At 45.6% G+C, this 71,130-nt stretch overlaps 5 protein-coding genes, 1 long non-coding RNA gene and 3 pseudogenes across 7 annotated transcripts in view; 3 read left to right on the plus strand and 6 right to left on the minus strand.

Annotated features, from left to right (window-relative positions):
- Nucleotides 1–3,733: 3,733 nt before the first annotated feature.
- LOC147981314 (uncharacterized) lies at nt 3,734–5,003 on the minus strand. The gene is made up of 2 exons (XM_087515932.1): nt 4,680–5,003; nt 3,734–3,769 (listed from the first exon to the last, which is right to left on the minus strand). The coding sequence occupies exons 1-2, from the start codon at nt 5,001–5,003 to the stop codon at nt 3,734–3,736; spliced, it is 360 nt and encodes a 119-aa protein (XP_087372058.1).
- An 8,993-nt stretch (nt 5,004–13,996) lies between these two features.
- On the minus strand, nt 13,997–18,251 carry LOC125532012 (F-box protein At5g07610-like). The gene is made up of 4 exons (XM_087513930.1): nt 18,051–18,251; nt 17,593–17,975; nt 14,598–14,702; nt 13,997–14,450 (listed from the first exon to the last, which is right to left on the minus strand). The coding sequence occupies exons 2-3, from the start codon at nt 17,949–17,951 to the stop codon at nt 14,606–14,608; spliced, it is 456 nt and encodes a 151-aa protein (XP_087370056.1). The 5' UTR covers nt 17,952–17,975; nt 18,051–18,251; the 3' UTR covers nt 13,997–14,450; nt 14,598–14,605.
- Nucleotides 15,538–17,260, plus strand: LOC147981315 (uncharacterized; annotated as a pseudogene).
- Nucleotides 18,252–20,622: 2,371 nt separating the features above from the next.
- On the minus strand, nt 20,623–22,150 carry LOC125545885 (F-box protein At5g07610-like; annotated as a pseudogene). The gene is made up of 2 exons (XR_015598912.1): nt 21,966–22,150; nt 20,623–21,885 (listed from the first exon to the last, which is right to left on the minus strand). The product of XR_015598912.1 is annotated as an F-box protein At5g07610-like (transcript).
- Nucleotides 22,151–36,309: 14,159 nt separating this feature from the next.
- LOC147981316 (F-box protein At5g07610-like) lies at nt 36,310–37,780 on the minus strand. Its single transcript, XM_087517079.1, has one exon. The coding sequence runs from the start codon at nt 37,507–37,509 to the stop codon at nt 36,592–36,594; it is 918 nt and encodes a 305-aa protein (XP_087373205.1). The 5' UTR covers nt 37,510–37,780; the 3' UTR covers nt 36,310–36,591.
- Nucleotides 37,781–41,877: 4,097 nt separating this feature from the next.
- Nucleotides 41,878–43,125, plus strand: LOC147981317 (uncharacterized; annotated as a pseudogene).
- A 17,733-nt stretch (nt 43,126–60,858) lies between these two features.
- LOC147981318 (uncharacterized) lies at nt 60,859–64,437 on the plus strand. Its single transcript, XR_015599894.1, has 2 exons — nt 60,859–61,201; nt 64,132–64,437. It is a non-coding gene; the product is annotated as an uncharacterized LOC147981318 (long non-coding RNA).
- Nucleotides 64,438–67,525: 3,088 nt separating this feature from the next.
- LOC147981319 (uncharacterized) lies at nt 67,526–69,043 on the minus strand. The gene has a single exon (XM_087513931.1). The coding sequence runs from the start codon at nt 69,041–69,043 to the stop codon at nt 67,868–67,870; it is 1,176 nt and encodes a 391-aa protein (XP_087370057.1). The 3' UTR covers nt 67,526–67,867.
- Nucleotides 69,044–69,226: 183 nt separating this feature from the next.
- LOC147981320 (disease resistance RPP13-like protein 4) overlaps nt 69,227–71,130 on the minus strand; it is a 3,368-nt gene continuing 1,464 nt past the window's right edge. Inside the window, exon 3 of the mRNA XM_087515933.1 lies at nt 69,227–71,130. This exon is cut by the window's right edge and continues 449 nt beyond it. Coding sequence (XP_087372059.1) covers nt 69,227–71,130 — 1,904 coding nt within the window.

Genomic DNA, 71,130 nt, shown 5'->3' on the forward strand with positions numbered 1-71,130 from the left:
GGGCCGCGGCCCCGACTCAGTGTCCGTCCACAGAGCCAGGTAATCTGACCTAACCCGGCCGGGGAGGCGTGGGAGTTGCTGCGGCGCGCGAGGTCAAGTCCGGTGTGCCGGCGGCCGACGGAGACGACGCGCAAGTCCGGCTGCCGGCTGTTGATGACCTTGCTGCCGGCGGAGGTGCTCGACGCGCGGCGCAACGTGGTCATCGTCAACGGGCCAACCAGGGCCGGGCCAGCGAGCCAGGGAAGATGGGCGCCAACAAAAAAACATCGAAGCGACGAGCGAGGCTGGATAGGAAACGAGCCATGATCGATTCGTTCGGCAGTTTTGCAAAACAAAAAAAATCTGGTGTGCGAGTTACATATTCCCTTGACGAACCTACCCCTTGAAAAAAAACTGGTCCCACACAAAATATGTAACGGTCCCACCGTTATTTGTAATCTCCCGTAATTTTAATCTTGTAACTCCTCGTAACTTTTATTTTTCGACTGTCAGATTGAGGTGGATGGACGGCTCCTAAATTCGCCAATCATCGTAACAGTTGTATTGTTATTTTGTTCGGTTCTGTGTGTGTACACTACAGATGATTCTTCCCAGGTTTGTTATTTTGTTAATTAGCCTAGGATATATTGTGCGCTAATCTACCTTCTTAAGAATCAGTACTCCATCACTTCAACCATGTGGTTCTTATACCAGATGGGATGCAACCACCATAAAACTGAATCGCATTTATACTTCAATTTTTATTGCTAAAAGATAGTCTACATCAACCATGGAATTGCAGAGTGAATTTTTATTGTACTAAATGATCTTGATTTGGGATCTTCAAATCTTCATGATATGCACCCGCCACACGAATCTCCTACCCCATTTTGTAAATATAAGGGACGTGCTATCTTCAATTTTACCTTGATATATATCCATCTAGTTGTCGTATGGTCTTCTTCCTATAGCTTTCCACCTACACTATCTATCAAATGTCTAGAATTAAGAGGAAGAAGATGAAGCAATGACCCTTAGGATCTTGGAGCTACACACATAGCATGTTGGGAATAGTAGGCATCCAGGAACATGTTCATTGACACGCTGTTACACTTGTTGTGATTGACCTAATTACTGTCACTTCGAGAAGAACCACAACTAGACAAAGAATTACGCGTGGAGGATGCATCGTTTCTGAAGGGCAACGAGAGCTGCACGTCGAGAAGGCTTAAAGAACACGTGCGACTTTCTATGTTGTTGGCCGTGCAAGGTTTTTCTCGGCCATTCATTTTTGTAGCAACCAGCTGATGAAGCTAGATGTCAATGTACAGAGGAAACAAAGCACATGTAAATTTTATGCTAACCAAAACAGAAAAAAAAAAGCATGCCACCAATAGCAGAGCATGGACAACATACCAATGATGCAGGAGACAGGAAAAGGGAGCGGCACACTACCTCACAAAAACCTTGGGTAGTGTGTGCCCGTGCAAGAAACAACCTGGGAGAACCCCCTACCGATACCGTTGGATTGGCATGCCTCCTGTATTCGTCACCCGGATGATTGCAGAGCTCAAAGAGTGAACCAAAAAACCATTTCTCAAAGAAGAAAAAGCTGCAAATTAAGCTATACCATGTGTTTTATGGCTCCCACTATGTCGGATGAGACCATCGAACACAAGCATCAGAACTGTTTCAACCATCATCCGTCAGCTGGATCCCCCCTTTTCGAAAAAAAATCCGTCAGCTGGATAGACCACCAATCAGGGTTTACGAATCTCTCGATGAAGATTTTCTTAACTCAACTGAGCAAACTGGAGAGCCAACTTTGTATTCCTCAACTATGACCCTCGTTGTACTGCTCGCCCAGTAGACAAATAACACAAGAGCGCTAGGTCGGCATTACCGCACAGGCTGATGATAGTAGACAAACTATAGATGAAAAATAAATCAACACCTAACATCCAACAGGTGAAATGCTTAAACATCCCACTGTTCCGTCAAAAAGCAGGCAAGGAAACTGAGATTCAATCTAGTACTACAAGGTAAAAAACTTCTTTATGGGCATCCGAAAATTAACTTCCACCATTTATTACGACAGTGCAAATATGTAATTTTGAGTAGCTTCGGCTTCCCACGTGACCAGCCCGTCGAAACACAACAGAACAGGCCGGCTATAAATATGGAAGTCTTGAAAATAGAGCAGGCACCACACAAGGTTCACAGGCAGAATAATTGATAATAAAACTAGCTAAGAACACCACTGCCACTGCTTAGTCAAAACTCATCAAGTTCTTCAGGCTTCTTAAGTGTCACTTACAGCAGAGCTAAGCAATGCATTTGATAAAATTGACCAGGATAACAGTATAACACACATGCTAATTGGTGCCATACAGGATACTTACTAGTTGGTTAACACTTCAGTAGAGTTGTGATGGTGCTATCTTTCATTTTCAGTACTTCAAACTAGCATACAGAGAGGGCATCTGCTACCAAAGGTCTCCTACTTCATCTGTAGCAGATCCAGTTATCCGCTACATACATAAAAAAAACTATACATCCTTAACAGCATTATCTTATTCCAAAAGAAATAACTTACACATAGATCATTTCATTGTTGGTTGAAGGTAAACAAAAGCTTCCAGTCCATATTGTTAAAAAGGGACGCATACACTAAGTAGCATGACGAAGGAAGAGGATATCCAAATGCAGAAGGTGCAACACATGTAATATATTGTCAAAGAGAGACGGATTTAGATTAAAAGACATTAATAATGGTTCAGCCGAATTTATACATAATAGACATTAATAATGGTTCAGGAGAACGATCATAATATCCATAATTAAAGTAGCAAGGTGTTAGAACGACATGGGCTGCTAACTGCCCTGAATATATACAAGTACACAAACACAAGTTCCGCACTACCTTAGCAGGCACCAACAAAAGCTATCAGAACTTCATAAATATCAAACCCAAGTCACTGGTGCCCAAATTCAAGACCTAACTCCATTATCATTGGAAAGATGGACAACCGTGAGGCTGCAGCACCCAAGCAAGATATTTAGTGTCCATTTGCCAATGACTCCGAGAACAATGGAACATATGAATAAAAAGGAGTCTTCCCCTCCCAGTCAGACCCTTCAACTCGACAATCAGCTCCAAGTTGACGTATAAAACGCAGCTCAGAATCCATGTCATATGACATTAGTGTGTTCTCCTCCCCACAGGCTATGAAAATCATATTGCGTTCTGGGTGGACTGAGATGACATTGTAATGCTTTTGAAACGACGAATACTCTGCTCCAAACAGTTTCAAGTTGCTGACTTTGTTCCATCTATTGTAGTCCTGAAGAACCCAGACTGATAGTTCAGAACCACGAGCACCAGTACTGTTTGCAAATACAACTTCCTCTGTGATGGAAAACATCATTGATAAAAGCATCATCATAGTATGGTCGCTTAGGAATATCAATGATCCACGAAATATTTCCTTCAACATCAACAGCTACTATTAAGTTATTGAAGGCAGCCAAATGCAGGACCCCATTTAGAAAAACGCTTCTTGAATTCAGGGGATTGCAAATGAAACATCGTGTTCCGCGGCAGCTCTCTTTGTTTTTTTAGAGAAGGAGGATTACCCCCGGCCTCTGCATCTGAGCGTGCATGCAGCCATTTTATTAATTATTCTCAAAGACCTTACAAATCATTACATCAGTAAGCCTGAAGCCACCATCTTGGCGACACATGTCGCTACTCCTATCCCCTTGATGCAGGGGTGCCGAACGTCTGAGCCTAATACCAAACAGACATCGCACCAAAATCTAACATCTAATGCCGGTTGCTCCATCCCAGCCACTTACAGGGAATGGGTCACACACCGGTCCGATGCACTCACCGAGGCTACCGCAGCCGTCATCCAACTAACCATCTTTCAGAGCCCACAACAGTTCTATTGATCGACAAATAGAGTCTAGTGTTAGTTTTAAAATCCTAGGATCATCAACCTATGCTATGTATTGGAAATTTGCTTTGTGTGTCAACAAAGGCCCCTTGCTCTGGTCTTGCCCCTGCCCCGTATATTTCTGGACTAGCCCAGTTCTCCTCTAATTTATTTTTATGGGGTGATCATTTTTTGTGGGACTTGATCCCTCTAGCTGCCGACAAAAAACTAGCTGCCAACACCAAGTACATCCTATGTAAAGGAGGCCGACCAAAACAGAAAATAGAAGAAAACCGGAATACAAACATAAGTTGTAACAACCCTGCCGGATCGAAGCAAGGGGGAAAGGGGATCGGGAGGAATTAGATGAGCTTGAGGGAGAAGATAGAGCAGGTGAGAGCTGGAAGAAGAAGATCGGTTGAGGATTCAGAAATATTCTTTTACAACGATGCCCTCTCGGTGGTCACGCACAGATACATATAGCCTGGCTGCTCATGGCCCCACTCACCATACACACACTGCCTACCCATGGACTAGTCCGCTGTCACTGCCCGTGGGCCCTAGTCTTCCTCTTCTCTGTCACGCACCGTGGGTGCCTCACAGTTCGCCTTCCTCTCTGGAGGGAAGGGCGTGACATTTCCCTCCGCTTGAGGCGGAGCTCCCCCTTCATGATCCATGTTTGGGAATTTTTGCTGCAACACATGCATGGTAGTTCTCCTAGATGGCACTCGCTGGTGACAAGGTACGCCAATGCACCAGTACCTGTGGGATGGCGGCATTCCCTATCTTGACCAGGCGGCGCTCCAGAATAGCGTGCGGCACCAGGTCACCGATGGTGAGGTCCGGTGGCGCTGGTAGCTGATTGAAGATTGGTGAGTAGTCCGCTGTGTACGGCTTTAGCTGCGAAACATGAAAAACCGGGTGAATTTGGCTTTCCTGTGGCAGATCCAACTTGTAGGCGAGCGATCCAATGCGGCTGAGGATTGTATATGGTCCAAAGAATTTGTAGGCGAGCTTCGGACATGGCGTGTTGACCACCGATGACTGGACGTAGGGCTGCAACTTGAGTAGCACTTGGTCGCCCATGCTGAACTCCCGCTATGTGCGCTTGCCATCAGCTTGGTGCTTCATGCGATGCTGGGCGCGCTGCAGGTGGTCTTTGAGCATGTCAGTGAACTGCTAATGCTTTGCGGCTAGGTCCTATAGTGATTCCGGAGTCTGAACGTTAAACGGATTGGGCAGAGCTCCAAAATTGGGGTACCATATAGAGCTTTGAACCGCGTACAACCAATTGCACTGTGGTAGCTGGAGTTGTACCAAAACTCCGCCATAGGTAGCCACTTCTTCCAGCGGTGCGGCGTGTCGTGGACGGCGCGGCGCAGGTAGTGCTCAAGGCACTGGTTGACGCGCTCGCTCTGGCCATCCATCTGTGGGTGATACGCCGTGGTATACAACAGTTTAGTTCCAACCAGTGCAAACAATTCCCTCCAAAAAGCGCTTGTAAAGATCTTGTCGCGGTCTGAGACAATGGATTCTAGAACTCCATGTACTCTGACAATGTTATCAAGGAATGCCCGTGCCACCTGAGGAGCTGTGAACGGGTGATGCAGCGCGGTAAAGTGGGCATACTTTGTTAGGTGATCAACCACCACTAGGATCACATCAGCACCATCCGAGCGCGGCAAGCCTTCTATGAAATCCATCGTCACCTCTCCCCAAGCTCGATCAGGTATTGATAAGGGCATCTCCAGCCGTTGGCCCCCCAGGGGGCGTCTAAAAGCGCCGCCTGGGGGTGAGCCGGCGCAAAAAATGGCCCTGGGGGCGAGTCGGTCCCCAGCCGTCGGCCCCCAGGGCCGCCCCCAGGCGCGTATTAAAAAATAAAAAAAAGAACGTTCGGCGAAGTTAGATAAAAACTAGTTAAATTTCGGCCAAACATGGCAAATTTCGGCGAAATTCGTCCAAACAGTACATTAACCTAATCTAAAAAAAAGAAAGGGGCTGAAGTCATCGCCGCCATCGTCGTCGGCAGCCTTCTCCTCCTTGACGCGGGTGCCCCTGCTGGACCCCTGCCCGGCGTCGCCATGGCGAACAGGCGGCGGCGCGTCGTCGTCGTCGCTGTCGCATAAGACGACGACCCCGCCTTCCTCGCGGCCGCGTCGGCGCTCCTCGAAGCGGCGTAGGGCGACGCGCTGGCGCTCCTTCTCCTTCTCCCGGCGCGCCTTCTCCATCGCAATCTAGTCCTGGCGCGCCCATTCGAGGGCCGCGTCGTCCTCGTCGAACTCCGCCTTCACCCCCGGCTCCGCCTTCACCGGCGCCAGCCCCGGCTCCGTCTTCACCGGCGCCAGCCCCGGCTCCGTCTTTGGCTTGACGAAGCGCGGGGGAGCCGACGAGGAGGAGGCGCGCCGGCCGCCCTTGTTGATGACGATGCCGGCGCTGCGAGTGCGCCGGCCGAGCGGCGTCTCCGCCGCGGGCTCGGCCTTGACGCCGAGCAGCGCCGAAGAGCCGGAGGAGTGTGAAGAAGAGCATGATGAGGAGGAATAAGAGGAGGTGCCGAACCTCCTTGGCGCCCATGGCCCGACGCGTCGGTGCTGCGCCGGGGCAACCACCCTCGCCGGGGGTACGCCAACGGCGGGTCGTTGCCGCCCTCGAGGTACGTGAGCACGCCCTCGAGTGTGCGGTCGGGGACGCCCCACCAGAGGTGGCGCCCCTCGCTATTCTGCCGGCCGCCGACCACCGGCGCGCCGTTGGTGGACGCCAAGCGTTGCTGCTGGCGGCGCTCGAAATACGCCGCCCAGGCCGCGTGGTTGTCGGCGGCGTACTGGGGGAGGGAGAGCTGGGCGTCGGTGAGGGACGCGCGCACGATCTCGACCTCCTCGGCGAAGTACTTCGGCTTCGCCACGGCGTCGGGCAACGGGGGAATGGGCACTCCCCCGGCGCTGAGTCTCCACCCCGTTGGCCCGGCGCGCATGTCCGGCGGCGCCGGGATGTTCGCCTGGAACAGGAGCCAGGACTCCTGTTCGCGGAGCGAACGGCGGCCGAAGCCGTTGGCCGCCGCCTTGTCTCCGGGGAAGCGTTCCGCCATGGCGACGGCGGGGCTGGGCGGGCTCGGGAGAGGTAGAGGGAGGGGCTGGGCGGCGGCGCTCGGGAGAGGCAGGGAGAGGGAGGGGCTGGACGGCGAGGGGCGGGGCTGGTGTGGGCACAGGCGAGTGGAGGCCGCCGGCTTTTATAGCCGGGCCGCGCCCATGTGTACGCGTGCGAGGGAGGGGAGGCATCGGCGCGCCGTCCTGTGAACGCGCCGCCCGTGAGGAATCAATGGCAAGGCTGACCGGCGGCAGCCTTGCCATTGATTCCCCGCGGGAACCGAGGCCGTTGGGGGAAGACGAGGCGCCGAGTCGCTGACGCGGCTGGCCCGCATCTTTTTCGCGCCAAAACAGCTTGCCCCGGCGCCCCCGGGTGCCCCCCAGCGCGCCGGGTTCGGCCTGGGTCCGCCGATGCTGTTTTCGGCCCAAGCCGGCGAAAATCGGGCTCCTGGGGGCGCGACTGGGCCGTTTTTTCGGCGCCGGCGCGAAAAAATCGCCTGGGGAGGCCTTCCTGGGGGCGCGGCTGGAGATGCCCTAATAGTTGGAGAGTGCTGGATGGGTGTGCATGCTCATGCTTCGCTTGTTGACAAACAGTGCATTGCTTCACAAACTCCTCCACTTGCACTTTCATCCCTGGCCACTAAAACAAATTCTTCAGGCGCAAGTACGTTGGGCGTATGCCAGAATGCCCCCCAACTGCTGTGGTGTGAAGTTCACTGATTAGTTTGGTCTGTAAAGCTGCATTATCGCCAATCCATAAGCGGCCTTTATACTTGATCATGCCTCTGTCCAATTCCTGCCTGTGATCGTCTGGACTGTGGACAGCCAATGCTCGCATAAGTCAGTAGCTTTAGCATCAGGTTGATATGAGTTTCGTACCTCTTGAATCCATGATGGTTGACATGTGGATGTTGTTACGATGGTAAGCAGATGGCCAATCCGGGACAACGAGTCTGCTGCAGTGTTGTCCACGCCACGTCTGAACTTGAATTGAAACAATAAGCCACCCAACTTAGCCATGGCTTTGTGATGTAGACCGGAGCCGAGTTGCTGTTCCCCTAATGTGCATAAGCTCTTGTGATCCGTCATGATTGTAAATGGACCCCGTTGTAAGTATGGCCGCCGGCGATCAATGGCCATCATAACTGCAAGGAACTCTTTCTCATAAACTGACAGTTTGAGATTGTTGACCCCTAGCGCACGACTCAGAAAGGCAATAGGGTGACCCTGCTGGGACAAAACAGCACCAACGCCGGTTGCACACGCATCAATCTCGACTGTGAACGGTAGAGAAAAATCTGGGAGGGCTAGCACTGGTGTTGTTGTCATGGCTTCCTTTAGTTTCTGAAATGTGCAGTTGCTGCCTCCGACCACAGAAAATCCATCTTGCTAAGGAGTGTTGTCAGTGGCTTAGTGATGATGTTGTAGTTGCTGACAAATTTTTGATAATACCCGGTTAAGCCCAAGAATGCATGCAGCTCCGTTTGGGAGGATGGCTGCGGCCACTTCATAATGGCATCAATCTTCTCTGTCTCCGTGGCGACCCCAGCTGCTGAGATCACATGCCCCAAATAATTGATGGAGGACTGGGCAAAAGAGCACATTGAAAGCTTCACATATAGTTTGTGCTCGCGTAGCATTTCCAACACTTGGTGCAGGTGCTGCAAATGCTCGTCAAAGGAAGGGATGTACGTCAGGATGTCATCGAGGAATGTGATGACATACTTTCGTGTCATTGGAGCAAAAACTAAATTCATGAGGCACTGAAATGTTGGTGGTCCATTTGTCACCCCGAATGGCATCACACGAAACTGGAAATGCCCGTGATGAGTTTTAAAAGCCGTTTTCTCTTCATCCTCCGGTCGCATTCTAATCTAATGATACCCGACACGTAAATCCAACTTCGAGAAGAAGCGAGCTCCTGACAATTCGTCAAGCAATTCATCGATGATCGGTAGCGGAAACTTGTTTTTGATAATGATGTCATTGAGGCAACGATAATCGATGCAAAACCGCCAAGTATCATCTTTCTTTTTCACCAAAAGAACGGGAGCAACAAAGGGGCTTATGCTCGTGGTGATCAAGCCAGCTTTCAGCATCTCTGCAACCTGACGTTCTATCTCATCCTTCTGTGAAGGGGAATAACGATAGGGGCGTACATTGGGAGGAGAAGCCCCTGGATCCAAATGAATAGCATGATCGAAAACTCGATGCGGAGGAAGGGAGTTGGGTTCCTGGAAGACATCTGCAAATTCAGTCAGAAAAGCTTGCAAAGGTAGTGGAAGTTGCTCCGGTGGTAGCTGAGCAGATTCAGCAGACTGGATGACTGCGAGCGCCCAAACTTCGTTACCCTGAATCCATTTGTATAACTGATCAGCCCTGATTTCATTTAGAGAGGGTTCCCCTGGTGCACGTACACCCTGTAACTGAATGTTTGTCATGCCGTAGCGGGACTCCATCGTTTTCAGACCCAGTGACAATTCATGGGACTGAATTGCGCGAGCCAGTCGACACCCAGAACTGCATCGTAGGCCCCCAACTCGAGCAACCTCATATCTGTTGAGAAAGTGTGTCCTTGACACCACCACTTCAGTTGCGAAACTTGTTGAGTGGATTGTAGAGTGTTGCCATTAGTGACACGAACTGTTACTGACCCAGCGCGCGCGGCAAATGCTGCGTTGACAAAAGTATGGGTGCTGCCGGAGTCCACCAATAGTAACATCACCTGGTTGCCAACGAGAGCCCGGAGACGCATGGTGCTCGCGGATTCTGTACCAGCTACTGCATGAACAAAGATTTGACAACAGGATGCCGGCTCGTCCAAATTATCATCCAACAGCTCCAGCGCACAGATTGCATTGTCAGATAGAAGCTCACCATGGTCACCCACTTCGATGGTCGGAAGTTGTCCCACCTTATTACACTTGTGTTCCCGTGAGTACTTGTCGCCGCATTTGAAACAAAGGTCATTTGCGCAGCGAAATTCCCTGAGCTGACGCTCGCAGCCAAAATCATCTGGTCCCCGCTTGGCCCATCATTGTGTGGCTGAACTGGGCCGGCAGCGACTACTGGTACTGGAAGTTGTGGTAGTGGCCGCGCATACACTGGTGGGCGCCCCCGCGGCCTGCTATGCTCTACTTCCTCCTCCTGAATCCGGGCAAGAGTTGCTGCCCAAGAGACACTGGTGGGCGCGTGTTGGCGCACGCCCATGCGAACCTCGTCATGAAGGCCTATGATGATCTGGGACACAAAGAACTTGTGGCTGAGTGAGGGATCCATGGCGATCAAGTGGTACATGATGGCCTCAAAAGCGTGCCAGTACTTTGTTACGGTGTCCGTGTGCTTGAGATGATGAAGACGATGTAGCAGGGCGTCAAACTCATCCTTACCAAACTAGTGAATGCGTACCAGTCGCCCAGGCCATGGACACGCTTGTGGGCTTGGCACCAGAGCGCGGCGTGCCCCTCCATATACAACACCATTGTGGACACCCACTGCTCCGGTGGTGTCTGATAGAGCTCGAAATAGTTGTGGCAAAGATCGAACCATAGCCGCGGTGTGTCGCCGCTGAAATGAGGGAAGTCATGCTTCGGCGGCTTGTTTCTGTAGTTGTCGCGCTCCTGGTGTTCCTCCCGATGCAGTAGAGGAGGCTGTGCGGTGTGGCGCTCCTGGTGTGCCTCCCGACGCGGTGGAGGGGGCGGTGGCGGGTGGATTAGCGGAGGCCCTTTGTTCACCGTACCGCGGTGGACGCCGTCGAGGATGATGCGGCCAGACGCGCCGCCGCTTCCGTGTCCTGCGTCCGCTTGACCACATCCAGGCCGTCGCCAAACTCGGTCACCTGAGTGCTCAAGTGCTGAACCTCGGTCAAGAGCGACAAAAATTTGGTCAACAACTCCTCCAGCGTCTTCTGGATCCCCTCCATGGCCTGGAGCACAAACTTAGTCCACGCGGACGAAGTGGATGACGGCGTCGTCACTGCCGCCCCAAATCAAACCGACCCCGCTCAGGATTTCACGTCGGATCGCCGGAGCAATCCAACACCTTTCGCGTTGGATGTTACGGCCGGATCGAGGGATTGAGGCACGGCGGCGGATCGTAACCAGTCTCTGGTACCAAGTTATAACAACCCTGTCGGATCGAAGCAAGAGGGAAAGGGGACCGGGAGGAATTAGATGAGCTTGAGGGAGAAGATAGAGCAGGTGAGAGCTGGAAGAAGAAGATCGATTGAGGATTCGGTAATATTCTTTTACAATGATGCCCCCACTCGGTGGTCACGCACACATACATATAGCCTGGCTGCTCATGGCCCCACTCGCCATACACACACTGCCTACCCATGGACTAGTCTGCTGTCACTGCCCGTGGGCCCTAGTCTTCCTCTTCTCCGTCTTGCACCGTGGGTGCCTCACTGTCCGCCTTCCTCTTTGGAGGGATGGGCGTGCCAAAGATATACAACTAGTAGCAGAACATGCATGACACACCTATGAGTTAAGTTGCGATCTCTTCAGAAAACTGTGTCTAGCCAACAACCCTACAACATAGTACCATCCTTATCAAACACAACAAAAAGCGACCACACATAAATAGAGCACATGTTAACACAAAACGCACACACATCGGAAAGGAAAGGACCATGTAAGCAAACATATAATTCATTCAGTCATATTTTCAGAAGAGCAGGGAGCCCTAGTAATTTACGCATTCCAATATTTGTAGCCAACGTTATTCTCTTTATACGGATGCTAGGACTATTGAATTGAACACATTTACACTTCTTTTTTATTAAAGGATAGTATACAACAACCATCTTATTCAAATGTGAATTCGGATATTAATTTTCATTGTACTAGAAGATAATATGGTCTTGATTTTGGGCTTTTTAAATAATTACTATACACTAAACTCCAATCGCGTTCTATAAACATTAGGGATGTACTATCTTCAATCTTAGCTCGATATATATCTACATGGTTATCGCGGGGTCTTCTTCCTATGGCCTCATACTCGCACCATCTCTCAAATGTGAGACTTAAGACAAGAGGAACCAGTGCCCATTGATCTACGAGTTAAAACACATGTAGCATGTTTGGAATAGTAGGCATCCAGGAAGATGTTTGTTCACATGGTCTGAAGACTCGTGTAACAAACCTAATTATGGCGACCACGCAAGGCACCACGCCTAGACAAAAGTTGTCTAGGTATTTGATTGAGGAAGCATCGTTTAGCGCAAGAATGCAGAGGCGTAGGTCCGGAAGACTACAAGCAGATTGGCACCTTGCTGTGTCATCTAGTTTGCACTATTTCACTCGTTGTCATTTTTTTTATTGAGAGTTTTGTACTAGCAGAACATATGGTGCGCTTGTCATCCCTTCTGTCAAATTATTACATAGTACATCTGATATGTAGGAGGCAATTGACTTTCCTTTCATTCTAGTAATTATCCTTATCATCGGTCCATTAGAACGTGAAAGAGTAGTAACTGTCCTTTTTTTATAAACCCAATTTACTAATGGGCAGCTTCAGTTAACGCCCTCCCTACACTGATCAATCATGACCCTCCCCGTACTCCTCGCCTAATAAAATGGAGACATGCGAAACAAAACGCTTGAGAAAATACCAAAGGAACTGTGTACACAGTAGATGTTCACTGCACACACGGCTAGCACACAACAGTAGATGAAACTTAAATCATCATCTTACATAACCACCATTATTATGACAGTTCCAATCATGCCAGTTCCTTTACAATTTGATTTAATCACTGCATACAACAGTATTTAAAACTGCATACAGTTGTAAATCCTGATGCATGATAGTGCTGTTCCTATAAAAAAGCATCCTTTTTAGGGACATCTGAATGTTAACTTCAAATATGACAGTAGTTTTGCTCGTCAAATACAACAGAGTAGGCACCATACAAGTTTTATATATTATACTAAAAGACAGTATGATCATGATTTGAGATCTTTGAATATTCATGATATGCGGCCACCACACATATAAATATTTGGAATGTTCTATCTTCAACCTTAGCTCGACATATACATCCATCTAGTTGTCGCATGGTCTTCTTCTTATGTCCTTCTGCCTACACCATCTCTGGGAAGTCGAGACTTAAGAGGATGAAGAAGGAATGGCATCTAGGATATAGGAGTTACACACATAGCATGTTGGGAATAGGAAGCATCCAGGAATATTACGGCAGTTACCGGAAGAAGCAATGTTATGCAGATAGTTGCTCGTGGAGGATTAATCTTTCCTCGAGGAGAGGAAGAGCTTCCCATTTGTGGAACTTAGAGGCGGGAAATCCACACCCAAGAGCAGCTTCAATGAACTCTACGGCTTGCTACAGCCAACTCCTCAGATCGAACACGACAGAACAGAATTTTTGAAAGTAGAGCAGGCACCACACAAGGTTCAGTAGAGTCAGCACTGCTTGCTCAAATCTGATCAAGTCCTTGAGGATCCTCAAGTTTTACTTACAGCAGAGATAAACTAGGAATTGATAAAATATATTTAAGACAATCCAAGGTTGCTTGGTGTCATACAAGAACTACTAGTTGTTTTAACACTCCAGTATAGACCCCACATGTTCTACAGTAATGATAGCTATCTTCCAATACTTTAAAACTAACATACAGATAAGGCATCTTCTGTCAAAAGTCTCCTACTTCAGATGGATCCAATCATCCACTACATACTATGTGAAGATCTCATATTGCAGTAAATGAAGTATGCAATTAAGTAATAAAAAGTCCTAAAAGAAATTATATAAATCCAGTTCAACCTTCGAAAGATTTACATCCTGGGCGACATTATCTAATTCCAAAAGAAATACTCTACACGTGATCATTTCATTGTTGACTGGAGATAAACAGAAGCTTCGAGGCCATATTCTTAAATTGGAATTTAGACATTCATTAGCATGCCAAAGCAAGAGCAGATCCAAAGGCAAAAGTTGCAACACATATATGAATTTACATATAGAAGACAGTAATAATGGTTCAACAAAATGATCATTATATCCATGATTAAAGTAGCAGGGTGTTACAACTTTATTGGCTGTAACAGCCATGAATATATACAATTATACAAACACAAGTTCAGTCACTAAGTTAACTGCAATATTCAGGACATGAGGGTGCTCAAGCACCAACAGATACTCTCACAACTTGATAAATGTCTACCCCAGTTACCGCTACCCAGATTCCAGACTTAACTTCAATAGTGTCAGAAACATGGACAGTTATGAATCTGCAGTGTGCAGCAGCCAAGCCATCAAACCTCACATTCAGAACCATGTTCACAAAAAAAAACAGCGTTGCATAGACATTTAGTCCATATCTGCCAATGACTCTGAGAACAAGGGAACGTGTGGATAAAAAAGAGTCTTGTCACCACAGCCAGGCAATTCAGCTCTACACTCAGATCCAAGTTGACATATAAAACACAACTGCATAGAATCCATGTCATATGACATTAGTGTCTTGTTATGTCCACCGACTATAAAAATCAAACTGTGTTCTGGATGCATTGAAATAACACTATAATCATTCGCATACGATGAATACATTGTTCCAAACAACTGCAAGTGGCTCACATTGTGTTTCAAACTCCATTTTCCTGTAACAAAGTCGTCATGAACCCAGATTGACAATTCAGAACCATCAGAATCAGCAGGACTATTTGCAAAATACAACTGTCCCTGTGATGGAAATATGCCATTGATATCATCAGCATAGTACGGTGGCTTAGGAATATGAACAAGTGACCAATTATCTCCTTCCACATCAACAGCTACAATTAAATTATTATAGGCAGCCAAATTAAGGATCCCGTTTAAAAATGAGCCAGGTGAATTCTTGGGTATCGCAAATGGTCCATGCTTAACTGTTTGATATTTCCAAACTCCAGCTTTGGACGAGTAAATTGCTAGTGTCTGGATGCATCGATACAACTCGTCGTTTTGCTCGTCCTCGGATATACCCAACACCTCCTCATCTATGAACTCGAATACATGGAAGTGAGAAGTAATGGCCGGGTCAAATCCGAGGCGAGCGACGCCCACCTTGCTGGACCAGTCGGTGGCAGGCACGGACACCCATTTCTTAGTGGTGGCATTGCAGACAACATAATCCAATTTCAGGGTGTTATGACCGGCATATTAGGGGCTTAGCCTAGTGGGTTGGGTTGTGACCCAAGTTATCTTATCGTTATTAAAGACTTAGCCCAATTATCTTATTATTAGGATTGTTTGCTTAGGAGTCAAGTAAACCTCTCTATATAAGAAAAGGAGATGTATCAATCTAATCAAGTAAGAAGCAATCATTATTTGCTCGGCTTTCCGAAGGGAGCCGGGAGACCTAACCCTATCTGCCTCTTGCGCCGCCGCCGCCTCTTCTTCATCGCGCCACAGTGCCCCACCGCCGGCAGCCGCGACCGCATCTCCGTCAACCCTCCCCCTTCCCGTACAACCTACGCCCTAGACCAGGTAGGATCCTAGCTCCTACCAATTTGGTATCAGGTAACTCGGTTCCGATCATGTCTGCACCACCACCGCTCCGCTGCCCGTCACCACCGCGCCGCTGCCCGTCACCACCGCACTGCTGCCTCTCTCCATCGCGCCGCTGCCTCTCCCCACCGCACCGCTGGACTCCGCCGCCGGTGCCTCCACCGGCCAGACGCCCCCGCCCTCCACTGCGCCGCCCATCGTCGTCTACTCGCCGGCGGAGATGACCGGGATCCTCAACAACCTCCTCACCGCCGTCTAGGGCATACGCCTCTACCTGGCCGGGCCCTACGCGGCCACCACGGCACTGATTGGGCCTCTACACCACCACTGGCCCTGTCAGCCGCCGCCCGCCGTCGCCCCCCACTGGCCGCAGTGGCCGGCTCTGGCGATCGCCGCGCCCTCGACGCCTCCCGGGTCCGGGCAGCCGCAGCCCCAGCTGCCCCCACCCCCCCCCCCCCCGCCACCCGCTGCCGCGCCTCAATGCCCACAGTGGCCGGCCCCGGCCCTCGCGGCGCCCCCCACACCACCCTGGTCCGTGCCGCCGCAGCCGCAGCTGTCGGCCCCGCCACCGCCCAGCACGGGGCCCCGGTCACCCTTGCAGGGAGGCGTACCGATCCAGCAAGTGCGCTTCCTGCCGTCGCCGTCCCCAATGCCGGCCTGGCTGACCAGATCATCGCCGCCACCCGTCTACACGTCGGCTGGAGACCCGCTGGCACCCACTCTGTAGTTCGACGATCCCTCCAGCTCAACGGGGCACTCCACGGGCCGCGGTCATACTGACCGGGCGCCCCACTCATCGCTGCTTCGCACCTCCGAGCCAGTCGGCCACGGCGCTCTGACTCAGACACCGCCGCGGTTTGCCAAACTGGACTTTGCCACTTCTGACGGCACGGAGGACCCCCTCAACTGGCTCAACCAGTGCGAGCAGTTCTTTCGCGGGCAGCGCACCCTCGCCTCGGAACATACCTCGCTTGCCTCTTACCACCTCCGCGGCACGGCACAGACCTGGTACTACGCCCTCGAGCAGGACGAGGGCAGCATGCCCCCTTGGGAGCGCTTTCACGAGCTCTGCCTCCTTCGTTTTGGGCCATCGATCCGCAGGAGCCGCCTGGCAGAGCTAGGCCACCTTCCCTTCACCTCCATGGTTCAGGACTTCACCGACCGTTTCCAGGCCCTGGCATGCCACGCGTCAGGTGTGACGGCACAGCAGCGGGCCACCTCTTTGTCGCTGGACTTCCGGATCACATCCGCGTGGACGTGGAGCATTGGGGACCACAAGATCTCCAGACAGCCATGTACTACGCCCGCGCGTTCGAGCGTCGCACGGTGGCCATCCAGCCGGCATCACCGTCCCGGGCCACTGGGCCGCTACCCTGGCCGAATGTTCCCGCGCAGGGTCGGCCTACTCAGGCTTCCGCGGCACCCGCCCCTCACCGCGACCGCGGCGCGCCCGTTCCGCCGGCTCACCTTGGCTGAGCTACTCGAGCGTCGCCGCCAAGGGTTCTGCTTCAACTGTGACGAGCCCTACACGCCCGGCCACGTCTGCCCGCGACTCTTCTACCTAGAGGTTGCAGACTACATTGAGGAGGACGTCGTCACCGCAAACCTGGCCGCCCATGCTGTCGCGAAGGTGTTTGATGCTGGTTGATCAACTTAAGGAGTTCAGCAAGTGCTTCCCCACCTTACAGCTCGAGGATGAGCTGTTTGTGCAGGCGGGGAGAAGTGTTATGACCGGCATATTAGGGGCTTAGCCCAGTGAGTTGTGGCTCAAGTTATCTTATCGTTATTAGGGGCTTAGCCCAATTATCTTATCGTTATTAGGATCGTTTGCTTAGGAGTCAAGTAAACCTCTTTATATAAGGAGAGGAGATGTATCAATCTAGTCAAGCAAGAAGCAATCATTATTTGCTCGGTTTCCCGAAGGGAGTCGGGAGACCTAACCCTAGCCGCCTCTTGCGCCGCCGCCGCCTCTTCTTCATCGCGCCACGGTGCCCCGCCGCCGGCAGCCGCGACCGCATCTCCGTCAACCCTCCCCCTTCCCGTACAACCTACGCCCTAGACCAGGTAGGATCCTAGCTCCTACCACAGGGGATCAGCAGCCTTCAAGCAGCGGCAGAGGAGGAGGCCATTGCAGGCGTCCAAGATGTCAAGGCTCCTGCAATTGGGCAGGAATGATAGTGAGGGGTCGACTAGAGGATAATATTCCCGCGACAGATTAGTAAAATAACGAGCCTTCCTGGGGGAGCGGCATTCGTTGTAACCTTCGTAGAAGAAGCCGACGACGGATTGCGGCATCTTCTTTCGGTGGTGGCGGTGGGAGATGAGGCCGCGCCAACGCTTGGAGATGCACTTGCAGCAGCATGTGGACTTGTACGGCAGGCGCAAGATGATGTCGACGAGGATGTCGTCGGTGAGCGTGGCCATCGGGTCGCTCCCCTCCATACCCTTCTTCTTGGAGCGGCCAATCTGATGAGATGGGGGACGGAGAGATTAGGAATTTATCCCCTGGCGTTGAGGCAAGCATAGAAAGAGAGGACGTACCGCTACCAGATGTGTGGCGTTGGTGCGCCAACTGCGAAGCAAGGGGCGGCGAGGGCGTCTGCGCCGGCGAGCGAGGGTTTGGTTTGGGTGTGCGCAGCCGCCAGATGCGGCGGAGGTCGGGAGTGAAGACGATGCGGGGAGTGAGGACTGAGGAGTGAAGGTTGGGCCGTGTGGCTGTTTCCTTCAGTTTCGCTTGAATGGGCCGCGTCGGGCGAAATGCTCTTTTTTTTTCTCGAATACGCTAAACTAGCGTATCATTGCATTGATAGAAGGAGAGAACAAAGTACATGATTGGGAATCATAGCCTCGTGCGCACTAATGACAAGCCCATGATCGGGCGAAATGCTCTTGTCCCTCAAAAAACAAGTTGTAAAATTCTCAGTCTTTTTGCAGAAGGATAGTATAGAATGACCTACAAATTGAAGCATTGCTTCAAAAATGAATTTTCAATGTACTAGAAGATGATCTTGATTTAGGTTGTCTAAATATTTAATGTGGACCCACCACACCAACCTCCGATCTCATTTTGTAAATATTAAAGACACACTACCTTCAATCTTATCTCCATATATATATATATCCATCTAGATGTCGTGTAGCCTTCTTCTCGTGGCCTCCTGCCTACACCATCTCTCAAATGTCTGAGACTTCAGAGGAAAAGGAAACAATGTGACTTAGGATATAGAAGTAGACATGTAGCATGCTTGTGCTTGGAATAGTAGGCATCCAGGAATATGTTTCTGTTTGCACTGTTATAGACTGTTTAGATTTGAGCCAATGCCAATCTTACAATATACTGGCATGCCCATGACCTTCGGGGAGCACTTGGTTTTATCACCAGAAGTTTGGCAAGCCCAGAACAACCTGCATCCTACCATGTAATTTTTCACAAGGCAGTGAAATCCTCCCCTAGAAAATTCGCAGCCAGCTTGAGAAATGTGTCGCTGGACACGTTGGTAGGAGCACCATGCTATCAAGGATGCAGCCTGCTCTAAGATTAGGGACCCAACACTTGCTACTCAACGTATAACTAAGCCGCGTCATTTTCTTACATCGTACATTAGCTGTGTTAGGTCTATAGTTAGATGTAGTACCAACGTTGAGCCATGCTAGGCCACACCTGACGATCAGTAGGCCATGAGAAAGACTTTCGTGTACCAGCAGGTGGGAAAGACTTTCGTGTACCAGGGGGACATGTACGTGATAACATAACTTTTTCTTACCAGTTACTCCCTCTATTTGCTTTTATAAATACGTTTTAGATAGCTATCTTTGAACTGTTTTGGGCGACTTTCAAAAACGTTTTATAAAAATGAACAGAGGAAGTATAAATATTTGCATCGCACGCTTATTTTGGAGACGCATCAGCGAACAAACTGCAATCTTATCACTACTGAGACTTAGAGTCGATTGCTACTATGTGTCTGCGTGAGGCCTTCCCTTACGACCGCGATCAGCAGTTGTTTGGAGCATGCATGAAGCAGCAATTTGCAACCTCAAAGTGATTCCTGGAATGGTGATGATTGTAACATTGACTGACTATTGTAGGCAAAAATTAAGAGAAGAAGCAGAAATGGCTTGCACTGAATATTACATTTCCAAGAATGCAAACTTGCAGAAAAATTCAGTTCAATACCTGGACATGAACAGAGAAGTAGCTTATTTTTCTTTTTTGTTCCTTCTTTAGGAGCTTACTAAAGATTGCCCGTGATACTTATTTCTTGATCTTCCAACAACTAGAAACTTTGCATCAGTCAATTCTGCTTCCCGGGTCAAGGCTCTTGGAATGCTTGAGCTGCAGATTACCTTAGCCTCCAAATTGACCTGGGAAACAGAGCAAAGGCAGAAGAGACATGTTCCCATCTACTTAGCACATCCGTCCATTTCCCAACATAATGAACATGTTCCTTTCATTTTGACCTTCCACGCTCGCCCCTCGGGCATTTTGACCTTTTGTGGAACAGCATTTAGTAATCTTTTTTTCTTTTCAAAATTAGATCGGGACCAGATCACACGCTAGTCTGTCCTTAAAAATCTTCAGCCAATTATTATGACAGTAGTTTTGCCGGTTGAACACCTGTATTATGACAGTAGTCACCATACAGGCTCACAGGCAGAACAGAGAGAACACCACTGCCACCATACATCAGTATAGCCCACCATACAGATCACCATTAGTTGTTTAACACTTCAGTATAGCCCAGCATACAGGCTCTAGAGTTGTGATAGCCATCTTTCAGTATTTAGAACCAACAAACAGAGGAGGCAACTGCTATCGAAGTACTACAGGTGTGAAGATATCGATATTGTAATAAATGAATTGTGCAATTAAATAAAAAAACCCTGAAAGGAATGGCATAAATCCCATTCAAGCTTTGAAAATAATATATCCTTAACGCCATTATTTAATTCTATCTATAAGAAATACCTTACAGATTGATCATTTCAGCATTGACTAGTGGTTAGCGCTTCAAGACCATATAGATAAAAAAAATTGAACCCAAAAAATTCAGTGGCAAGACAAGGCAAGAGGAGATACAAATGCACATATAATATATTCACAAAGAGAGAATAAGCAGATAACATAACTTAGACAGATATAATATAATGGTTCAGCAGAATCATATATCCATAATTAAAATAGCAGGGTGTTACAAGTGGATGGGCTGCTAACTGCCACGAATATATACAAGCTAAGTCACTAACTTAACTGCAATAGTCAGGACATGAGTGCGCTCAAGCACCAACAAAAACTATCACGACTTCATAAACATCTACACAGGTCACTTGTAACATTAATGTGTTCTCTTCCCCACAGACTATGAAAAGCATATTGCGTTCTGGGTGGAATGAGACGACATTGTAATGCTTTTGAAACGACGAATACTCTGTTCCAAACAGTTTCAAGTTGCTGACATTGTGCTTCAAGGTCCAGTCTGCTCTACCATGGTCCTCAAGAACCCAGACTGATAGATGAGAACCACCAATACCAGCAGTACTATGTGCGAAATACAATCGCCTCTGTGATGGAAAAATGTCATTGATAAAATCATCATCAAGGTCAATGATCCGCTTATGATTTCCTTCAATGTCAACAGCTACTATTAAGTCATCAAAGGCAGCCAAATGTAGGACCCCATTGAGAAAAAACGCTTCTGGAATTCCAGGGTATTGCAAATGAAATTGCCATAATTTCTGTGACCATCCATACTCCAGCTTTGGAGGAGTAGATCGCCAATGCTTTGATGTTTTTAAAATATCTGCTCTCATCCTCGTATACACCCGAGGCCTCATCAATTATGAATTCGAACACATGAAAGTGGGAGGAGACGGAAGAGTCGAACCCTAAGCGAGCGACCACCACCTCGCTGGACCAGTCACTAGCAGGCACGACCACCCATTTCTCGGTGGCAGGGTTGCACACGATGTAATCCAGTGTCTCGGGATCAGTCGCCTTCCAGCAGCGGCAGAGGAGGAGACCATTGCAGCAGTCCAGAATGTCAAGGCTCTGGTAATTGGGCAGGAACGAGAGGGACGGGTCGAAGAAAGGGTCACCTTCCCCTGAGACGTTGGTGAAATAGCGAGCCCCCTTGACTTGATAGAAGAATCCGGCGAGGGACTGGGGCATGTTTTTGCGGTGGTCGGGGTGGGAGATGAGGTCGCGCCAGCGCGTGGAGACGCACTTGCAGCCGCAGGTGGACTTGTAGGGCAGGCGCGAGATGATCTCGGCGAGGAGGTCGTCGGTGAGCCTGGCCGTCTGGTCGCTCTCCTCCACACACTTCTCCTTCTTGGAGTCCCCCGCCATGGCCGTCCGTGGAGATGAGGAGGTCGCAATCTGCGCAGATCGGGAAACGGAGGGGAAAAGATTTGAGATTCAGCCTGGCTGTGAGGAGAGCTTGAGGGAAGAGAATCTACCATGCTGCTTGCCGGGAGAAGTGCGGAGCGAAGAGCGGCGAGAGCGTTAGCTGCCATCTGCGCCGGCGATGCGGGTGTGCGCAGCTGCGAGATGCGGCGGAGCTCGGTCGACGATGGGGGAGTGGAGGTTGGGCCGAGTGGCCTTTTCCTCTTTCTTTCTTTTTTTTTCTCTTTTTTGCTGGAGCGGGCCGCGTGGGTCCAAACACATCAAATGTGTAGCAACCCCTCAAATAAAAAAAAAATCAAATATGTAGCATACTAGTATTGGAGTACTACATTCCTATCCTGAAAAAAGAAAGGAAAATCCAACTCAAAAAAGTGAAAAAAGAACTAAATGTACATTTCTAAGGGAGTTAATTGCATCCAGAATTACACTAACGTGAGCATGGGACGAACAGTCTTGTAGAGGTGTTTGGGCACCTAGCTCACCCTCGACCATGACGACAATCGCAACTTCTCTGTATGGTCTCCTTCTACAACTTCTTCATCTTCCAGACCTCTTCATCCACCATGTGCTCGTCGTGTCGACACAACTTTACCTACGAGACCTTGTGCATGTAGAGGTCGGTGCTATGGTCTTGCTCGATCAAACTGGCAGATGGCCTCCTTGGCATTGCACGGTGGAGTGGTGTCTAGTCCAATGGCGGAGTCAGAAACTGAATATAGATGGGGCCAAAACATGTCATATAATGTTAGAGGGGGCCAAATCACTTAAACCTAGCTAATTTTGTCTGGTAGATGGAGGATTAGGAGTACATATAGGTGTATTTGTGAGAGCATAGGGGGGGGGGGCAAGGCCCCTGCCAGCACCCCCTGCCTCCGCCACTGGTCCAGTCCCATGGGCCGTTTGGACGTACAGAGCAAGCACATTGTTTTTGCCAACAAGGAGTGCGGCTGTGATGCTAGTTTGTCTTCAAGCACAATTGTATCAACCAGGGTTTGAAGTTTCAATGAAATTTTGAGAAATTCCTGGTAATTTTGATAGGTAGGGAAACACTTTTTTACCTTCAATTTTTGACCTAGATCCAATAATTCAAATCAAATTTAACTTTGGTCAAACTCATTCAAATTCAGTGATTAAGGAAATATGTTTTTTATATTCCGTAAGGTCCGAAATAATTAAGGTACTAAAGTATTAAACCCTCGGATCAACTCCATCAGGCGTTCCATTGTCCAACAATCCTGCTTCGTAACTACCATCTCCATATTTGACTCCCACAAATTAAAAAAAAACATGAGCCAATTTATTGTAATGGGATTTTTTTAAACATAATTAAATCATCTAATGTAAATATTTATATGTTTTATTTTGATTCTGTTGGAAGTAATGCTTTAGTCAACGGGGACACAGCAAAAAAGTTGTTGGGCTAGAAAATTTTAGTTAGAAACTAAATATATTTCTATATTGTACACGAATTTTTTTCGCAGCATATTCTAGTTGAATGGAACATATGTTATTGTGCTCGAAACTTGAAATTATAAACTATACACGTAGCTATGTAAGATTAAAAAAATTAGTTCCACTAAAAGCCAAATCTAGTACTTCAAAAACTTTTTTTTCATATGAAACTGTGTCCATTGTACCAACTCTAGCCATTGATGACAACCATATGTGATCAATAGATCTCACAAATTTCACTCATAAACAAAATTGTATCGCTTTTAGAAAAAAAGAGTACAATATAGACACACACATAAACATGTCACAAGGCAAACCGCCTCACAACTGTTAGGAAAAGGCAAACAACCCCGTTTTAGTTGGGAGACTTGGTAGAACAACCATCCGACTACCCATCCTTTTTCATGGAGACTAGCCCCCTCAAAAAAAAACTAACGGTTTGGTGCTCGAAAAGAAATTCTTTTTTCCCTAAATGAAAAGGATATTATTAGTTCCTTTTTGGGGGAAAGTGTCTTTTTCAAAATTGAGGTGGATGTGATGAACTTATCATTTTGGGCGTCGCCTACTGAAGCTCTCTATAAAATTTCTTGTGCCTAATTGCATTTGATATTTTCGAGCCCATCTAAGTTTCAACAAATCAAACACACACAAACATATATGTTAGTCTACCTTTCTATAGAATATAATACTCCTTCTGTTCCAAAATACAACTTGAACGGAGGCAGTGCATCTTCGTTCTGAAGACTGTAAGGTGAAGCACATTCCACGTTGAGGTGTCAACTGATATTTCATCATACACAAAGTAAAATGCATAGAACCACCACAATAGCAGTGTCATTACCCAAAAAAATACCACTTCACAGTTAGTTGCGAAAATGACTGCACCAAAAAATTAACAGTGGCAAAAAATACCGACAATAAATTCTAATGACCTTGATGACATCACTAAATGGTCAGGCCAGCAGGTCAGGCTGAGTTGGTAGAAAAAACTGCCATGAGGGCGAATTGACTTTGGCTTCTTCCTCCTCCTCTTGTTTCTATGTGGCATTACATCAAACACCTCATGTGCACTAGCCAACTCCTCTCACTACTAGGAAAAGGCCTACTAATGGCGCACCAATTTTGCCTACTAATAGCGCATCACTGGTGCGCCATTAGTATCACGCCACTAGTATTTATTACTAATGGCGCACCATTGCTGCGCCATTAGTATCTGGTATACTAATGGCGCACCACCCAGTGCGCCATTAGTATATAACACCATGCGCCATTAGTATGTCTCCTAGGGGCCATATTTAACCATGTGCTTTGGCACACTAATGGCGCACTGCGGATGGATGCGCCATTAGTATACTTGGCATACTAATGGCGCACTCTGTAGTGATGCGTCATTAGTATGAATATTAGGGTTTTTTTTACTTTTCTGATTTTTGCACAGGTTACAAAATATATTATTTGACAGAATATAGACAGTAGCACACAGCAACAGCAGATTCATCGAATACAATTCATCATATTAGTCTCCGAATTCAAAAGACCGAACAAAGATAAAACATTACAAGTCTCGAGACCGCGAGTATCGAGTTTGTCTTCACATTACAAGTCGATATCGATCATCTAAACTACCATCACATAGAAGAGAGCTGCGGTCATCACGATGAGCATCATCGCGATGAAACTGGTCTTCAGCCGGTTCCTCCAACGCTCCCTCCTCTCTCCCGCTAGATAGCGGGCGTATCTAGATTCCGCCTCCGCCCTAGTGGTGTACCCTTTGTAACTGTTACCGCTGAAACGGTGAACCTGTCTCCGACACTCCTCCCAGTCGTCGTAGACTCCGGGAACCTTACCCTTGTACACGACATACGACAGCATCTCTATGCACAAGCCAAACAACAGACAATACATACATAAGCAATATATAAGTATGCAACAAAAGGATCAGAAGAGAAAAGCAAGACATTAATAGCACGATTCATGGTCCTACTAATAAATAGCATTGATTACATCTAAGTTGAACGATTGTCCAAACCAAAGAGACATACAATTCATTAAAGTTTAATTACAACATGAGCCAATCAATGTTTCAGAACTACACATCACTACTTTCGACTCGACTCATGGACAGGAGCGTGGATGAAGCCGCCGTCTGTCGTGATGGTCATGAAATCGCGGGCGTTGTCAGCCTGCATTTGTAGCATTCCGTCTATCTCAATGTTGGACGGCTGATATCTGAGGTAGAACTGCCCCGAGGTATGAAGGACATCTTGATGGATGATGTCCGCAAACTCCGACTGGATGCGAAAGAATTCTTGTCTGATGTCCGCGTCCTGGATTGCCGACAAGCTCGCGGCCCAATCTTTGAGATTATTTGGTAGCAAAAGGTGATGATGGTCCCTTACGATCGCCCGCATGTGATGGAGGGCGTAGTAGGCATCCTTCTGACCGCCAGGCGGCTGCTTGATGCAGCAGAACGTCGTATTGTGGGCGAACACGTGCTTGCTGTACTTACGAACTCCCTGATGAAGGTGCCTCCAGATTTGGCGTAGCCGGGGAGAACATCATCAAGAACTTTCTTGATATTTGTGTAGTCTATCTTGGAGTTACGGTTCGGGTCGAAATACGTGGCCATGGAATATTTCGGGCTTAAGAGGATGAGTGTGCAATGTGTGTCACTGCACAGAACACGGAATGTTAGAAAAAAAAGAACGATCGAAATCTAAGAAATCATATGTTACGAGGCGGTTAAGGGATGACTTACTCGGGAAAGTAAGCCACAAGGAAGTTATCCTTATCTGGGTTTGCCAGAATGACGTCTTCGAGGTGTGAACTCGCGACTTGGCGGTCCCCAGCGCTGCTCAAGAGCTTGGCACGCATGTAGAAGGGGTCGACGATCACGATGTCCGGGGTCTTGTCTCTAATGATCCGCATCTCCATACTCAGCGAAAACAGCCGAACGAAGGTGTAGTGCAGCGGATGAAGGTTGAACATAGCAAAGTTGTCATCAAACCGCAGGACGATCGTACCCCCGATGGCGCCATCCACAAAGCCCTTGCCCTCTGGCACCTTGGCCACGAAAACCGGGTATGCCACATCATTCTCTCTGAGACGCCGCTTCTCCAAAGAAAGAACACTGTCGTGCAGACTCCGCATAGCACCGGTTGCAGCATTGAGCATATTTGTCGGTAGCATCGCCCTACCCGCCACATGCACCCTCCTCGAGATATCCTTAGGTGAAGGTGGCCCGTCCTGAGCACGGATCGTACTCGGTGCCGGCTGGCTCGCACCAGCGGCCTTTTTAGTCGGCCGTTTCCGACCCTTCTTCTTGATCTGTTGTAATGGGACCGAGTTCTGCTCACAGACCGCCTTCTTGAGTGTGTTGGGGCTGATAATATTTGGCACCTCCGCTATCTGAGGCTCGGTGAAGGCGGCAGCTGGAGGCGTCTCCTGAGAACTGAACGCCAGACGACGCCTGTTGCAATTGGGTTTCTCCGCCGTACCAGCTAGATCGCGGTCGTCTTGTTTGGGTTCTTGAGAAGGAGGCCCGCAGAACTCGTCACCGTACCCATGTTCGGCAAAGTACTTATCGACGTTGGTAAATATACCATCGTCGTTGTCGTCGTCGTCCGGATCCTGTGCCATATGCATGTCCGGATCCTGTGCCATAGGGATGTCCGGCATGTCCGGTAGCCTTGCGGCGTTCTTGCCATGGCTTGGCGCCGGCACGACTGGCGGTCTTGTCTGTGGGGTGGTGTCCCCCGCCCCCAAACGAATCTGGCTCTTCGGCCAAAGCAGGGGCCAGCTTACGCAGGCGCTGAGGGTCATCTCATCTTCTTCGTCGGCCCCAGCGGGTTGAATCGGAGGTAACAGCTCGTCGCAGCCTGGCAGCACCCGAACCACTTCAACCCTATACATTGTGGGTGGCATCGAATTACCGTGGAACACGGGGTTGCCCGGTTGAACGATTCTGCCCTTGGCGACATCGACCAACTCGCCGCCCACGAAGTGCAGGAGAGTGCAAGGAACTTCGGCGGCGCCTTGCGAAAACATGTAGGGCGTCAGGGATGCCCAGTCAAAGGCAAGGGAGATGAAGTCCTCGGCCGAGAGGCTTAGTTACCATGATGCCGTCGAGCTCGGCTAATGTCGAGGCACCGCCAACGGCGGGCGTGCAACTGACGGAGGGGCCGCTTGCTGGCGAGGTGCCGGCCAGCGTACACCCGGGTGCATTAAGCTCCAATGCCGGCGTCGGAGACACCAATACCGCCGCCGCCGGAGACACCAATGGCGCCGCCTACGCGTTGTGCGAGTTGCTGGCCGTAAAGCTGGGAAACGGGGGCGGCCCTTGTTGGCCACCCGCAATCCACGTCGTTATCCCATGAATCAAGGTAGGCATAATGCCGGTGAGCGTCGATCCCAATTGTTGTTGCACTTGCTCTTGGACCATCTCCGGAATCCGCGCCACTTGCGCCTTGAGTGCTTCAACCTCGCGCGACTGGCTTTTCGAGCTGGTCTTTTTCTCCTTTAGCCCACCAGCGGCATAGTATGACGACCATTTTGTGGACAAGCCTTTGCCGGCCACACGACCAGCTGACGTCGGCTTATTGAGCTTATCCCTGTTTTTCAGTACGTTCAACGCCCTATTCAAAGGGGTGTCGAAAGGGGAGCTCTGAGACGACCCCGCGCTACTGCTTTCTTTGTCCTGCGGAAGGAACATGAACCATTTAGAAATATTGGGGATTAATTAGAATGCAACCATATGGAGCTAATTACGCAGGGGTGTATTCCTTACCAGAACAAGCTCAAGCTCCTTGGTCTTTGGATCCGTGGTAAGCTCCTTTGTTACCGAGTCCTCCTTGTACCGAGCCCTGAGAAAGTTCCTGGTCTGCTTGTCACTGTATTTCTCGAAGTGGGGCGGTAGGCCTTGCTCGGCACGCTCCGCGTCCTCCTTGTCCCATACAGGCTCCGCCACTCTGTAACCGCCGGGACCGATTTGGTGGACCCCTATGTTCAAATGCCGCATTTCTTTCCCCCACTGACTTGATTCGGAGGTTGCGGGGCTCTCACACTTGATCTTGAACTCCTTGTAGTCATCTTCGCTCATCAAAGGATATTTCGCCTTGATCTTCTCATAACTATCACCTTTGTCAATCATTGCCTTCACCGTGCTTTTCCAAGTAGACAGGGCCGTGCTCATCGTCGTGAGGGCGGCACCGTTCACTTTATTACCCGAGAGGCGTGTGTTTGCGAACTCAGCGGGGAACTTGTATCGTTCGTGCAGCTTCATGAAGAGGAGGCTGCGCAAATTCCCTCGGTCCTTATGCCTTAGGTTCTCGGTGTTGATCGAGGCGGTGCTCCGGAGAATGCACCCGAGCTGAATCGAGTACCCCTTGACTACGTGTTTGGGCGCCGTCGGATGCCCGTCGGAGTTCACTTCAGTAAATTCCTCCCTGACGGTGCCGAGCATGTTCGGGCGCCGGTCCTTCCGTTGCCTCTTCGGTTGGCTGCCATCTGTGCGCGCGGCGTCATCATCACTGGTGGCATCCGCGGCGCCATCATCAGTGGTGTCATCCCCGACGCCACTAGGGGTTGTGTAGTTAGGATCGGTGTCTTCCACGGCGTCCTCATAGCGGTGAGGTTCTTCCTCCAACTCCTGGGACAGCTCCCAAAATTGCTTGCCGCCCGAACCGCCGGCCTCATCATTGTGGGCCATGTTTCGCTCTAAATAGGAAAAAAGTTTGGTCAAAAAGTTGGTTATTGTCAAGGAACAAGATCATGGTATCATCATTTAGGGTTTGTCGACACCGAGGCATCCTAAAAGCTAAGCTTTTATCATTTAGGGTTTGTCGACGCCGAGGCACCTAACAGCCTAAGCGTACATCATTTAGGTTCTCATCGACACCGAGGCACCCTATAGAAGCCAAGTTAAGTTTTCATCATTTAGGGTTTATCGATGCCGAGGCACCCTAGGTTGGGCCTAATCACTTGGCACTAATTACTTGGCTCTATTGCCACTTATGTTGGGTTTATCATCTAGGGTTTATCGATGCTAAGGAGAATTCTAAGTTGGGCCTAATCACTTGGCTTTATTGCCACCTATGGTTTAATGCAATAAGAATGGCGGGGCAGTTGATCCTACTTAACTAAGTACTAAGATACCCCGGCCCATGCATTAGTCGCAAGTACCCCATATGTCCTATTTTTAGCAAAGTCATGCTAAAATTCACGGAAAATTTCAGCATGACCTTTGCTGAAAATAGGACATATGGAGTACCCGAATTTGCCGGAACGGAAGTTAATCGACATTCCGGCAAACTCAAGGGCCTCTCGGGGTACCTGCAAAATCATTATCCCCGCGCAATGAAGTCGCCAATGGGTCATTTCAGAAGATCACAAGTAGCATCGTCACAAGTACAACATCATCACAAGTACAGCAGCAGCAGCGGTGAATACAGGCATAACAGCAGCAGCAACAGTTAAGAAAAAGTTGCAGAAGCTTGTAAAACTATACTTTGAAGTTGAAGCTTTTAGGAAGAAGAAAATCCAGCCGGATAACTTTCCTCCTTAAATCACTACACTGTTGACTGTTCATTCACCAAATTTACCATACAAATAGGAGTACTGTACTAGAGTACTCTAACATCCAGATAACTCATGATGGCGCAAAAAGTTCAAATGGTGAGTAGCTTAGCTTGGCATGTCTCAGACTCATTTGTGCACTGGTAACTAGTTTTTTACAGCAACCAACAACAACACTGATCAGGGAGCTGCCTGCATATTTCTAAAAGAGAAGGAAAATTCTGTTTGCTTGTAAACTTGCTGGAGGCTACAAAACTAGTGTAAGTTATTGTTGTTCTACACACACTTAGTTCCAATTCATGACCATTTCAAGTTAAATGTTCTTCCTGTCTTCCAGGCCCATCTAAGCATGTCCGTCCACTCAATAACTCTGCGACTACTTCTAATGGAGGAGAGGAGGAACAGCAGAGGTGGCTACTCACATCTGCTTCTGGTGGGTGTTGAGGTAGGACTTCTCGCAGTACTCGGAGGCGGAGTAGAGCTGCGGCCGCAGGTTCTTGAGCTCCTGCATCAAGACGGCCACCAGTACTAATGTGTTAACAAATTTCAGCCAGTATAAGTGTATAACCAAGACAAAGCTCCTGCTCTCTCAAACTGAATGTTACTGCTAAGCTTTGATTTCAGGTCAAGACGGTGCAGATAAAACAACTTAACCTTTTTCCTTTCATATATCACCAGTCATTGCACGTTTCACTGCTAACATGTTTAAACCAAAACATTTGCTCATCTGAAGCATTATCACAAACACCTATCATGCAAAATCCTTTCACAAGTAAACTTTAACATGCACCGGAAAAAATCGTGCAGCAAGTATTCATCAGGAAATGGCCATCGTTATATTCTCACAATACCCAATCTAGCGCACGTACTCATCCAATGCAAAAATCAGGGGAAAAGTGAACAGACAGAGGATGCAAGAGGAAGGAGGGAGGGGTGAGGGAAGAGGGAGGAGGAAGAAGGGGGGACGTAGGAGTGGTGACTACCTGCCTATGGATTGGTCGCCGGTGTAGCTCCGGGAGGAGGCGTTGCTAGGCGGGAGGCGCTGCTCGTGGGAGCGGCTGCTCGACGGAGGGAGGCGCTGCTGGGCTCCTGTGCCGGCTGCGGGGCAGCGGAGGCTTCAGACGGCTGGGTGCGCCGTGGCGTCGGGCTGGCAGTCATGGCGGCAGGCCATCGGCGGCGAGGACTGAGACGGCGAGGCGGGGCGCGGGGGTTGTCGGAGCGGAAGAAGGGGGCGTGAGGGTGTGGCGAGGGGGGGAGTGGATCTGGCGAGGGAGGGACGAAGGGATTGGGCGAATTAACTAGGGGGAAGATTACTAATGGCGCACCCCCTGACGGTGCGCCCTTAGTATGTTTTTTTGATAGCAATGGCGCACCCTCGAGCGGTGCGCCATAAGTAATCTTTTTTTAGATAGTAATGGCGCACCAGCCAGCGGTGCGCCATACGTAAATTTTTTATTATTTTTTGTTGCATCTAATAATTTTTTAGAAAATGAATATGAATATGAAACAATAATAATTTTGTATAAAAACAATAATAATTTTTTAAAAATATCATCAAATTTGTTATTTGAAAATATTTATGAATATAAAAAATATCATCAAATTTGTTATTTGAAAATATAATCAAATTTGTTTTTTTGGATTTTTAGTTGCATTCATTTGTGACGGTGGAGCGGGGGAGGGTGTGGGGGGTCGTCGACGGCGGTGGAGCGGGGAAGGGTGCGGTGGGTCGTCGGCGGCGGTGGAGCGGGGGAGAGGGTGCGGGCCCGGGGGTCGTCGGCGGCAGTGGAGCAGGGGGAGGGTGCGGGGGGTGCTAATGGCGCACCATGGAGACATGCGCCATTAGTAACCCAACATATTAATGGCGCACCACACAGACATGCGCCATTAGTAGTTTTGCAAAAAAGAAAAAAAATAATTTTTATACTAATGGCGCACCGTGGCACAGTGCGACATTACTAGTTTAAACTAGTAATGGCGCACTATGCAACGGTGCACCATTAGTAGTTTTGCAAAAAAGTAAAAAAAATACAGTAGTGACGCACTCTATGGCTGGTGCGCCATTAGTAGTTCTAACTACTAATGGCGCACTCTGCCCGGATGCGTCATTAGTATGTTTGAAAAAATGAAAAAAAACATTTTGTTACTAGTGACGCACCAACAGATGGCGCGTCATTAGTATATAGTAATGGCGCACCACATGTCTGGTGCGCCATTAGTGTCAATTCCATCTATAGCCCTTTTCCTAGTAGTGTCTCTCTTTCTCATGATGGTCGCGCTCAGTCTTGATAGGGTCCAGGGCCTCGGAAAACTCCTTGGGGAAGACTAGGCTTCTTGTTCCACTCAAGCAACCATCGGATGTAGTTGTTCTGTTGGTCCATCTCCACCACTAGGGAGTCGAGCCGGAGGATGAGCTAGAAGCTCGAGGCCTTGACGAGCCCCTGAGACTAGCTATAATGGGTAGTAACATGTCCATGTTACTACTCTATGTTACTTCCTCTATAATAGGGAGTAACATATATGTAGTAACATGCAACACTTCATTTATTAGGCTATAGATTCATCTTGCCTTGATATGTGTGATGTTACTCATACTATTAGTAACTAGTTATGTTATCACATGCCTCTCTTTCTTCATTTATTGCTTGCCACATCATTTATTTTATCTAGATATGTGTGATGTTACTATCTATGTTACTCTCAATGTGAGTAGTCTGAAACGCCCTTGACGATGACTTGCATGAAGAGGACAAAAAAGCAAATTGGGCCTGCGTGAGGAATAGCAGCGGAACACCCGGATCGAAACGAAAAGGAGAAAAGGAGTGAGAGAGGGGGAGGTGACATTGTTGGTGAGCTCCATGGCCTCCGACCGATGCAGCTGAGCCGCAGCGTGCTCTCTGCTCCTTGGGAGCGTTTGACTAGGAGAAGCAGCCGACCCCTCCGCCGCGTGACAAGGGTGCAGATTCGAAACCACACCGCCGGCCATGGTGGATCTATCTTTCCGCCGCATGACCTGTTGTTGCTCGACCGGGGAGAGGAGGCGGAAGGGGAGACAGTTGGGAGTTTCACGGTGGCAGTTGGGGGGACAGAGGGCGTAGCTAGCGAGCAAGGTCGCTAGTGGCGGTGAAGATGTGGGTGGGAATTGGGAGACAGGAGAGGAAGAAACATAACGGAGGAAGACAAAAATCAAGTCTAAGTGTCTACCTGGTATATTTTTTTCTGCCAGCTCAGCATGACGGGCTGGTGACGTCCTCAAAGTCATTGAATTTACCATCAGTGTTTTTGTCACCGTCAATTTTTTGATGCGGAGATTTTTGCAACGAAGTGTAAACTGATGGTTTTTCGGTAATGATGCCGCTGATCTGATGGTTCTATGCATTTTACTCTCATAGACATCATCCCGTACTACACCGTGTTGATCCATCATTGCAGTCATCATTATTAATAATATAAATATATAAATCCTCTTCTTAAAGATCTTTTTGCAGTGACGTTAGAAAGCATGTTCTAAGAGCAGTTTTGTTCCTTTCAATTAGGGCTCGGGGTTGGCTCCTAATAATCTTTGTTGCCATTGCACAGATGAAGTCCAAGTGTGTGAACCATGACACCAACTAACGGGGGGACTGTAAATGTAACCAACATAGCTAGCAGCTCATCCTATTTTTACTCTTGTAGACCTGAACTAGTATACAGTACAACAACACCGGAGTGCAGCAGCGAGTTTTATGATTGTACTAACATTCCAAGACAACAATGCTCTTCCATAGCGTGCCACGGCTGTAGCAGAAAGAATAGGTTGATATTTGTCGGGCACATTGCCAGGGAATCAGACCAAATTATTTCATGCCAGCAAGGCTAGTTGCTTGCAAGCCTTGCAACACGAGCCAGCAGTTTTGCAGTGGCTTAAGTGAATGGTGTGTGTGAGTGTGACTGGACGCCGCTCGTCTAGCAGTTCAGCAACTGTGGAAGTCTGTAGAGAACGTTACATAATCGGTTAAGAAAAAGATTGTTCGTGTAGCAATTCAGCAATTGTAGGTGTCGTCAGAGCATACTCTACTTGCTCTGTTCTGTGTATGTGGCTCCTCCCAAGTTTATTGTTTTGTTAATTGGCCTAGCATATACTGCATGCTACTGTACGTTCTTAAGAACCACTACTTCATCGCTTCAACCATGTGATTCTCCTTATACCAGATGGATGCAAGAAGGATAGTCTACAACAGCCAAGGAACTGAAGCATGAATTTTTGTTGTACTAAAAATACAGTATGATCTTGATTTGGATCCTTAATATTGATTATATGGACCCGCCACACCAACCTCCAACCCCGTTCTGTAAATATAAGGACATGCTATCTTCAATTTTAGCTTGATATATATCCATCTAGTTGTCATATGTTCTTCTTCCTATAGCCTTCCGCCTACGCTATCTATTGGATGTCGAGAATTAAGAGGAAGAAGATGAAGCAATGACCCTTAGGATATTGGAGCTACACACATAACATGTTGGGAATACTAGGCATCCAGGAACATGTTCACTGACACGGTGTTATAATTGTCATGATTGACCTAATTACGGCCACTGCGAGAGGCACCGCAACTAGAAAGATAGTTGCTCGTGGAGGATGCGTCATTTCTAGAAGAGAACAAGAGCTGCACATCGAGAAGACTAGAAGAACACGTGCGACTTTCTGTGTGGCTGGCTGTGCAAGGCTTCTGCATGTAGGAAGCTTAGTGTTTCTTCGTGTAGTGTGCGCCCGTGCCAGAAAAAACCTGGGAGAATACTCTTCCTCTATTCGTCACCCGGATGGTTGAAGAGCTGAAAGAACGAACCACAAGACCATTTCTTGAAGACCAAAAAAAGCTGGAAATAAGGCTGTACCAATACGGAACTACTGCCATGTGTTTTATGGCTCCCACTATGTCGAACACGAGCATCAGAACTGTTTCAAGCACCATCCTTTAGCAGGACTGACCATCAATCAGGGTTTATGAACCTCTCTCTATTCCTCAACTATTGCCCTCGTTATACTGCTCGTCCAGTAGACACGGCGAGAAAATACCAACGGAACTTTACCCAACAGAGGACAGGGAAGCGCCTACAAATGTACAGCAACAACACAAAAGCGCTAGGTCTGCGTCACCGCACATGCTGATGATATTAGACAAACAGTAGATGAAAAATAAATCAACAGCGGACAACACCTAACATCCAACAAGTGAAATGCTCAAGTATCCCACTCTGACTAGAGTCAGCACTGTTCCAATCAAAAAGCAGGCAAACAAACTGTGATTCAATACAGTACTGCAAGGTAGAAATCTTCTTTAGGGGCATCCGAAAATTAACTTCCACCATTTCTTATGACAGTGCATACATGTAATTTTGAGTAGTTTCGGCTGCTCACGTGACCGGCCCGTCGAAACACAACAGAACAGGCCGGTCATAAATATGGAAGTCTTGAAAATAGAGCAGACACCACAAGGTTCGCACGCAGAATAATGTATAATAAAACTAGCTAAGAACACCACTGCCACTGCTTAGTCAAAACTCATCAAGTCCTTCAGGCTTCTTAAGTGTCACTTACAACAGAGCTAAGCTATGCATTTGATAAAATACACCAGGATAACCCACATGCTAATTATTGGTGTCATACAGGATACTTACTATGCAGTCATCCGCTACATACATAAAAAACTATGCATCCTTAACAGCATTATCTAATTCCAAAAGAAATACCTTACACGTAGATCATTTCATTGTTAACTGGAGATAAACAAAAGCTTCCACTCCATATTGTCGAAGGAAGAGGATATCCAAATGCAGAAGGTGCAACCAAGGTTTTGGTTACCGAATAAGGCAATTTTACCAAGGGGCACGGATAAATGTGGTTACCACGGTTATCGAGAAATACCGAGAATATTTCAAGCGAATTTTATAGTTGAATTTTGAATTCAAATAAGTGAATGAACGAATATTCGAACCAGAGACCTCTCAAAATAAGAACTAGGTTGATACCAACATGCCAGAACCAACTCTCATGGGATTAATTAGATCCTACGTACTTTACTGTAAATCGAGTGTTTAAATTCAAAAATTTCAAAAAACTGGTATTTTTTGCTCGGTATGGCGATTTACCGAGGGGTACGGAAATACGTGGTAACCATGGGAAATCTTGAAATTTCGACCGGTAACCAAAATATCCATAATTAAAGTAGCACCGTGTTACAACAACATGGGCTGCTAACTGCCATGAATATATACAAGTACACAAACACAAGCTCCGCACTACCTTAGCAGGCACCAACAAAAGCTATCGCCACTTCATAAATATCAAACCCAAGTCACTGCTGCCCAAATTCAAGACCTTACTCTCAGTATCATTGGAAAGATGGACAACTGTGAGGCTGCAGCACCCAGGCTAGATATTTAGTGCCCATTTGCCAATAACTCTGAGAACAAGGGAACATATGAAAGAAAAGGAGTCTTCCCCTCCCAGTCAGACCCTTCAACTTGACAATCAGACCCAAGTTGACGTATAAAACACAGCTCCATAGAATCCATGTCGTATGACATTAGTGTGTTCTCCTCCCCACGGAGTATGAAAACCATATTGCGTTCTGGGTGGAATGAGATGACATTGTAATGCTTTTGAAACGACTAGTTGCTGACTTTATGCTTCAAGGTCCAGGTCCGTCTATTGTAGTCCTGAAGAACCCAGACTGTTAGTTCAGAACCACGAGCACCGGTGCTGTTTGCAAAATAGAACTTCCTCTGATGGAAAATATCATTGATAAAATCATCATCATAGTATGGTCGCTTAGGAATATCAATGATCCACGAAATATTCCCTTCAACGTCAGCAGCTACTATTAATTTATCAAAGGCAGTCAGATGCAGGACCCCATTCAGAAAAACGCTCCTCGAATTCCAGGGTATTGCAAATGAATCGTCGCGATGTACGATGTGCGGTGCGACCGTCCATACTCCAGCTTTGGACGAGTAGACCGCCAATGCATTGATGTGTTTAAGGCATCTGCTGTCATCCTCGTATGCAGGCCAAGTCTCATCAATTATGAATTCGAACACATGAAAGTGGGAGGAGACGGAAGACTCAAACCCCAAGCGAGCGACCTCCACCTCGCTGGACCAGTTGGTTGGAGGAACAACCACCCATTTCTCAGTGGCGGGATTGCACACAATGTAATCCAGTGCCTCAGGATCAGTATCCTTCCAGCAGCGGCAGAGTAGGAGACCATTGCAGCAGTCCAGAATGTCAAGGCTCTGGTAATTGGGCAGGAACGAGAGGGACGGGTCGAAGAAAGGGTCACCTTCCCCTGAGACGTTGGTGAAATAGCGAGCCCCCTTGACTTGATAGAAGAATCCGGCGAGGGACTGGGGCATGTATTTGCGGTGGTCGGGGTGGGAGATGAGGTCGCGCCAGCGCGTGGAGACGCACTTGCAGCCGCAGGTGGACTTGTAGGGCAGGTGCGAGATGATCTCGGCGAGGAGGTCGTCGGTGAGCCTGGCCGTCTGGTCGCTCTCCTCCACGACCTTCTTCTTGGAGTCCCGCACCATGGCCGTCCGTGGGGACGAGGAGCTCAAATCTGCGTAGATCGGAAGACGGAGGGGAAAAGATTTGAGATTCAGCCTGGCTGTGAGGAGAGCTTGAGGGAAGAGAATCTACCATGCTGCTTGCTGCGGGAACGGAGAAGCAGAGAGTGGCCGGAGCGTCAGCTGCTAGCGAACGAGGGTTTGCGCAGCCGCCAGATGCGGCGGAGCTCGGGAGTGAAGTGGAGGCGACGCGGCGGAGTGCAGGGTTGGGTTGTGTGTGACCTTTTCCGTATTGTTGGGCTTGGGGAGTAACATAGAGTAGTAATTTGCCGATGTTACTAATCTATGTTACTACATCTATAGTGGGTAGTAACATATGAATGGTATCATGAAAGAGTTCATTTATTAGGCTATAGACTCATTATGCCTTGAAATGTGTGATGTTACAGTAACTACCTAAGTTATCACAAACTCATCTCTTCTTATTAATTAAATGCCACATAAGCAATCTTGTATTGAAATGTGTGATGTTACTACTTAAGTTATTTCCATTGTGACTAGTCTAAACACGATGTGGCGTTGCTATCGTGTACAAAGCCTAAACAAATGCTACTGTGTAGAAAAAGAAGAGAGAACAACGTATTCCCTCCATCCATATAGATGAGGCCGAATGCATTTTTCAAGACTATCTTTTACAATTGATAAGGCCTTTTTGGTTCATAGGATAGGATTATCATAAAAATAGGAAATTTGTAGAAAATGAGATGACATATATCTCAAATTCTATGAGTAGGAATAGGAAACGAGATGTCATTTGGTTCACACTAAAGGAATTTTTTCATTGAGTCTAGACTCATTTTTATTTTCCTATAAAATGTGGAGGATAGGAATCAATCCTATGTAGGAATAAGAATCCATTCCTATGAACCAAAGAGTTTTTAAGGAAAAAAATCCTATAAGAATCCCATCCTCTAGAATTCCTATGAAATTCCTCCAAACTAAAGGAGGCCAAGATTATAATGTGAAAATTATATCATTGTAAGCTTCTTTCATGTACGAATTAGACGGTATGCTTTGTGTAATTTGCATGTCATATAGTATTACTCTAATATGTGGTTAAAGTTATCTTCAAAAATGCATTAGGCCCTATATATATGGATAGAGGAAGTACTACATTTCTATGGGAGCAAAAACAAAATAGTCAACCACCCGCGTCGATGACCCATTAACTTTGAATTCGTCGACGAGCATTGAAGAAGAAAAGCGCTAAGCCTGCATCGAGCAAGAACTGGAACTGGTCACACTCATGGGTCATCATCATCACATGATGATGTCGCTCCAGCACAACCCGTGGACCGACACACCCCGCTGAAATCGGCCACCACCACACGACCACACCCGCAATAGGGGATCCCCTGCGCCAAACCATCGCACCTCACGATGTGGCCAAGAAGAGGCCCCACCATTGCTAATGCCCGTGCGAGCTTTGTCCGGCGATGCCATCTGATGGCGACAAGAGGAGCGGAGGAGGCAGGGGAGGTCCCCCTGTGACTAAATCTAGCGCTCTGGTGAAGCCGTCGGAGCCGCGCGGTAGCAAGGAGGTAGGCGGGTGTCTTTTTATTGGGTAATGGGAACTTGTAGAAAGTAACCGACATAGCTAGTAGCTTACCTTAAACTCCTGAATGCCCAAATATTTATTTCTGAGCACAGGCTTATCTGAACCCGGTTAAGAGAAAACTCAAAACAAATGCTTAAAAATGATTTGATGTGTGAGGTCTGCTTCAAAAAAAAATTATGGGCGGTACAGGCCAATGGTAGGCGTTACTCCTATCGAAGAATAACATGTTTTTGGAGAAAAAACTGCTCAAAGAATGACTTTATCTCAAAGAAGCGAAAAAAAAAACTTCGGGAACGGCGTTTTGGCTCCTGGGATGACATTCTCGAGATGTTGTAACAAAAGAGTTCAACTCCCCCCCCCCCCCTGAACAGTACCCTGATTTTTTTAACATATTTTCAAAAAATTCTGAAATTATTTGTAGATGATCATGTTGGTGTCACCAACATGCTTCATGATTTTTGTGTTGAGAGGAGCAGAGGTGTTTCTTGGTGAAAAAACAAATTTAGGGTGACATTTTGTCTTTGATTTGTTTTTTTTCGCAGGCTAAAACGCTTTACCTTTTTGCCTCAAAATTTATTGGTAGCATTTGTGTGACAAAGATCACAAAAAAATATTTGTCTCAATTTTTTTGACATTTGAAAAAAATGGCCCGGGAGCATGTGATCCCGAGCATCAAATTGAATTTCCGAAAAGCTCGTTTCATTTCCGCTCTTCTCTCCCGCGACTCATTACCTGTGAACAAGGCCACCGCAGAGGCGGATGCGATGGAAAAGAAATCGTTCGATCCGGATTTTCCAGGCGATTCTCCTCGCATGACTCGCCGCCTAATATGCTCTTCCGCCGCCGCATCAAGGTCAACCTCAAGGGCCTGGCGGACGAGTTCTTTAGTGGGAAGGCTTCGCGTACACGGCTCACGTTCCAAGCGCCCATGGAGAAGCGCCGTAATGGGTTGCGGAGTTCCACCACGCCGTACGCCAGGGAAACAGGGGCGTCAGGGCAACACGAGCGTTGCCTCCCGTGACTCTCCACCTTGCCGGAGGCGAGAGAGGACGGGTCCTCTCGTGCATCGCGTGCACGAGGCATCTTGGTGGCGGTGGCCGGCTGTGGACTTGCTGGTGGCCTCATGCACCTCAAGTATTCTGCTGACGGCTGCGGTGGTGTGGGCAGCGGCTAAAGTTTTTTAAATAATACATATTTTTATTAAATTTCAAAAATATTATGCCGTAATTATATTTTTCAAAAATAATATCCAGTCGGCCTACTGCTGGCCGAGTGGATCCAGTCGGCCTGCTGCTGGCCGATTGGACCCCAGTCGGCCCATTGTAGGCTGATTGAATCTAGTCGGTCGACTGCTGGCCGATTGGCGCCCAGTCTGCTTTCTCTAAGCCGACAGGTGCATGCATCCATTTATCTTTGAAATGACTATTTGAAAAATATTGAAGAAGTAAAAATGTTAATCAAACATTTGAAAAAACAATACTGAACAAGTATTTGAAAAATGTTGAAAAAATATTTTAAACTGTTGAATAGGTATTTGAAAAATGTTAAAGTATTTAAAAAATGTTGATCATGTATAAAAAAATTTAATCTAGAATTTGCAAAAAATATTAAACAATTTTTTGAAAAAAAGGATAAACAAGTATTTGAAAAAATATTGATCATGTATATAAAAATGTTGAAAAAAGTATTTGTAAAAATGTTGATCAATATAAAAATATTGATCATGTATATTACACACATGTTAAACATTGTTTCAAATACTTGTTCAATTTTTTTAAATACTTGTTTAACATTTTTCTCAAATACTGGTTCAACATTTTTATATACATGATCAACATTTTTTAAAATACTTCCTTAACATTTTTATATACATGATCAACATTTTTAAAATACTTCCTTAACATTTTTATATACATGATCAAAATTTTTTAAAATACTTCTTTAACATTTTTATATACATGATCAACGTTTTTTTAAAATACTTCTTTAATATTTTTCAAATACCTATTCAACAGTTTTCATATATTTTTTTAACATTTTTCAAATACTTGTTCAACAATTTTTTTTCAAATGCTTGACTAACATTTTTATATGCATGATCAACATTTTTTCAAATACTCATTTCAAAGATAAATGGGTGCATGCACCTGTCAGCCTAGAGGAAGCAGACTGGGCGCCCATCGGCCAGCAGTGGGCCGACTGGGGCCTATTGGCCTGCAGTGGGCCGGCTGGATCCAATCGGCCTACAGTGGGCCGACTAGGGTCCAATCGGCCAGCAGCAGGCCGACTGGGTATTATTTTTGAAAAATATAATTACGGCGTAATATTTCTGAAATTTAATAAAAAATATGTATTATTTAAAAAAAATTAGCTGGGCAGCGTTGCGATGCCCAGTTCGCGTATGTTCAAGTACCCCCTACGCCGACTCATTGGCGGTTGCTTCCAGGCTACGGTGTGCTGGATCTGAAGCTAGTGGGTACACTACACTAACGGTGAACACTCATAGCAGTATCCGGGAACCAACATAGGTCTGGGATAAAGCCGCCGACCGCTCTAGACTTTTCTGGACTGGCGCTATGCCGCTCTAGCCTTCTCTCCTCCTCTGCTTTCCCTCCTCCCTCTCTCCACATAATCTTGTTCTTGTTCTCTAATCTCCTACTCTTTCTCCCATCTACTTTTCTGATTACTCCGCTTTCCCTCCTGCTATTTTGTTGCCTCTCCCTCGTTTTTCCCTTCGCTAGTTAGATGTGAATATGGACAGATCTTCTACTCGCATGGAAGATCCTGATGCTCTTCCACAGAAGGCGGATCTGAGAAGAGATGGAGTAAATCAAGTCTCGCAGCTTTCCTCTCGGGTTGTGAGGTCAGATCCTGGGATTGAACTCAACATGCAAGCGTTGTCGATCAATGAGCCGGAGGTAGTTCATATTCAGGCTGAGCAGTACAGGCAAGAAGAGGGTCAGGATGCAGAGTTCAATATTCTGATGAAGCTTGCATCTACAGGAGGTCCTATCAGGGTTCTTTCCCTTCAGGCTGTGCAGCAATCTATGGCTAGAGCATGGAAGGATAACTATTATGGTATATCACAATTATCAAGGTACATCTTTGTGGCTCATTTTCGTTCTTTGGATGCTGTTATGTTTGTCATTACTCGTCAGCCTTGGAGCATGGGTTCAGACAATTTCTTGCTTGAATGGATGGATCCATAGGAGCAAAATAGAAATATTCAGGACTATAAGTTTGACACTAACTACGTGACTATTCGGATTTATGGTATTCCCATGAGATTCAGAACTCAAGCTCTACTTGCAAACATCTTGCAAAGTGTTGGCCAGATCTCATAATTTCATCCTATAAATCAGAGTATGATCTTTGCTAGGGAGAATTACATTTGGGGTACCATTAAAGCTCAGGTTAGTAAAGCAGTCAGAGATAGAGTTTGGGTTTCTTTTGCCAAGGATTCTGCTGGTTGGGCTTACTTATTCTATGAGAAAATTGGCAGAATCTGCACTTTTTGTGGAGTTATGTTTCATAGTGTTCAGCATTGCAAGATCAGAAATAGTGTTCTCATTTCAAGAAACAGGCTGCAAGTTTCTTTGGAAGAAATCTCACCAAATAGATTTGGGCAGTGGATGACTAATGCAGAGTTGATTCCTACTCTTTCAGGAGGAAATGTTCAGGCAGAAGCAAATTCATTCTCATCTTTCATCAATCCTCAGCTAGCAAGGTTGCAGAAGCAGTTCATAGAGGATCCCAAAGGAAAAGGAAAGATGTCAGAAGAGGATTCTGCTGATAAAGGAAATCAGAAGATATTATCTTTAAGAAAAATTAATGAACAAAATAAAAGAATGGAAGGAGACAATTCTTCAAAAAATACAGAGCTTCAGATAATTCAAAAGCAGGTTGGAGTTAATACTGCTCTACCTAAATTCATTCACAGTCAACAGCAGAGTCAAAGTGGTGATTTAATGGATACAACGGTGTTACCAGATGCAGGTAATAAGGAGACAGATGTTGGTTAAAGCAATTACGTAGAAGGAGGGCAAGTTGAAGCCCTTCAGCATTCAGTACAGTAAAGTGGTGCTCTCGCTGACCCGGAGCAGGTAGGGGGTGCAAAATAGTCAGGCCCATTATCTCAGCAGTTGCCAGGCTCTCGGTGCACGTCTGCTGAAGAGATGCATATTCAGGGACAGAGATATAAGCCAGATTTGGACCAGCAGACTGCCCAAAATAATCCTCTTCGCCTCGCAGATATTCCTAGTCGGTGCGTTGCCCCTTCATCTCACTTTGTGCAGACTTCCCCTACCTCTGCTATTCAAATGCATTTGGAGGACAAAGTTTCCGGTGCAAATGTCGCTATTTGTCCTTCCCCTTCCTCGGGCGTAGCGCTTTTCCCTTCTCCTACCCGCCATCCCATTCCCTCGCCTACTCGATCCAGTCCCAAACGTACATCCGCCTCGCTTTTTGGTATCCCCTCTCCTCCGGCGAAGAAGGCTGCCAGTCAATCAAGCTTACTCGGTGCTCCGCCCGACACGCAAGTTTTCATTGGACAATCATATACAGCTGGTGGTGTGGGAGCCGCCCCTGTTCTTAGTGACAGTGTTGCCAGCACTATGGTAAAGAGTTCAGTCAGAGGAGTTTTTTTGGGGGGTGCTGAGTTTCCTGGATCCACAACATCTCAGCGGAGCTACCATCGATCTAGGAATAGCAGATGGGACATTCCTCCGAACGGCGAATCTGGAAGTGTGCGTCCTAATTTCCATGGGTTTCTTCACAATCGTGCTTGTTCTTCCACTTGGAAGCGCGACAGCAGCTCGGCTCAACTGGACAGTAGCAATAATGTGTGCACAAGCCGATGCAAAAATTTGGGGAGCATGTCTTTTGAAGCCAACACTGAACAGGGCAGATCAGTTATGGCATTTCGTCAGCATGAAGGAGGAAGCTATGATCCCTCGACCCTGAGCTCACCTTCGCCGTCTGTCAGTGAGGGTATAGTTGGATCCCGTCAGGGGGCTTTCTCTCCTCCTGGCATTGATCGCCTCCATCACAAGGGTCTGCATGTTCATGGTAGCATTTGTAGCCCTACAGCTCAAGTCACAATGGAAAATCAAGATGACTCTAGTACACTGGATATCAACAAGAATCAGTCTGGACATAACATGGAGTTGGATGATGATGCAGATAGGAACTTAGCGCAATCCTTTTCTCGGGCAGCGGCGCATGGCCCTAACGCGCCTCGGGCGCCATGAAAGCCATAGCTTGGAATTGCCGAGGTATGGGCCGGGGCCTCGGTAGCGATCGAATGTTGTTCCTGGCAAATCTGATCCGTTCTACGAAAGCTCAGGTAATATTTGTTTCGGAAATCAAATCTTCGAAGGTTCATTCGGTTGATCTTGTGAATAGGTTTGATGTGGCTAACAGTTTTGATGTTCCTTCTAGAGGTGCTTCAGGAGGGCTCTGGCTTATGTGGAATGATGATCTTAAAATCTCTGTTCATAGTTCCTCCTTTCACTTTATCCTAGCCAATGTAGTTCATCTAGCCTCGGGGGTTCACTTTTGTTTGATATGTATATATGGTGATCTTTATCATAGGCAGACTAGTGCCATTTGGAATCAGGTTTCCACTTTTGTGTATGATAACCTCGGAAAACCCATGATCTGTATGGGAGACCTTAATGATATTTTGTATGATACAAATGGCTGTAATGGTTGTGTAAATTATTTTCGTATGTATGCTTTTTGTTCTATTGTCAAAAATTGTGGTTTCTTTGACATCGGTTTTAGTGGTCCTACTTACAGTTGGCGCAATAGGCAGCACACTGTTAATCCTATTTACAGACGTTTGGATCGTTGTCTTGTTAATGATGATTGGTGTGCTCATTACCCCAATACTAAGGTGCTTAATTTACCTATCATCGTTAGTGACCATGCTCCCATACTTATTTCTACTGATGGTAGTTTTGTTAAACCTAAGCAGACTTTCAAATTTGAAAATTGGTGGTTAATGGAGAAGGATTTCATTAGTTTTGCTAAGTCTGCTTGGAACAATGCTAGAGCAGGCTCTTTTGTTGCAAAAACCTCTTCTTTGGCAGGGGCTTTGAAAACATGGTGTAGGAAGAAGAAACCTTTTCAGCAAGAGCTTCAAGAACTAGAATCTAGTATCAAGCAGATTCAGGAGCTTCCAATCAATCTTCAAGATCATGCTTTAGAAAATTCGCTTATTCTCAGATATGAGCAAACTCTCTCTAAACTGAATAGTTTTTATAAGCAAAGAAGTAAGAAGGGATGGGCTACTGATGGTGATCGTAATACGAAATTTTTTCATCAAGCTGTGCTTAAGAGAAGGAAAAGGAATACTATCTGCTCGGTTAAGGATGAAAATAATATTGTGCATTTTAAGCCTAATCTCATTGCTAATACCTTTGTTAATTATTTCAGATATATCTTCTCTTCCTCTCATATCAACTGTGGTAGAGCTTTTCTTGCTTCTCACTTACCGGAGGGCTCTTTGGACCCTACTTATTTAATTCCGGATAAAAATGAGGTCTTGCAGATTTTGAAGGACATGAAGTTGAATGCTTCTCCAGGGCCAGATGGTTTTAATGTCGAGTTTTATTTGGCTACCTGGAATTGGATAGGAGACGATGTCACTCAATTGGTAGTCAATTTTTATAGAACAGGTATATTGCCCTCTCACGTGAGTGATACAAACATTGCTCTCATTCCAAAAAAAACTTGTTCCCCAGGTTCCTATGGATTATCGTCCCATTAGTCTTTGCAATGTTATTTATAAAATCATTGCCAAATCTGTAGCTAATCGTCTTAAGCCTCATCTTCCAGATTATATTGACCCTGCTCAACAAGCTTTCATTGAAGGTAGAAGAATTAGTGACAATATCATTATTGCTCAAGAGATTTCTCACTCTTTTGCTCTTCGTTCTTGGAATCACCTTGCTTTCATGCTTAAAATTGATCTTGCTAAGGATTTCGATCGTTTAGAATGGAGCTTCATTGTTTCAGCTCTTGCACGTAAAGGATTGCATGCTCATTTCATAAATTTGATTTATGAGTGCATTTCTTCTCCTACTTTTTCTATGGTCATTAATGGTAGGCCTTCTCATAAATTCAAAAGTTCTAGGGGTATTCGTCAAGGTTGTCCTATGTCCCCTTATTTGTTTGTTATTGCCATTAATGAATTATCTCTTGCTCTTAACGAAGCTTTAGCTGCTCATAGTCTTCAGGGTATTTTGCTTGGACCAAATTGCCCCCCGATTCACTCTCTTTTGTTTGCAGATGATTTGTTGGTATGTGGTCAAGCTACTGTTCAGGAAGCTAATGCTATGGCCAACATTATCAATCATTTTTGTTTCGTGTCAGGTCAAACTCCAAATTGGGCCAAGTCTGCTATTATGTTTAGTGGTCATGTTAGTCAGGCTGTTATTCAAGATATTAAGCAGATTTTTCCTGTTTCTAACATGGATGCTAATTTTTCTCATCTTGGTCATCCTCTTATTCTTCCTGCTAATAATAGATCTGCGGCCTACAATTTTGTTTTGGATAAATTCATGAATAAGCTTCCTTCTTATAAGGCCAACTTGCTCTCTCATGCAGCTAGGCTTGAATTGATTATATCAGTTTTTTCTGCTATTCCTATTTACTATATGGCTAATATTTTATTTCCTAAGAAGTTCATAGCCAAACTCACTGCTATTATTAGGAACTTTTGGTGGACAGGTATTAGAGAGCATAATTCGAGCAAAAGCTTGTGTCTTAGGGCTTGGAAGGATATTTGTAATTCTAAAAAAGAGGGTGGCCTTGGTATTAGGAACTTACAAGCCATTAATGAAGGCCTGATGCTTGCAGCTGCTTGGCGTATAGCGAAAGATTCTTCTTCCCATCTCCATCTTGTTCTTAAGTCCAAATACTTCCATGATTCTTCCATCAGGACTGCTAGCCCTTCCAATCCAAAATCAGCTTTTTGGTCCTCCATTCTCAAAATGCTGCCCAAACTCAAAGCTCAGTTTTTTATCAGATTACTCAAGGTAATATTTCTATATGGAGCACCCCTTGGTGCTCGCGTTGGAATGCTATTTATGATCATCTTATTATTCAACCTTCAGGATATAGTTACCCTTCTCTTGTTAAAGATCTTTGGGTTCCTGATAGGAAAGAATGGAATTCTACCCTTATTTACTCTCTTTTCCAACAACCTCTTGCTTCTACTATTATGCAGACTGATATTATTCAAGAGGACAGTCCGAATATTCTGTGTTGGGACCTTACCCCTAATGGTATTTGTACTTCTAAATCTACTTATAAGATGTGTTTGCAGGATATTCATGCCAATCCTAGATTTGCACCTTCTCAGGTTTCTTTGCAGGTCAAGAATCTTCTAAATGAGGTCTGGAAACAAAAGACGATGATTCCCAGGGTAAAAACTTTTGCTTGGAGGCTTCTTAGAAAAGCTCTTCCCACAGGTTTGAGAGTTGGCCGCTTCTCCGTGCAAATATCTCAACTTTGTAGCAGATGCGGTCAGCCTGAGGATGAGATGCATTTATTTTTTCTTTGTGATTTTGCTAGAGCTGCTTGGTTTCTAAATCCTTGGTGCATTAGAATGGATATTTTAGTTCAAAGTAATCCTAATATTCACAGTATTCCTTGCTCTGATTAATATGAATCATCCTCATGCTTCTCTACCCAACATTCTCAACTTTATGTGGTGTCTTTGGAAAGCTAGGAATGATTATTTATTTAGTAGGAAAAAATCTCTTCCTTATCATATTAACACTGCTGCTATAGCCCTGTGTAATGAACTCGATGATTCTATATATATTTCTTCTCAGCTCAAATCCAATGAGATGGTCGGTGTTTTACCTCTTACTAGTCAGATTCCTATGCAGGGAAAAACAATTAAGTCTGATCTTCAAGTTACAGGACCAAGAGTATACTCTGATGCAGCATTTAGATGCAAAAAAATTCCAGGCTTGACTCAAGGATCTGTTGCTACTGGAATTGGAATTTACCTCTCTTTACCACAAGACCAATTGGAGGTCAATGTGCAGATCCAAGCTTCTACTGTTATCACAGATACACCTTACAAGCTGAAGCTTTGGCGCTTCTTTTGGCGGCTAGAGTGGCCAAACAGCTATGCATTTCTTAGCCCACTTTCCTCACTGACAATCTGTCTTTGGCGTCATGGGCGGCTAGCAGAAAGATTAAGGAATCTACTACTCCTTGGACTATAAGGAAAATTCTGGTTGATTTCTTCTGCTACTCCTTAGATCTTCAGTCCCAGGTGTTTCACATCTCTAGGGAGATCAATGGTATTGCACACAATGTAGCTCACCAGGTTCTAACATCAGTGGTAGAACCTGATATATGTTGTTTCGCTTCAGCTCATCGGAATATGACTTGCCTTGTAGTTTCTCTTCTCTCTACTTTTCAATTTCAGGATTTTGTAATTCATGTTGTACGGTGTTTCTGAGCTGAAATAAGAAAGTTTGGCGCCTAGTGCGCCTTTTGTTGTTAAAAAAAAAAGCTAGTGCCGGCGTGGGGCTCCACCGGTGCTGCAGGCAACGAAGAAGTGGTAAAGTATAGTCCGGCCTCGGGCGAGGAGGCCACGGAGCAATGCACAAGTGTCGACAACATGCACAATATCATCGGCGACAGTTCCGCGAGTTGACGGAGGAGGCGGCGGCCTCAGCCTGTCATTGCGACCGCGACGGTGGCCCTCGATCGATGACGCAATGGTTTTTGGAGGGAGGGGCCAGCCTCAGGAGAGGTGGGCATGGAGTAGTGTACTAGCATGGAAGATTATTGTACCGGGGGCGCTCCGGGACGTGGCAGATCTAAGAGATGTAGCTCCGGAGACGTGCGGCGATACGTGGGAATCGGCATCTTGGTGTGCGATAGAGCAACTGGTGGTGTCGATTTGCACAACATCATCGTCGATGAAGGAGCAGATAATGATGACGGAGGCGGAGGCGGAGGAGCGGTTTGCACAAAAAAGTTCCTACAACAATTCAGGTCTACTCCCCACCGCTTTTTCTGCCGATCGTTCAGAGGCGGAGGCGGAGGAGCGGTTTGTCATGGCGGCCGTCGGAGGAGGAGATGGACGATCTGCATCGTCGATGTCCGGGTGAATCAGCGCCGTCATACGATCAGTCTCTTCTCCCCATTGTCTGGTTTCTCTCCTCTACACCCCGCTGTCTTTTCTGTGGCAAGACAAGCCGAGGTAGGGCTCTTGTATTGTGGTGTGATCACGATTGCCTCATGAGGCCTCTTGATTCATTCACGTATGCATTGTGAAGTAGGGTCTCTTCTCCCCTTTTGTCTCGTTTCTCTCCTTTGCCGTACGCATTAGATTTGTAGGGTCTAGTTCCCCTGTTTCGCAATTCAAGCTAGGGTTTTGCTGGCGGTTAAGAATCAGGCAGCTTTTATGCCTGAAAATTAAGATCAAAACAACTAATCCATCATTTTAGGCACAGATTCGTTAAGACGGCGGTTGATCAATTTGCTCAGTAAGGTTGGGGTACAGATGTTTACTGAATTTTTGTGAGATTGATACACTGAATTTGTTTGCAAATTAAGTTGACTGAATATGTTGCACATTATGTGACTGAAATTGTTGACTAAACATGTTATGTGCTGTACTGGCAAGTGATAGTTTTATGTTTTATTGGGACTTAACAGATTACTTAACTAGATTTGTTATGTGCTGCAGTTTTAACTGAGTTTGGGCACTTAACCTACGAACTGAATTTGTGTGTAGAAAATGTTAACTGAATTTCTGCACTGAACATGTTTTCTGAATTTCTGTACTAAATTTGCTAGATCGTTTGTCAGCTGAATGTTTAGTAAAATTTAAGTGAGTTTGTGCCCTTAATGTTTTATACTTGTATACTGAATTTTTGTGAACTAAATTTTTGTTCACTGATTTGACTTCCGTTTGACAATGCAGGGGATTTTGATGGTCTTTTAAGTGTTGAGATCTATCACCGGGGTTTCTTCTGTGCGAGTGATATTATCCTGAGTTACATGGACATGAGCTCATTCCTCTCCATCCACCTCTTTTGTATTTCCATTTCTATCACTAGTTCGATGTCCACTGGAGGGCGTTGCCACGGTGGCATGGCTGCGCCGCCATCCGGCGTTGGCGGCTCAAGGACAGGCACGGGCAGGTCAAGCACCGGTGTGGGCGGCTCAAGGACAAGCACGTCCGGATCTAGTTCCGGCACATGCACGTCAAGGTCCTCCTGCCGCGGCTCAGGTTCATCGACACGAGTGTCCGGCTTGTCTTCGAGGGTGGGATGCTCATACATCGAGCCCACTGCGTCCAAGCTCTCGTGGGATCGTTGTGAGGTTGAAGAGGAGGACGCCCGTGTTCAGCAATTTCAGTAAGATTTGTGTGTTCAGCGAGTTCAGTTATCTTTAGTTCGGTCAGCGCAAAGAAACTAATTCCAAGGGTTCCATGCAAAAAAGGCAGCATGCGTGTCACCCTCAAACATTGTACGCTCGCTGACAATGGACCCGTGCATGTCACGCAGTGCCGGATACGCACGAGCCCGAACGGAGTGACCGTATTTACACCAAATGACAAGTTTGATGACCAAAAGACCGTATTTTAAAAGATCTAGCACCAAAGTGCACATCCGACGCAAGTTTAGTGACTACCAATGATATTACCTCTTTTTCTTCTTGTGTGAGGGCAACTGTGTTGCCATCGCACGAGGAGGCTCGAAGCACCAGCAGTAGTGTTTGGCGCTGATGGGCAAGCACGCCGATGGCTCCTCGCCGGCTTCTACCACTGGAGCAGCGGCTCCGACAGTAGGGGGTGGGGGGGGTATTGAATAGTGACTCACGTTCAGTGGTAGCGGCCAGTTTCATGCTGAGACATGGGCGTCCACCTGATGGGCTGACGATGGTGGGAAGGCATCTCACCAATCTTCTAGGGCCTTTCGGCCCTAGCGTGGAGTGCTGGTAAAGGGAACTATCAAAACGACCTGTCTTCAAGATGCTAATTGAAACACCACTTCATGTCCGGAGTGAAAACCCTTGTTCCGGTCTTTATTGGTTGGGCTCAGCGCCGACAAACTCGGGTCATTACCGTATTGAAGGAGTTATCTACTTGCTATTGTATTGGTCTTCATTGACTGAATTCGACAATCAGGATGAAAACCCCTGTCTAGGCCATCTCTAGTCGGACGTGATGATGATAGCACAAGGGTCTTTATTCCTTCTTGGAGGTGTTGCAGCAGAAAGAAGTCAGCTTAGTCATAGGTGTTTATTTCATATCTTGTAATGGTTCAGGCTTTGGTTGCCTTTTGTGTGTACTCCACTTGATTATTAATAAAAATGGTTGTATATATTGCTCGATGCAGAGACAGGGGGTTATCCTCCTAATTTCTCGAAGTAAAAAAAAGGAAATCGGGTCTCAAAAGGGAGCAATGTTTAGGTTGTTGAAGACTTTGTACCAAAGCTAGTTGTGATCCTATCCATGACGCGATGATGAAAAGTGTGACAACTAGAATTCTACTCAAGCAACTTTTGAGAGAGATGGTGGCCGACACCAATATGGTGAAGAACATGGCAGAGAAGATGGAGCGGTATGATGACATGGAGAAACACGTGGCCAAACCCGTGAAGAAAATCGAGGAGACCTTAGTCTCGAACGACCGTGGATGTTCATCATGATTGCTGATGAGTCAACGGCCGGTGATGTTCTTCGAGTCCGCTTCACGCCCATAGCCTTGTGATCCACCTTATACGGATGCAATAACCATTTAATTGAATCAAATTTATACCTCAATATTTTCAATAAAAGATACACGATGGAAATGAGCTGGATTTAGGTTTTCATGTGAAAAAGATACTTTGATCGTTATTTGGGCTTTATAAATGTTTAATGCACACACACCACACCAACCTGCAATGTCATTTTGTGAATATTAGGGACGTACTACCTTCAATCTCATGTGAAGAAGATATATAGTTGTTGTGTGGTCTTTTTCATATGGCCTCCCACCTACATCGTCTTTCAAATGCTGAGACTTACCAGGAAGAGGAAGCGATGTCGCTTGGATCGAGGAGTTAGACACATATAGCGTGCTTGGACTAGTAGGCATCGGGGAATGTGTTCATTCTGACACTGTGAAAAGTTGTGTAACCAACCTAAGTATAGTCATCATGGCAGGCACCATACCTAGACAAAAGGTGCCGCATTGAGGATTCATCGTTTCTGAAGTGAACGGGGGTTCAATTTAAGACATGCTGCACTTGTTCTTCAGTGGTCAAGTTGCACTGCTGCTAGACGTGTCTAGCATGACGCCTCCATCCGGCCAAAGTTCAATTACAGAAGTTTCCTGTCCTCGGCTATGCCCTCTGAAATTCCATCTGCCATCAACAGCTTCATCCGGGTGATTCTTTTTTGGAAAATTTAGGACGCTAGAAACTCCAACGTCTTCTGCTCCATAGACTTGGACACGACATCCACAGGGTCGCATCGCTTGAAATTGGAAGGGCTAAAGGAACATGTGACCCTTGTAAAAACTTTTCAAAAGTTGAAATATATCCAGGTGGAGAGGTTTTCCCCAGTGGCCATTTTAAAAACAAACTAAGAAAATAGAGATGCATCGTTCATGTCCCCAGCTCCAAGCTGCGAGCTTTTCTTCTCAAAAAAACAACCTCCTATATATAACCCCGCAAAAAAAAACCCTCCTATAAGTGCAGCCCGTACCCACAGCAGCATTTTCTTTTCGACCGATTCCCTACATCATCTTCTTGACTAACCTCTTGGATCTCTCTACGAGACCTAGCATAAGTTCACGATGGAAAACAAGGTAGTGGTGGAGCCGTCTGGACACCTAGCTAGCTCTGCTCACCCTCGACCATGACCACAATTACAAGTTTTCTAGATGCACTTTGGCTTCGATACAACCCCCTAATAAATATATCAACGGATGAGATCTCTCCATAACTCTTCATAATAAAGGGTAGAATGGTCCTTTTACAAATTCATTTTTTTAGAAATGATAGTCTTTTTGCAAAATACAATTCTATACACAGCCGCGTACCCGGGAGGTCAACTGGGCCGGCCCAGCAGCGAACATTCTCTCTCTGCAGTAATGAAACAGTAATAGTGGAAAATCCAAAAATATTTAGCATGTAGTGGGATTCAAACACAAGACCTTCTGCTCTCACCAAAACAGCCCCAACTACTGAAAGACCTCCCGAGGGCGCTACACCCAGGATAGAACGCCCCAACTACTAGAGGCTTTTAAAAGAGGCTTTTACATAGCAAGATCAACAACACACCCCGCTGCCCTCCAGACTTGAAGATCTTCTCTAATCTGGTCCAACACTCTATCGACGCTACTGGCGGTGTGGTCAAAGATCCTAGCATTCCTTTCCTTCCACAGCCTCTTGTGGATGAGAATGATGACCGTGTCAAAGTTTCTGCAAACCAGCTTGGGCACCCTGCTCCTAGCCTTTAACCACCAGTCTTCCGTGCTACTGTGACTTGCATCCGGCGTGATAAAGTTATCTCCTGTGAACCGTTTGAAGCATCGCCACAAATGTTGTGTGTATCGACAATGTATGAACAGGTGTGTACAACACTCTTGCTCTGTCATGCAGAGAGGGCAGCAGTCATTTGATGGCCACCCACGGAGGCGTACATCTCGAAATTGTACATATTCACAAAGTCGTTTTGTGAAAAACCGATAACTTGTGTGTCATGTGTGAAAAAGATAAAATCCGGTATTAAAAAATGATTTTCACAAGACATCATTTTGTATTTTTTACACAAGGCACAAAAAATGTCGGTTTTCTCCGAAACTTGACGTGCACACATATAATGTCGAGATGTATGCGCCAAATTTTTGTTTCAAAATATTTCACACTTTGAAATATTATTTTCGCGTGCAGAACCGAATAGCGATGTCCTATATTAGAGAACCAGCCAATGCATCCACTAAAAAAAAGATGAGCCAATGCATGCAAGGCAATCGTGTCTTGAGCCATCGGCATTAACTGCCTCCCAAGATTATAGCTCTACCCAACGCTATAGATTAATCATTGTGAATTTCTTAGTACTTGCTCCTGTTCTTTTTAGTTCGCACTAGTTAATTGTCCGTGCGTTGCAAGGGGCAATATATGTTTAGGTGGTTCAACACTTATCATCTAACACATACTTTATGATCCTCATGTATACAAATCTGTAGTACAATAGACGGTTGTTTACAATTGAATCACTTTTCTTCCACCCACTAACTCCGCCTCCCGAATGCAGGCTCGTCATCTCTGCCAATTGTGCATTCACTCACTATGTCTGCCTCCACAATGCAAGCTCATCATCATTGTCAATTGCACATTTGACTCACAATCTCTCCTTCTAACCCACCCCATACACGTTGAATTTCAAACCCTCCCCCTTCCCCCTCTCTGTCCCCCATTACAATCAAACTCTTTCCCTCACTCTCCTCTCTTCTCTCATGTGTTAAATGTATTGTAGTTTTTTGAAACTACATATCAAAAGTAACATACATATCTTTATCTCCCCCTATTACAATAAATTCACTCTTTTCCTTGCATTTGTTCCCCACTCCCCTCTTCTCTCCCGTGTTGAATTATTATAGTTTTTGGAAACTACAGATCCCATATTATCCCCAATCTAAATGACACTTTGCAAATTCTCAAGATAATAATCACCAAATTGAACAAAGCAACCATATGTACCAGTCTATTGCCAAAACTCGACTTAACAAAAAAAGAATTAACCAAATACAACTAACTGGCTTGATCTATTAGAAGGTCATAGATTCATGAAGAACATCTAGATGTAGGCGCTAACTTATGTAAAGGAAGCTACCTTATTTCAATCAACATTAGGTGGAGCGCAGTATTTGAGTATATGACACAACACCAGGATCACTTGTTGGTGTCTGGCCTACTCAAGTAGTCGAGGATTTCTTTCCTGGTGCGCATGATTTGGTGGAACATCTCCCGCACCTATCGGTCATTTTTGAGGTCCCCGCACACCTGCACCATCCACTATGCGGCCTCCTGCACCTCAGGGTCCTTCTCCTCCTGGGGTAACTGCACGACGTCCGTGATGTCCATGAGCTGCAAGGACCATTGCTTTGTATGTATCTTTTGAATCTGAAGCAATGTTTTCCTAAGACCAAAAGGCGCCTTATGTTTCTTCTAATTCTAAAGCAAAAGGTATCCAAAATGACATTTTTTTAGTTAATCCCATCCTCTCAATAAACAAATGAAGAATCCCTCAAAAAAATGAAGGTGAGTCGCCTATGGAAGCACATACTTAAACCACACCGTCATCCCCACACACCACATCCCCCCCCCCCCCCCAATTTTTTTACCAGGGTGGGTCCCAGCCACTAATCCTAAGCCAATTAACTACGCCCAAATTAGTCGTTACGTAAAAACCTCACGTAACTTTTTGTGGGTCTAGGGACGCCGCCACATCCCACTTCTTCCCCCTTCTCCTTCGACCACTGTTCTCCATGTCACCCACAGACCCGCTAGCACCCTGTCTCTCGAGGAGAACCACACCATCACTGACGTCCCCACCATTTTTCGTAGGCTATGATGGAGTGAGCATTCAAGAAAATAATAATAATTTCTACTCAAGGATCAATCTGACCATTCAATGGAAGAACAAAAAAACACAAATATGTTTGAGTAACACTGCCTACTAAAAGAATTACTACGAATAATTGTCACCAAGAATCACCTTTGAAGAAAAAAATACGAAGAAAAAGTGCGCAAGAGGCCAAATTGTTTACAATATCTTCAGTAATATAAATCCCACTATTCTTGCACACCCTCGATAACATACCGTTTTTCCTTCAAACTATACTCTCTCTTTTTCCTCTTTTTTGCTTTTGTTTGTGTTGTTGTGTTGTTTTGTTGTTGGTTGTAAGGGCTTCATTAATTTAAAGCCGGACGACAGCTTTTTTTCTAAAAAGAATATAAAGCATCACTAACAGTTTAGTAATACAATTACCATTATTCTTGCACACCATGTGAATAGAGACATAGCATATGATCCTTCTTACCTTCTGACTGCACTTCTGTTTGTGACCTATTCTAGGAAGTAGAAGACGATTTAGAAAATACAACAATTGGAATAAGGGAATCCATATAAACTGAATCATGTAGATAATATCACACATGTGCATTATTGGCCTCTAAGATGGACCAAAACTGTAAATTGGCCAGAACAACACACAAATCTGACTGCCAATTTTAAAATCCATATCTCCTAAACCACCTAACCAAAATTTATGGAATAAGACTTTGCAAAAAAGTCTGCAATACACGCATAATTCCACTATACTGCTTTATCTCCGCCTGAAGCTTGCATTACTAACTCTAGTTCGGCAAATCCGTATGTGTAAGAGTCATTTGGTGAGCAAGGGAGAGAGATGAGAGGAGCTGCCTGAACATCAGTAAGTGTCATTGGTAAGAATCTGAACATTTTACCTCCGCTATACCATAACTATTGTCAAGTACCATATCCAAAAACTGAGTTACTAATAGAAATAATGAAAGTACAATGTCAAGCATAAGCAGTCTATTGAGAGGAATCATTCCCAAAAGCAATTTTGAGCTGAACACCGCAGCACAGCAAGTTGTCACAACTCACAACCCAAATGAAAAGCAGATTTATTTCAACTGCCTGTAGCATCACAGTACAGACGTCAAAACCATAGAGAGGATGAAGCATGTGAGGAACACAATCACTTCTCGCATGCATACCTACGGGTAACCTTGCTGCCATTACCACTCGTACTCCCCTGTGTATCCTTCATGGTCATCTTTCCCTCATCAAACAAATCCAGCAAACACACCCAACCGGATCACCTAATGCTTCGGCAACTCCAACATCACTTACAGGTTCGTCCCTGGATCCTAAACTCAAAGAAATCAATTAATAAAATCCCGTCGCACACAAAGAGAGATGAGAGACCAAGTTATCCCCAGGGAGAGATATGAGAGGAGCTGACCTACAGAGCGCACCGTCACCTGCATCGATGCTGCCGCTGCAGAGATCACATGGCCATCGCCGCAAGAGGGTGAGTGCTGAGATTGGGGTTTGAGGATCATGCTCAAGGCGGTGGCGACTTGCATGCGCGAGTACGTAGGCGGCATCCATCGGCGGCAGCGTGCGTGCGCGAGCAGGCAGCCTCCATGCGCGGATTGATGGGGAATTGGTGGCGGCGGCGTTCCGGCGTGAGGGCTGGGCAGGCGACGTCCAGTGCGTGACACGGGGGGCATCAATCTATATCTGGAGTACAATTGCTTTCCGATGATTGTGTGTCAATTTTTTAGAAAGATCGGGAGGTAACGCTCTAATTCTATCCCGATAATTGTGTCCCAGTTTTCTCAATCAAAGATGGGCGAGAAAATGCGATGTGGGATCGAGAAAATCGGTGGGAAAAACCCGACGCGAGATGGGGTGCGGGATTCGACGAAGCATACGAGGTAAGATGGGAAATGGAACACTACGTTTCTTTTAGGTAGTATATACAGATATAAGATTTGTCTAAAGTCAAACCTCATAAACTTTTACCAAGTTTATAGGAAAAAATATCAACATTCAGAATGTGAAATGAGTAACATAAGATGTGTCATGACTTTAGTTTTCATATTATATAAATTTAGCATTGTATATGTTAACATTTTTTCATATAAATATGGTCAAATTTTACAAAGTTTGATTTCAGACAATTCTTATATGCAGAGTAAAATGGACCGCAGGGAGTACTGCTGCTTCGGCTATCTGGCCTTCAAATCCCAGACGGAGGTAGTATGAACATCGACAGATTTAAAGGTTTTTAGGAATTTTGAATGTGACTTTTTTTAATGCAAAATAATTTTGAACGTAACAGATTTGAACTCTATTTGGAATTTTGAATGTGACTTTTTTTAAAACATTAAACGAATGCAAACATTTTTCTTGAAAAGTGGAACAAAATTTGAAAATCAAAGCAATTCTGAAAATTGAGAGAAAAATGAAATTCCGAACAATTTTTCAAAACGCAAACAATTTTGAAACTCTTAATGTCTTTGAAAACGCGACCATTATTTGAAATAGTTGAACATTTTTGGAAAATATGAACAAATGAATACATTGAACTTTGTTTGAACTTTACGATTTTGAAAAAGAAAAAATAAGAAAAAGACCAAAAAACGGATTCATGAACCTTCTAGAAGGTATCCAAACCGGTAAAAACCAACCTCAAACCATCTAGAAGGTTCCCAAACCCAGCATGTGCAGAGGCAACAAAAAATTAAAATGGCTTGGCCGATGTTCACTCGTATCAGTAGGGTTTGTGAGAAACAACGACTGTTTGAAGCAATAACTGTCAAATAAGGTTTTCTCCCAGCAGGCGCTCGACAGGAACGATGACGTTGCCTAGTTGGACCAGGGCTTAAGCAATATTTTTTCTATTTTTTCGTTTTTCTTTTTCTTGGTAATTTATTTTTCTCCTTTTAAAACTTTATTACTCTTTTTGAAATATGTTCAAAAGGTTGAAAAAAAATGTTCTTGTTTTCAAATATTATTTGCAATTTTAAAAAGTGTTCTAGAATTTCAAAACTGATCACGCTTTTTATAGTTTTGCATTTTAATAAAAGTTCATAGATTTTGAAATGTACGTATTTTTCTATTTGTGTACAAAATTTTCATCAATTATTCAGAATTTGTTAACAATTTTGGAAAAATTGTTCAACCTTGTAAAAGTTTCACACATAATTTGTTCATGTTGATTGGTAATGACACAAATTGCAATTAACATTCAAATTAGGAAAAACTACATGCTCATGGATGCACCCCAACTGGTGGTTTATTTTGATATATGAATAAGTGACCCCCAACTTCTTACAGCAGCCTAACATAGACTTCAGGCTGGAATGACTTCAAATAAAGTTTGCACGTTGCGACACATCCAGCCACTTATTTGTCCTTTTTGACCGAGAAAACTCCAAAAAAATGCAAAACTTACCAAAATCCAAATAACTTGTCATGATGCCTTGAATTGGTCATAGAAATTAGTGGGAAAAAAGGGGTCATTTGACGGATGTTCAAAAACAACATGCTTTCAAACAGACCCTTCCGGTCTCTACTCGAACAACCTTTGTTGAACATGGTATATTTTTTGACATGCTTGTAATGACCTCAACTTTTGCAAGATGGTGGGCAATGCCCATCTTAGGCATTCATGTCAAGTTTGAACGATTTCTGACACCGTATGTAAGTTGCGACACATTCGGCCATTTATTGACTTTTTTTCACCAAGAAAACTCCAGAAAATGTAAGACTTGTCAAAAATTCAAAAAAAACTTGGCATGATGCCTTGAATTGGGCATAAAAAGGCATGGAAAAATTGAGGCCATCACAAGGATGTCTAGAAAGAACATGCAATGAGGCGGAGACTTCTGCCCTACACGGACACCCTCAGTTGAACATGGTCTATTTTTGGACATCTATGAAATGACCACAACTTCTGCAAGTAGGTGGGCATGCTCATGCTAACCATCATGTCAAGTTTGAATGTTTTCGGACACTTTATGAAAGTTGCGATACGTCCGACCATTTATCGGTCCTTTTTTACCGAGAAAACTTCAGAAAATGCAAAAAAATTCAAAAATAAAAACAACTTGGCATGGTGCCTTTAATTGGTCATATAAGGCCATGTAGAAGTATTGGTTCTATTTCAAGGATGTCGAGAAACAACATGCTCTCAAACGGAGCCGTCTCGTCTACCCGAACACACTTCGTTCAACATTGTCTATTATTGGACATCCTTAAAATGACCCCAACTTTTGCAGTCTGGTGGGCATGCCCATGGTAGATATCCATGTCATGTTTGAACGATTTTTGACACCGTATGCAAGTTGCGACACCAACCATTTATCAGTATTTTTTAACCGAGAAAACTCCAAAAAAAATGCAAAATTTATCGAAAACCAAAATAACTTGGCATGGTGACTTGAATTGGTCATACAAGACCGTCAAAAAAATTGAGTCCATTTCAAGAATGTCGAGAAACAGCACGCTCTCTGACGAAACCTTCTGGCAAACTCGAATACCCTCTATTGAAGATGCTCTCACACGGAGCATTCTGTCCTACCTAGAGCCCCGATAATTAAACTACAGTAATCCCCTACTAATGATGCCATGTCATCACATTACTGTTGCTAATCCTCGCCTGATCAAATCTTAGTTCAAACTCAAACTCAAATTAAAGCCCAGAATTGAAATTTCTCAAACACGCAAAATAAAATGTTCAAAGTGTGGAAAATATTCCATAACTAATTATGTTGGTGACCCAACACTTTGGTAAAGTATTTTAATGCTCTTTTGTGAATATAAAAGTGGCTAAAAATAATTATTTAATGCTTTTTAAATAATAAAAATACTAAACTATTTTATTTGAACCTCGAACTAAATGTGGCAGTGGTATAATTAGTAAAACCAATTTAGGTATTGTTCCTATATTTTATAATGCTAATAGCTATTCAAAAACAAAAGAAAACTAGAACTGTAAAAGAAAAATAACAAATTAAATAAGAGGTAAACAATCCCCCCGCCCCTCTGGGCCTTAGCCCATCCGAGCCAGAGGCCCAGCCGAACGTCCAAACGCTCCCTGCTCACACTGCTGCAGCGACCGAGCCACCGAGGGCGCTCCCGTCGAACCGCCTCGCCGACGACGCTGGAGGGGATAAGGGCGACGCCTCGGGCTCCCCTTGTCCCCTCCCCACTTGCCCTCGCGCTCCCCCTCCTCCTCTCTCCCCCTCTCGCTACACCCCTCCTCCAGATCCAACCGCGTCCGACACCGTCGTCGCCATGGTTGCCCTCGCCGGCGTGGCTACCCTCCTCCCCGGTTCCTGCTGACATGTCCCTCCGCCCCGCCATGGTCTTCTTCGTCGCCTGGAACCACGAGACCAAGATGGAGAGCCCCACATCGCGGGGATCGAGCTCTCCTTCATCCTTCGGACGTCGCCGTTCGTCAATGACTCCGGCGATGTCGATCCTCTCCGAGCCCACCTTTGCACCCCTACGGGATCCCGGTGAGCCGCCCGTCCAACCCCTATGTCCCTCCCCTTCGTTTGCATGCCGTAGGCCGCCATCACCGTCGTGCCCGAACTCTCGCGTACGTGTACATGCGTGCAGCTACTGCGCTGCTTTGCTTGCGACGCTGCTGCTGCTGCGGCCCGCACCCGCCGCTGCCGCCTAGTCCTCGTGCCGGCCGCGCCCGAGCCACCCCCGCGCTTGCTCTGCCGCTCTGTGGCCGCGTAGCCCCCTGCTGCCCGCCGACCGCCCGCTGCCGCATGCACGCGCCCGTGCTGGTCGCTACTACTGCGCCGCTCCACCCGCGCGCGTGTAGGCCCGCTCCTCTCCTACGTGCAGCTCGCGCGCCTGCTGGCTACCTTGCCCAGCCTGGCCTTGGCTCAAGCTTGCGCGCCTTCTGGCTACCTTGCCCAGCCCGGCCTTGGCTCAAGCTCGCCGCCCCGCGCTTGCCTCGGCGAGCCACTGCGCCGCCAACGCGGCCGCGTCGCTGGCCCCGCTGCGCCTCTGCCCGCGCCCGTTGGTTCCCTTGCTGCTGCCGTGCTGCGCTCCGCTCGCGCTCGTCTGCATATGGTTTCGCTTGCTGCTGCGGCTGCCCCGCCTACGCCCGCCACGACCAACCACGCGTGCCCCGGCTCTCCTCTGCACTACTAATTACTGTAGCTATGGCTAGCTTTGCGAATTTTACACCAAGTAACCCCCTGGTCTGCCCCTAAACAGCAGCTAAACAACTGTTAACAGGAGTAAGAATAATATTGGTAGATAGTACACTTGTCAAAGCTCAAATGTTTCCATTGAACCAAATCAATTTGATGCATGGATTAATTCCTATGAAAATCACAAAAGTCCATCTTTTCTTAATAGAAAACAGATTTTACCCCCATAGCAGCGTGTGTGTGCTGTGTAGGTGTGTGTGTGTGATGTGTGTGCAGCGTGTGAGTGTGTGTGGCCGATGCGCCAAGTGCGTGGGGCTGCCCCAAAACTAGTCTAGGTCTAATTTAATTAGGTGGATTAGTTTTAGGATTATTTTTGCTGTCTAGCTAGTTTTATTAGGGCCTTTTATTAGTGCTAGGTTACTTTAGTAATAGATGACATGTAGGCCCCCTTTTAAATAAGTTAGGTTTATTTATTTGTTTAGGTTTATAGTCTATGGCATGTGGGCCACACCTATCCTTTTGACTAGTCAAATTGACTCGGTCAATTCGGTTTAAGCTAAATATAATAATTCTAGAATATTTTTAAAACTTTAAAAAATTAATATAAAATAATACGTAACTTGGATGAAAATACTTTATATATGAAAGTTGCTCAGAAAAGCGAGGCGAATCCGAATACGCAACCCGTTCGTCCACCACACATCCCTAGCATAGCAAACCCGCAACTTTCCGCCTCCGGTTCGTTTGTCCGAAAACGCGAAACGTCGAGAATACTTTTCTGGATATTTTTCCCCTTTGCCCGTATCACCTATCCATGCGTTAGGTCACACCTAGCACAACGTATTGACGCGTCTCACTTTGTGATACTTTGATTGCTCTGTTATTTATTGTGTTTCCCCTCCGTTACTTCTTTTCGGTAGACCCCGGGACTGCCGGCGACCCCTAGTTCGACTACGGTGTTGACGACAGGTCCTTCTTGCCAGAGCAACCAGGCAAGCCCCCCCTTCGATCACCAGATATCGCCTACTCTTCTCTCTACTGCTTGCATTAGAGTAGTGTAGCATGTTACTGCTTTCCGTTAATCCTATCCTGTTGCATAGCCTGTCCTTGCTACTATTGTTGTTACCTTTACCTGCTATCCTACTGCTTAGTATAGGATGCTAGTGTTCCATCAGTGGCCCTACACTCTTGTCCGTCTGCCATGCTATACTACTGGGCCGTGATCACTTCGGGAGGTGATCACGGGCATATACTATATACTTTACACTGTTACATTACCTGTGGTACTGTTCGGAGTTGGGGGCTGAAGGGGCAGGTGGCTCCATCCCGGTAGAGGTGGGCCTGGGTTCCCGACGGCCCTCGACTGTTACTTGTGGCGGAGCGACAGGGCAGATTGAGACCACCTAGGAGAGAGGTGGGCCTGGCCCTAGTCGGCGTTCGCGGATACTTAACACGTTTAACGAGATCTTGGTATTTGATCTGAGTCTGGCTACTGGCCTATACGCACTAACCATCTACGCGGGAACAGTTATGGGCACTCGACGTCGTGGTATCAGCGACTGAGTGGCGCGCGCCGGATTGGACCGTAAGCCTGCTCTTGTATTAAGGGGGCTAGTTCTGCTTCCGGCCGCGTACGCAACGTGCAGGTGTGCAATGGGCGATGGGCCCAGACCCCTGCGCCATGGGATTTAGACCGGCGTGTTGACCTCTCTGTTGTGCCTAGGTAGGGCTGCGACGTGTTGATCTTCCGAGGCCGGGCATGACCCAGGAAAGTGTGTCCGGCCAAATGGGATCGAGCGTGTTGGGATATGTGGTGCACCCCTGCAGGGAAGTTAATCTATTCGAATAGCCGTGATCTTCGGTAACAGGACGACTTGAAGTTGTACATTGACCTTATGACAACTAGAACCGGATACTTAATAAAACACACCCTTTCAAGTGCCAGATACAACCGGTGATCGCTCTCTTACAGGGCGACGAGGGGAGGATCATCGGTTAGGGTTATGCTATGCGATGTTACTTGGAGGACTTCAGTCTACTCTCTTCTACATGCTGCAAGACGGAGGCTGCCAGAAGCGTAGTCTTCGACAGGATTAGCTATCCCCCTCTTATTCTGGCATTCTGTAGTTCAGTCCACATATAATAGCCTTATTCCAGTTGATACCAATGCATACATATGTAGTATAGCTCCTTGCTTGCGAGTACTTTGGATGAGTACTCACGGTTGCTTTCTCCCTCTTTTCCCCCTATCCCTTCTACCTGGTTGTCGCAACCAGATGTTGGAGCCCAGGATCCAGACGCCACCGTCGACGACGACTACTACTACTCGGGAGGTGCCTACTACTACGTGCAGCCCGCTGACGGCGACCAGGAGTAGTTAGGAGGATCCCAGGCAGGAGGCCTACGCCTCTTTCGATCTGTATCCCAGTTTGTGCTAGCCTTCTTAAGGCACACTTGTTTAACTTATGTCTGTACTCAGATATTGTTGCTTCCGCTGACTCGTCTATGATCGAGCTCTTGTATTCGAGCCTTCGAGGCCCCTGGCTTGTAATATGATGCTTGTATGACTTATTTTATTTGTAGAGTTGTGTTGTGGTATCTTCCCGTGAGTCTCTGATCTTGATCGTACACGTTTGCGTGTATGATTAGTGTACGATTAAATCGGGGGCGTCACAACACCCTACATTGAACCTGGTCTATTTTTTAACATTCTTGAAACGACCCCAACTTTTACGAGCAGGTTGGCACGCCTTGGTAGGTATCCATCCATGTTTGAACAATTTTCGACATGTCTGGCCATTTATTGGCCTTTTTTTTACCAAGAAACACCAGAAAATGCAAACTTTATCGAAAAGAACGTGCTTCCAAATGGGGCCTTTTGGGCTTTTAACATGCTTTCAAATTTTTGTTCGCTCTTTTTAGAAAACATTTTTATTTTGGCATTCTGAGAAATTTTGAAAGGTACGAACATTTTTTTAAATCATACAATTTTTTAAAATGCTAATATTTTTATTTTATGAACAAAATTTTAAAATGTCAACAATTTTTTGAAAGCATGAGCAGTTTTTGGAAAAGAAAAAATAAAATGAAAAAGAAACAAATAGCAAATAGAAAAAATAAAAATAAAAAGAAACAGTGGGAAAAAGACTGGTTCTCTACAGTAAACCGATCGCTGATGGATGGGTGCTATAGTCCGCGTTACCTAGTTAGATACGGAAGCCTTCAGCTCGTGTGGCTAGCGACAAGTGGTCAGCAGTGGGAGTTACATTGTTCGATCCCATGCACTGCCATTCTTTTTCCAGTGAGTTTTTTTCCTATTTCCACGCGCGACAATGAGGTGGCTTAGTCAGACGGTCTTCTGTGCATGGTGCCATCTATTTGACGTTACTCTCCGAACATACGGAATTTCCTATTTGCCACATGTTGTGGCAAGAAACCAGGCAATCACACACACAATCGTTGAATTGGCCGGCCCATCTGAGCGTTTGAGCGACAGTATTGTGAATCTTCTGGAAGATTCTTGGCATTTTTTGGGAACTATCTAAAAGGTTCCTAAACCGATTTGTCGTATTTTTTCAGCTATAGTTTTGTTTCTATTTTTTGCATTTTTGTTCCTTTTCTGATTTTCTGTTTCCTTTGGAATTTGCTGATGTGAACATTTAAAACAAATCAGAATTTTGATTTTTGTTCTCATTTTTTAATTTGTTCGTAATTTCTAAATGTGCTCCAAATTTTCAAAAGAATGTTCTCATTTTCAATTATTTTTTACAGATTTAGAAAAAAATTCGTGCATTAAAAAAAGTTCATGGATTTCAAAAACTGTACAAGTTTTCAATTTTGTTTTGGAATTTCGAAAATGTTTATGTTTTCAAAAAAATCACAGAAATTAAAATGTATTCATTATTAAAAAAAACACAATTTTCAGTGAAGCGTTCGAAAATTAAATGTGCCGCTTCTTAATGTTTATAAAATGCTTGCGCTTGTTCACTAATCTGTTGGGTGGCTCGTCGAGTGGCTAGCAGCATTATTACACAGCGCTCTGGTCGCAAGTTCGAATCCCTGTCAGCGTGTATACAGCATATACGTCCAGACACATACGAAAGTGGGTATAATTTGTGAAATGATTCTATTGCCCTTTATACGTTTTGTGAGGAGGGGTGTATCCAAGCGGAATAGATGACCATCATTTCTCCAACATACTACCTGGCAGTAAAAGTTGGATCTCTGTTTTTGTTTCAAGCTAGCTGCAAGATCGCTATCGCCTGAGCTAGGAGAATAAATACCTTGGCCAATATTAAGTTTATTCCACCACAGGGTATTTCAAGTCGAAATGCACGGCTGATACTATTTTCGAAACCGAAAAGGAAAAGAAAAGTTTACCACGTGGCTGAATTCTTTTTCCAACAAAAAGGCGGTGAAATGGAAATTGACTCAAGATGCCTGTATGGGTTCTCTCTCGTATTATTATCGCTCAGGGCTGGCTCCTAATAGTAGTCCTTGTTGACATTGCCCAGAGTAAAACACCCTGTTTCAGAACCATGAATCTGCACTCCTTGCTCCATAGCCGATAGCACAAAGTACCACTGACTCATAGGCACATTGCATGGAATCAGGCCGATTTATTTAATGCTGGCAAGACAGCGATTTCTAGTCATTTGCATGCAATGCAACAGACTTTGGCCGGAACAGCAAGGTCTTGAATTCCAGGCTCGATATTAAGAACAGGTGACAAGAAACTTGAGAGTTACGACACGACGCAGATACACCGATTATCATGACAAAGACTTCACTGCTACATTTTACTCAAACCGGAAGCCAAATACTTCCTCTGTCGCAAAATAAGTGTCTTAACTTCAGTATAACTTTAGTACAAAGTTATACTAAAATTGAGACACTTATTTTGAGATGAAGGGAGTATTTATAAAGTACTTAAGTGTCATTTTCAGCGAAGCAAAGTTAAGTTAGGAATTAAAATTAACATTATAATAGGGCAATCCAGTGACATAGCTGCTGATTGATGTAACAAAAGGAATACTGATCCTTCTATAGGTTAATATTGGCTCAACATGTTCTACAGTGTTCTGAGAGCTAGCTTACTAAATTTAGAAGCAACTAACACCAAAAAAAAAGTCTTCTACTTCAGGTGGAAGGAATGATTCAATACAAATTGGAATATCTGAATTCAGAAATTTTTCAGTCTATAAGATGACATAAGTCCAGTTTGAATTTCCAAGCTGTACATCCTTAACACAGCATTATCTCATTATGAGAAAGTTGCCTTACATACATACAATTTCATCATTTAGTGGAGATAAACAAAAGCTCCCAAGTCGATTGTTAGGCATTCAAGCATTACAAAACAAAAGCAGATCCACATATTTAGATCAAAAGGGCTCTCACCCCGGTTCCATTTGATGAAACCACACCATCTAGTTTACAATTACAGACTGACCTACTGGGCCAAAAACCGTTGACTGCTTTCAGTTAGCATGGCAACAATAATAGAGCAAAAATTACCAGTTTTCTTCCAGAAATCCGAACGTGTTAATAGCAGAGATTAGATTATGAGACACCAGTCATTAATATGAGTGCTTGAGGATGAGATTCTGGTGTGAAATCAAAACTCTGCAGAATAAGACAAGTACTATTTGATACTCATAAGAGTAGATAAATATGTCTAGCATAATTTATTTCTTCAAACATAGGTTATATAACAGGTCGCCCAGGAGAAACAGGGATGGCCTGAGCACTCTCTCCAATACCTTATAATTATACGGTATATGTCATGATCCTAAAGATGGTTACTGCATCAACAATATGTTCAACATCTTCAAATGCTTGCAGAGAGACTGCTCATTTTAGCACGACGCTGAGTTATGTCAATTCTCAAGATAACATGATGAATGGTAGAACAGTTGTAAACCTAGCGGTGAGCTGTAGCACATATCCCCAAACAAGGACACGCGTCTTGAATCTTGAAAGAAGATGTTTCTGCATCGCCCTGCGCAAAATTCAGTCATTCATCACAACCCTTAGCTTGCCTCTTGTTAGCGATTCACACTGTTCTCTTAGCTCAGTACTGCAATCGTATATCACTAGCCTTTCCAGCGAAGATGGGAGGCCCTTCTTAGGCAGCCTTGGGATGTCATCACAACAAACGATACTCAATGTCTTGAGGGAAGGAAGGCTGTGCAGTCTCACAGGAAGATGTACGAGGTTGAAACAATCATCAAATTCAAGGTTTTGCAGGGACCTGAGGAGCAGTAGCGCTCTCTCTTGCTCATCTGTTAGTCTTGTCCCTCCCTGTTCCAGCTTCTCAAGTCGTAGGCATTGGAGGCAAGTGAGGCCATTGCACAGTGACATGGTAAGGAGAGACAAGTCATCAATGTGAAGACTTTCGAGTCGAGGGCCCAGCTCATAGTGCCCCGACAAACGTTCCAAATATGGAGGCAAGCCAGGGGAGTTGAGTAGGGCCAAATTCCTGAGGTTCACAAGGGATTGCAAGCCCTCTAGTGCGATGAGTGATTCACATTTTTCAATTCTCAGATCTTCCAGCGACCTGCAGGAATGCAACTGTAGAGATACCAAACTAGGGTTTTCTTGTACTTCCAAATTCATGAGGTTCACAAGGGATTGCATTCCCTTTACTGTGGCAAGCTGTTTGCATTCACGAATTCTCAAATCTTCAAGCGACGTGCATGAATGCAGCTGTAGAGATTCCAAGCCTGGGCTTTCCAATACTTCCAATTTTTTGAGACAGGTGAGATTACCCATGAAGCAGAGTGATAGTGTTTTGTGGTCATAATGACTGATCACAACTTGTCCAAGTGGCTGCGGAAGAAGCCATGTTCTGTTTGCCTGGACATCATTTCTGTCATTATGCACCAAGGATGAGAGCAGCCCAGGACAGCATCGAATTATTAGCTCCTGCAGGGAGGTAAATCCAGCAAAGTCTTCCTTCTTCCCGTAAAATCTCAAATAAGGGCTTCGAGAAATAGCTATCTTTTCTAGAGAGGAGGTGAGATTTAATGGAATGCACAAAAGTCCATCTGGACCCCAGCTTGATGAAGTCTCTGGGGCTGAGATAAAATTTGGTTGACTGTTCTCTTCCTCTTCAATCTGTAATTGTGTGAACTGAGGGCAGTCATTTAAGCACAATTCCTTCAGGATTTGCGCATGTTGCAACATCAAAGATAACCACTTCCCTGTTATTCCTGATGAACTAATATAGAGACTTCTGAGACACCGGAGGCCAAACCGATATGCACCTATCGCATATTCATCAGTAAGCTCTGGCCGAACATCTGAAGAGAAAAGTTTTCTGCACCCTACTATACGGAGATCCCTTAAAGAGAAGAGCTGATTAAGACTTCAAAATGAAATAGATGTTAGGTTTCCACAAAATGATATGCTCAAGGATTTTAGGTCCCCCCAATTATGGAATGCCAATATTTTTCCATCCAATCTCAATGTCTCACCGGAATTCTCACCAGATCGACTATTTGGAGAAATTTCTAGTTTTTCTGTGGACGATCCCTCCATCTTCGGAAGTGTTGGAACTCCGTCGATGTGCAGTCTAGAAACATTAGTTGAATGTGGTAGGAGACACGGCATCAGTAAATGAGGACAATTGATTACTGTGAGTACTCTAAGACCAGGCAACCATAGCTTCCACCCAGTTCCGTAGTTATGACCTTCAAACAATGATGGCTGCTCAGCAAAGTTATGACCTTTCTCAAACAGATCGAACACCTTGAGTGCAGGGCAGCTCCGAATCTCCAGTACCCTTAAACTAGAGTTCAAATCCCCTAGGGAAGTGCAGGTACATCTCTCCAACTCTGGCATTTCAACTAAAATCAGCTCCTGCAATGATGGAACTGATACTTCTCTAATTTTCCGCAGGTTGCTCAACTTGATTGTCGTAAGAAACGGAAGTCTTTCTAGAGATGGAAATATAAGCCTTTCACCACAATCCTCTAGATTAACCATCCGCTCAAGGGTAAACGAAGTATCACGGCATAAGCCAACTTCTAATACTTGAAGGTGGAGAAACTTGCTCAAAACTTGAGGTAAATCTCCCGGCCAAACATGAGCATCCTGTAGGTTTAGATACCGAAGATGTGTAGGATTTACCAAACCGCATAGGAAGGAATGAGACCCGGCAGTTGCAGATACTTGTAACAGACGCAAATTGTGTGCCTTCTCAAATACTTGTTGGAACAATTGGGAGTCGTACTGTCCAATTAAGACCAATGATCTCAAATTTTTAACCTTTTTCATTGTATTTCGCAATATCTCTTGAAACTTCTCATCATACCAATACACACGACCAGTTACTATTGACAAATGTAGCACAGTTGATGAAATTTCATTGCACTGTAGAGCATCCAAAGTTGCACACTCAGCTCTTGAAATTACCCTTGCGAAATCATGCATAAGAGCACACATAACATAAGTAGTTTGATTGTTTGAAGAGTAGCCTACTTCAATCTGCTGAAAGAAGCCCAGGTTCACTAAATTAGTTAGATAGAGTCGTCCTATCTCATCCAATCTCATACCTGAATGACTACACTTAACAAATCCCTGTGAAATCCAAATACGAACTATCTCCTCAGCGAGAAACCGATAATTGCAAGGGAATATAGCACAATATGAGAAGCATTGTTGTAAATGGTAGGGCAGTTGATCATAACAAAGCTTCAAAGTAGGCATAATGCCTCTTGTGAGTTGCAGGGATTTCCAATCTTCGTTCTTCAGAATGTTACTCCAATGTTCACTGGTAAGATGCTGTCTTAATAATGCCCCTGCAGTTTCTGCAGCTAGCGGGTTTCCTTTCAACTTTTCTATTATCTGCCATGCCAAAGTCCTAAGACTACCTTTCACTTCATAGTTCTCATCACCAAACACACACGCTTTAAACAATATCCAAAAATCATCTTCTTGCAAACCAGTTAACTTAATTGGTTCAAGCGTACCTCTCCTTTTTGCAACAGATGGTTTTCTAGTTGTCACAAGTATGATATTGCCTTTTGCATTGTCAGAATTGAAAGGGGCTAATAGTTGGTTCCACTGGAAATCATTCATGTCATCCCAGACATCATCTAAAACAAGTAGAACCCTCTTTGATTTAATATAACCTCTCAAGACCTCCTGAAGCCTGGCAAAGCTGTACAGCCCTTCATGTGTTCCTTGGGAGACAAAATCCAACATCTCTCTTGAGATTCTCGTTTCATCAAATTTGTTGGACACTGAAATCCATATCCTATGGTCAAATT

Source organism: Triticum urartu, chromosome 3A (assembly GCF_056163025.1).
Source record: "Triticum urartu cultivar PI428250 chromosome 3A, HENAU_Tu73, whole genome shotgun sequence".
NCBI lineage: Eukaryota > Viridiplantae > Streptophyta > Magnoliopsida > Poales > Poaceae > Triticum > Triticum urartu.

What these genes read in the sequence shown, in the direction of transcription:
- LOC147981314 (XM_087515932.1), bottom strand. Translation starts at nt 5,003, where the DNA reads ATGGGCGACCAAGTGCTACTCAAGTTGCAGCCCTACGTCCAGTCATCG. An exon ending in GGAATGCCGCCATCCCACAG is followed by an intron (nt 3,770 to 4,679) that starts GTACTGGTGCAT and finishes GTTTGGTATTAG; the next exon opens with GCTCAGACGTTCGGCACCCC.
- LOC125532012 (XM_087513930.1), bottom strand. Translation starts at nt 17,951, where the DNA reads ATGGAGGGGAGCGACCCGATGGCCACGCTCACCGACGACATCCTCGTC. An exon ending in AAGGCTGCTGATCCCCTGTG is followed by an intron (nt 14,703 to 17,592) that starts GTAGGAGCTAGG and finishes TTTCCATCACAG; the next exon opens with GGACAGTTGTATTTTGCAAA.
- LOC147981316 (XM_087517079.1), bottom strand. Translation starts at nt 37,509, where the DNA reads ATGGTGCGGGACTCCAAGAAGAAGGTCGTGGAGGAGAGCGACCAGACG.
- LOC147981319 (XM_087513931.1), bottom strand. Translation starts at nt 69,043, where the DNA reads ATGTTGCAACATGCGCAAATCCTGAAGGAATTGTGCTTAAATGACTGC.